Raw genomic sequence first — 72,089 nt, 5'->3', positions numbered from 1 at the left:
TCAATAAATAAAAGGAAACTGACACAAGTTGAAAAATGAACTTCTCTTATTAAAATAATTCATGATTCTTAAACAAATCAAGAATTCTTTACAACCTACAGTAAATAGATGAATAAACGTTCTTTACTCTAATCTAATTTGATCTCATCTTGCCTACCCTCTTGAATGTCTAGTTCGTAAACCTGCATAACAATAGAGGGATGAGCTTTAACAGCTTAGTAGGGACATAACCTTATCACAGTAAATAGACAATATTAAATTAAGTGTCATGAAATCATATAGCAAAATATCAATCATTATCGATAGAAATGCATGAATGCAATGCAACCTCTTCAACTACCCCCGTTAATTTATATAATAAAACACGCGGACCTGCACGTCCCATACCATGCATTTTACCCCTACAGAGGTGGTTCAAATGTTCTATTATAGAAACTAACCCCTATCTTATCTAATTTATTGATCTCCAGCCCAAATCACCCACATCGACAATTCCCGTCGATATCCTATTCTAATGTGCACATCGGGCTCGCCTGGAACCAGTTTCACAATGAATAGATTCAACTACACAAAAGATCCTTTCCAACTACCCTCATTTCCATACTTCCAATCTGAATACTAAAATTCCACCCATATCAACATGAATGATGCACAAATAATGTCATTTTATCTTTCACATATTTCACAATATATTCTCAACGAATAGCATTCCAGCAATAATTCCATAACCAATAACAAGTAAACACTTAACTAAAGTAATTAGCCAATTAATATCCAATCACATTAATCAACCAAAAAGATCAAGAATATTATAGCACTTCACGAATTTAATAAAATCAATTTCCTTAAAGGTCTGCCTTATTTCACCTACCTGGATTCCAAGGCTAAACCAAAATCCACGTCATTACCGGAGTAGCTAAGCTCCACGTACTTATCGACGTTAATACCACAATAGCTAAGTTCCACCTATTTAAGGAAGCTTCTTGATTGCTCCTAACACCATATCTTTCTTTCAATCTCTTTTCTTTCCTAAATCTCTCTCTCTCTCTCTCTCTCTCTCTCTTACATATAAATATATACACGCAAAACATATGTATGTATGTCTGTATGTATGTATGCACCAATCTCTACGTAATGCATGCATTGCAGGCTATCTCTATCCCTCCAAAAACAATGGAGCGAGGCTCCTATTTATAGTAGTAGAAGCCGACAATTTAAAAGCATCTCATTGGTGGATGTGGCGGCAACTAAAGTAAAATTGGTTCGAGGACATCTAATCTTAGTGCATGCAATACAGCTCCTGCTACTAGTTATAACTAGTCAGCAATAATATAGTGCTCATGAAGCACCTGGGAGGCCTAAACAATGCCACCTTAACCATAAAAAAATAGATGAGAATGCCACCACTTAGCTAAAGACAGCTCCACCATTCTTCCTCCTACCAGCACCTCATGCTAAGCTAATATGCTGAGTCAACAGTATGTACTCAAACTTCAGTATGATCAATATATACATAAATAGATTGTAAACTTATTGGCTAAGTATAAGTACATTTGAATACTAGTTATAGTATACCACATGGAAACCCTAAGTCAAAACTAGAAAATAATAGTATATATATTTTTTTTTTTAAATACGGGTTCTCACAAAGCTCAATGGGCCATTGTTAGAGGGGCTGCACGATTGTGGAATGTGGAATACCTCCATTCAATCATGATGACGTGCATAATTTTGCACAACATGATTATGGAAGATAAGTTCGTAGAAATTGAAGATGATTCTGACGAAGATGTGGATGATGTCCAAGCAACATATGCGAGAGCTATGGCAAGAGATGTTGAATATCTCACTGCAACCACATACGAGACCTAACAGGATAGGGTTATGCTGAGTGAGTATATGAGACGTTTAAATAGAATTCAAGCTCCTCAAGGTCATGACACACTCCGCAAGGATTTGGTTGAGCATATATGGCACTAAGAAGGAGAACGTTGATGATGGATAATCTTAAGTGCATTAATGTTTTAGTATTGGTATATTAATGTGCTATGTTGGTGTATTAATGTGTTCTTGTGTTAAATTTAAGTGTGCTATGTTGTTAAAATTATATAATTTTAAGTGTACTATGTTGGTATTTTCTAGTAATAAATTGAAGTGTCTTCTTGTGACAAGTCTTTTGTCTAGTACGTTGTCAAAATTATTGAAGGCCGTTTGAATTATTGAAGGCATCTATTGTACATCAAATAGTGCAACAACAAGTACAATAATTATTGAAGACATCTAGATTAATAGAAAAAATAATTAATAAGCCATAAATTTAATACACACGATAATTAATAAGTCATAAACTTAATACAAACGACAATTAATAAACCACATTAACTTAATACAATCATTAATTCATAAACTACGTAAACTTAATAATGATATCCACCATCTTGACTTGGTGGTGGACTTGGGATATAGCCTTGAGATGAATCATCATGAAATATACTCCTTGTGGCATGCCTTCACAAAATTTCCTTTTGCTTAGCACGTAAGAACTTCTTCCTCTCTGGAGTGTATTTGTTGAGGTCCTCTATCATAAAATTGCATTTGAACCATTCTTGCTCTCTATCCCCTTCGTGCGTCATGGCCAAATGCATTTGGGCCACTTCTTCCTCCTGAGAGTTATGGCTTTTGTAACGATTTGTCCCTACTTTTCACTTTGATTTCTTTTCTGTTGGTGTGAGTTGACGATTTTACCCTTTTGGACAAAAGTCGAATCTAACATGGACGTGGTTTTCAGCTTTCAGTTTCATTTTCCTAGTTTTGTACTAAATTAGTACTTGTCGCTACTAACGCGTGAGAGCATGTTAGACTCGAATCGGAGTTGTAACGAAAAAGTTATGCTCCATTAAAGTACGTTAACCATAGGTATTTTTGTACACGCACGTACAAATTATCAGTGTTTGAAACACTGTAGGGAAGCAAATTTTGTACATTAAAAATTGTACAAAATCCACTCATATATTCCCTAATTGGTGGATTCGGTCCCCTTTTCTTCACAAAAACAACCAATCAAACTTTTGCTTTTTCCTTGAATCCATCCTCACCACCCAATCAATTTCTTTCCCTCTTTTTACCTCACCAATCAGATTTCACTCTCATGTTTCTCTTCCCCAATCAGTTTGCAAAGATCACTCTCTATCTCTTCCTTCTCACTCCTCGAAGGAATTCTCTCACTCTGCAACTCTCTCAAACGAACAACAAACCCTACCAACGTGACCTGAAAACCATACCATTAAACTCATCTCGACCCCAAGAACACAACCATGCAACCAGTTTCAAGAATGGTTGAGTTTTGACTCACCAACTCGAAAGCTCTGACTTGGTGAGTTTTAGGTTGACTATTTTTAAATCGAGTCACGGCATTTTAGGACTCAGGGAAACTCCTACTCAACTCCGTATGGGTCCTAGTGAAGGTTTGAGGAAGAGTTGACGTCGAAACAGACGAGTTTCAAGGGGCCAAGTTTAAGCCGAGACTATCGAGCCAATTTCAGGCCTTTTCCCGTCCATTTTTGACTTCCAAAAGTATAAACTGATTTTACACTTCATAAGCTTCATTTCCATGCAAAGTTTATGAAAAATGGTTGAGAAATGAAGAAGATATGAAGGTTTGAAATTCTACCCAGAAACCGATGAAAATTTCCAGATTCCGGCAAGTTCAGACGGCGGCGACCGGTGAGGACTCCTTGAGAAAACTGACGGAATATTCCGTCAAAGTTGACGGAACATTCTAACGGTGTCAGGTAACGCCATTAAACTCTATTAATCATTTAACGAATATTCCGTCAAACTAATGGAATATTCCTGACGTACATCAGGGTCTCGCCTACGCGTGGTGGTGCATATAGTCGTGCCCTAGCCGGCACGTGGCGGCACGTTCAGGCCTCCGATTGGCTTTCTGTCAATTTGTGTAGGTCCGTGACGTCGAGTAGATCGACTTTATATATTCAAACCTATGTTTGAGCAATCTACAGAGGTTTTATTTAAGTTTCCGTTTATATGTTATTAAACTAAGTTATTTAGTAATTTCACATACAAAGGAAACGTATCCTAAGGACATACGGAGTCAAGCAAGGCTCAGAGGCTTCATTTCAACTACGTAACTATGAGTGGGTCATTTCTTTTTGTAAGTATACGCATACTTGCTAGTTTCCAGTTATACTTTGAAAAGAATTTACTATGTATGCATTGCTTAGACTAAAATTACATGAAGTAGTGAAATGACTAAACCTAGGGAATTATTCTGCGCCCTATAGGTTCACAGATATGCACGAGATACCATGATATTATATTTATAGCTGTGATTATTAATATGTTGATTAGAGTTATCGAATCTTTGTGGCACAATTTTATTTATGTCATCTGCTCATCATTGCTGCACCCCGGTGTTAGTACTCTACCTAGGGTCAGGGCCAATCTTTCACGTGTATGTTCATATCCGCACCATTCACTCACCTTGGATCCAAGTTTGGTACTAATCCTGTCGTACAGATTGCATTAGGCAATTTCAACTCGTATGTGACCGCACTTCGACGCCAGCCTTCACGTGATTGTAGTACTAAAGCGCACTTATTACACCCAGTCCTGTTGTATAGGCTGCCTTAGGCAACTTCGACTCGTGTGTTAGCATGTGTCGATGAGCATTTGTTATGTTATGTTTACGACGTTATGTGATATTGGTCACCTTGTGATTATTTGTGATAGTTGTGCCTTATTGATTTCTTAAGACTTTGCAGGTTACGGTAAGTATTTTCTTACTATATGTAGTACGTATATATTGTGGAAACTATACTTGATTTTATGGCTAGGGGTTACAATATTTTTGAAAAGATTTTTACAAAACGTTATTTTCTGACCCACTCAACTTTGTTTTTTTGCCCCTCCAGGTTTAGTAACTGTGATTACGTGTAAGCGAGGACTCTGGCAAGATCTCAGTAGATGGTTATCTTCAGTGGTATAACCCTCACCCTAATTACTGTACTGTTCTTATGCTCTGCCATCACGTGTGAAATGAGTTCAATCCCCCTCACTAGCCACTCTTTTAATTAGGCACTTGTAGGTTTTAAATTTATTCGTATTTTTCCACTACACTACACTTTATAGCTTTATCACCCTTCAGGTGTTGGCCAGCACAACTCGATTCGAAGTCCAACTGGACATTCTGGGTCAAGGTGTGTCGATATGTTTTTTATCATTGGGTTTAAAGTATGTTAGTGTCCACATGGATTCATTTGGGTCTAACCTCCAATTTTGTGCGTTAATACATGAGACTTTATTTATTATTAATTTATTTTACCTAACTTTTGACACTTGTTTTTTGGACCCACTTTGTAATACTTATTAACTATCCAAACGTCTAATTTTAGAACAACATTCATAGATCATTCTTGCAAAAAGTTAGACAAATTCAAAACCATTCATACATTCATTAGTAGTGAAAAAAATGACGAATATGGTTCTACAAAGTAACCCTAAACCCTGAATCCAATGTTCATATGTTTCAGATTTAGGTGGTTTTTGATAGACATCAACTTTGAGGAAAGTCTGAAAGTATAGATGGTTCGGATTATTAAAATACATTACGAAGTGAGCTCACAAGAACGTGTGTCAAAAGTTGTGTAGAAAAAGTGGTGCAACGGATTCATCTCCTTATAAAAGTGAGACATATCAACTCTATCGCTCATTTTTATTGTAACACATAAAATTGTATATCACTTGACTTGCGTTTCAATATCCGTAAAAAGTTTTATGCATTGAGAACTCAAGCCATTAACCGTATAATACTATTTTTACGTCTAATCAAGTTCTAAGTTATCCCATAAGAACAGATTTGAATCCCATTTAGATTCAAATTGTGAGAATCCTAGGGATCTTCACATCTTAGTTATTCATCGTGCATAGTATGGTTAGAAATCATTTGACTTTTTTTATTTAAACTTAAACATAAATAGTACATGATGAAAACTGACTGCATTATGTACGATAAACAATTAGGATATGAAAATCCCTAAAATTCTCACAAAATGAATCCGGAAAGAATCCTCTTCCCATAAGAAGTATATGGAGTATGATTGATGTGACAAAGGTAGAGTGACTAAGATTATTGACTAAAAAAAAAAGTGATGAGAATACTTATCCAGTCGAAATTGTACGACATATCTCTCTTCTCTATATCCCTTATATACTTAAAAAAAATATGAAGAGGTAAGGCTTAGAAATTAGAAGCAACAGTGTTTAAAAGTAATAACCATGCTCTCATGCATACGTAGGTCAAGGCACTAGCCGCCCACTACATCATTTAGAAAGGGAAGGCCAAACCTAAGCATGATAATTACTAATTAGTTACTCTTAATTGGTTTGTTGATGAGAGCATGTGGCCAACCAATTATGACACCAATGCTCACATGACCAAGAAAGTTTAATTAATTATAATGACTGAAAGCTAAAGTGTGTTTAGGGTTCTTTTATTCTCAAATTAAAAGTAGGCTTTGATAATCTATGGAGTATCTAATAAATCATAATTGCAATTATTGACTTGACATGCCTTCTTTTTCAACTAGATTGTACCTAGTGTATTGCCTTTCGAAGGGACGTCATGTGTTTGGGGCATCTTTTTTGTTTACGTTGGAAAGGGTTGAAGCCTATACTTATGCTGGATAGTCTTCGATATTCCGTACTATTGGAAAGTCCAACTTGATATTATTAGATTGGTAAGTACCCAAAAATAATATTTCGTTTAACTTTAACCGCTAATTTGTCGTACTATTGAATAGTTCAGATTATTAAAAAAAAAAATTTATTTTGATCTTAACCCATTATTTCATTCTCGCTCGCTCTCCTAAACCATTAATTAACTCTTGCTCAGTACTTGAGTTGACTATCGTGGCTTAGAGCATCTTCAATAGAGATGTTAAAAGATAAATGTCAAATATTAATTTCATGGCTGACGTGGCAATATCATATTTTCTTTTTTTCCATCCGATATATTTTTTTTTATATATAAATGATGTTGTAGGATCCATTTTAAAAAGAAATCAATTAAAATAAATTTTCAAAATCTATGATTGATGCATTAATGGGACCAACATAATAAACGAATTAAAAATTATTTAACATTACATTTTCTCATATGTCAAATTTGACATAGGAAAACTCATATGTCAATCCACATAAAATTGACATATCAGTTGGAGCTTGCTCCTGCCTTCAAATTTGATTACATAACATTCTACTAAGGATTTGACATCTTTTTTAGAGATGATCTTATGTATTAAACATCTTTGGTGTTTTTATGTATTAAACATGACGTAAAGAAACATTAGCGTCTCCTTCAATAATTGATAAAATAATTAACTCCCTATGGTGATCATGATTTCACCTTGAAAAGAGATTGTACTAGATTGGGTGGGATCATTTCTTTGTTTTAGGTGTCAAAATGTGAACCGAACCACTCAAAAAAGAGAAAGTAATTTCTACATGCTTATTTTCTTCACACTCGTATTCATTCTTAACATTTAGATTGAATCAATAAAAAAAAAATTAAAAGGACAAAAAAAAATCGAAGTACACGGAGAAGAAGAATGCAAAAATCATTTCCCCACTCAAAATTAGACCAAGAGCATAACTATTCTTGCCACTCACTTACCAAAGATTGAATTTGAAACTTCCTGAAAATCTTTTCTTGGTGAAATTTGGAAGTAAGAGACCTTAGGTTCAAATCTCGTGGATAGCGAATTTGATACCAAATTATGATGTCTATTGTGTAGTTTAGCCAAACTCTCCCTTCTCTTAATGTAAAAATATCAATGTACTCAAAAGAAAAAACATAACGTTAACAGGTAACAAAACAACCTCTACTAACTCCCAAGGGCTGTGAAGGGGTATTCCAAACGTCATAAAACGACGATTCCAAAACTGCAAGACCACCTCTACGGGCGGGCAATGCTAAAGTTTAAAAAGAGTGGGGGAAAAAAGTTAGCAGAGACATATTTTCCTAAATCGTTTTCGGATTTAACCAGATGAAGGTCCAGATTGGGGTCTGCTCTTCTTGTAGTAACTCCCAAAATCTTTGGGGAACCAGAGCCTCGTATGATGAATCCCCAAACCAAAAAGCCGCCCTTCAAAATAATTTTGACAGATGTGACAAAATGGGGTAAAGTGAAACACAAAGTTAATTTTTAAGCGATTGGTAAGTAAAACATTTTATGTTACACGTGGCAAAGCGAGAATAAGATTGAGTTAAAAAGGTGGTAGTTGTGGAGCCAATAGGGCAACATGTGGATTTGTTTTTCAAGATAGACAAGATTGATTTCACTAAATGGGTAGGGCTCTCAAATATTCCCAAGAGCAACTCAGCATCCATAGAAGTTCAAGCAACGAACAACGACTGATTAAAGCTCCCCACGGCATGGAAAAGTTAAAGGTGTTAAAGATAGGGTTAATAACTAAATCCTATATTTAATACATTGTCAATTAAAGATCAACTCAATCAAGTAAGGAATCCCTATCATAATTATCCCAAGATATTTTCTTCTAATTAATATCTCGGGAACATTCTTTCCTCATTCATCCAATGGATGACATACTGTTGACCCTAAAAACTACCAAGCCTACGTGATGCGCAGGCCAAGTAACTAATAAGCTAACTACGTCATTTGGTTATGCCCGGGGTGTGCCAACTCGATGGCTGAACTCGACTGGGGAGTAAAATGTGTTGATGTTGTGTTGAGAGCGTTGCTGACTTCTTGATCCTGCGATTGTGGCCGAGGAAAGAACAAGTCTCGGCCTTTAGGTTCTAGAGCCTGAAGACAAGGCTACTAATTCTGTGAAATTCACGAATCGTCGACGCCGGGTTCGGTCACGGTGATTATATTCATAAGAGTATAAGCACGCCAAACTGGCACCAGGCTATATGGACACAAGTACTTGAAAGAGATGTATGTCTTGATAGTAAATGTGGTTTGGGCATCGGAATGCCGAACTCTGAAACTCACTTGCGAATATCCAATCATAAAACAACTCGGCTTTCAATGTGCTAAGTCTAGTAACCTGTAACACCTCACTTCGTCGAAAAGGCTAATGAGATGACCTCTACCAACAGGAACTCGAAAGTTCCTGTCGACCAAGACTTGAATATATAACCAGTCGGTCTCGAAGCAATGATTTCTATCCAAATTGAAGGTGCTCCTTGATCGGCTGATTCTACTACTCTAGTGTTGTTTATCCAAACTGAAGATGTCGCATGTTGCCTTCACAGTGCTGTTTATCCAAACTGAAGACGTGTTGGTGGAAGAAAGAGGAAAATGATGAAATCTCAAAGGCTGTTGAAAAGCTTTGGGCGAGGCAATTTGTGTGTTGAATTGGAGGGCCTTGAATGATGCACTTCCTTCTCTATTTATAATAGCAAACCCCCTTATGGCCGAGCTAGAACCGTACTTGGATTAGAACTCCTCAACCTAATCTGATTAGGTCTTGGCCAATCCTAACTCCAATAGGATTTTGAACCAACCTTTTTTAACGAACCAGATTCATCCCCTAAATCTCAGCATCCTCAGCCTTAGCCTTAAGACTCCTTGTTGCACTAAGTCTCGATTACTTTACCTTTATCTAAACCAATCCTCATCGCAGTAGGACTCGGCCGACCCTAACTAAATGGCCCATGACGACTGGACAGCCCAAGATAGAACTCTAAGTAGTCACTGGGCCAAGGGTCGCTAAACTCGGCCCAAACTATCATTTTGGGCCCAAACACATACCTTGGCCAATAAGATGTCATCATGTGTAGGGCAAAACCCTAAACACATGGCCTGCCACTTCCTCCTATAATATAAATAACTTATCTCCACCATATTTTAGTAAGCTTTTTGCTACGCATACAAGCCCTAAGACATTTACTCTGTTTAGATAAACTAACTTAGGCATCAGAAATCCATTGGCCAAACCCCTCACCCCACCTTGCCAAACCCCGTCCCCACCTCGTGGGTGTGTAAGGCTTTGGTCTTTGATCAAAAAAGTTGATTGTTTTATAAGTACAATTTCGTCATAACTAAAGACGGTAGAAGTTTACTACCATTGTAGTTTAAAGAAGCCTTGCTGCCATTGTAGAGTAAAGAAGCCTTGAAAACACACCGTTTGCATCACGCGTGACTTCTATTGCTCAATATAATTGGTTTTGCCGAGTCCGCCCAACATATGGTGATCAGCCCAACATCACTAGGCCACAAACAAGGCCTATTGGACCCGTATGTCGGCAACCCCAACTTGCTAAAATTGGGCCAGTTCAGAAATGCTCATGAACCAATGGAAAATATCTCTCTACGTGGGACCCGATAAACGATAAAATCTTATCTAAGTCAGTAATGCAACATCAAGATTAATAATAAAAACACGTGTCAAAATATGACACGTCTCACCTTCCAAAGTTTCAAAACACATGGACGGACGTAAGCTAGTTCACAACTCGGTGGAGTAGCCTTTTAGCTTGACGACAAGGGCGGATCTTATCTTCTCTATGATATTTTAATTTTTATGCCGACATCAACACAGTACACCTGTCCTCATAAAATGCCAGGTGTCCTCAGCTACTAAAGTGGCAGGAAGGCATGGATGCACTCTAGTGCATGCACAACCCTGCATGTCTACAGTCTACGTAGTTAGCATAAAATGCCAGGTGTCCTCAGCTACTAAAGTGGCAGGAAGGCATGGATGCACTCTAGTGCATGCACAACCCTGCATGTCTACAGTCTACGTAGTTAGCCTATATAAACAACACAATATCTCATTTCAAATCCATCAAAACATTTCATCAAAATCAAATATCAGTTCAAAATGGCGAATTATCAGACTAAATATGGTACAACGCCCCAAGACATAGATGAGTATGGGAACCCGATTCAACAGGGTACTACCGGAGGCTTAGGTGGTGCCACCACTGGTACTGCGTACGGGGCAACAGGAGGGCAGCAACAACAAGAGAGAGGTACTGGCATGACTGGAAGTGGTTACGGGACTACTGATGCCCCGTACACAGGAGGGCAGCAACAACAAGAGCGAGGGATGATGGACAAGATCAAGGAAAAGATTCCAGGAACTGGTGGTGGACGTAGGGATGACGACCCCTACTCATCGAATGCCCAGACCGGTACTGGGATGACTGGAACTGGGTACGGTACTACTGACGCCCCGTACACTGGAGGGGAGTACGAAGAAAGGGGGATGATGGACAAGGTCAAGGACAAGATGCCGGGGACTGGGCAGAGGGATGAAACCCACTCATCTCAGACGACCACCACCACACCTTACGGTGGCACCACCGGAGAGCACCAGGAAAAGAAGGGCGCCATGGACAAGATCAAAGAAAAGCTTCCTGGTGGACGCCATTAAATATATATACGTGTGCGTGCGCATATGTATTCTAGGGTCTTTTGATGTGCTAATAACCGGTGCTTGGTGTGATTGTGTGAACGTAATTTCTTTCTTACGTGCGCGAGCGAGCACTCCGCAGTGTCAGTGTGTGTTTTGTAATCGGTACCTTGTGGTTTTATCAATAGAGCAATAGTATTCTGGTTTCTGTATTTTAACCATATCAAAAGATGAGTTGAATAAAGACACCATTCTGTAATTTTACTGCGCCTCCATTGAACTGGACCGCCAACGGAGAAAATCATTCTTTGGCAACGTTCAATCCGAAAACGAAAAGAAATTAATGGGATTTTTATTAGGGTTAAAATCACATAAAATACTTGTAAGAGTATAAGTGTATTGTAGTATAAATACTCATGTAATATCGTTTTCTTCAATGATTATTTAAATAATTTATGTAAAAACAATTCCTAATTAACTACTTAAGATTAAAAATTCAGAGAAGATTAAAAATTCATAAGAGTTTTTTAATTTGAATAATATTAAAAACGTTTTTAATTAAAATTTAATAGTAAATTCTCCTAAAAATAATACGACAAAAGAAGAGTTTTTTAAATACCAATTTATAAAAACATTAGGGTTCCACTATCATTTAGCAATTCTATGTATTTTTATCAATTATTTATAATCTACATTCTACTTTGAAGGTTACGTTTTCTTAATATATATCCTACTTGGAACCTCCAACATAGAACGTATATCTAACATGTAATCCATTCGAACGTTCAGATCAAATCTGAACATGAGACTCATTATGCTTTATGAAAATCTTTTAAAAAATCATGCAACCCTTAAGATGTGTTCATCTTAAGTGAAATTATAATTATTAATCACAAGAGCCAGCGTCAATTTCAGGAAACCTTCCGACAAAAATTGTATCAAATTACTTTTCTAAAGATCATAATAGTGATCAAGCATTAAGACAATTAGATAGTTTTAATCACGATGATTAATAATTCAAAGTCTGCATGCAATCAATCATAAGCAATTAAATAAAAATTACATATTCATGCTAAGATTCAAGGCTTCACCTTAGCAAAACAAATTCGTTATGCATTCTCATAATAAAAATCAAAGAAAATATCATTAACTAGAAAAAGAATGAAAACATCTTGTATATAAAAAGTCTGAAATTCTCCAAAACTACGCTAAATTCTCTCAATGTCCCGTAGAGAATCCTAATGGCTAAAAACCTTATTTATACTACTCCAAATTAAAACCCTCCTAGTCAAAGGTCCTAGAATAAGACTAGGAAACCTAATAAATTGAAATAAATTAGGAAACATAATCCTAAATTAACTTGGTAAATTCACCCAAAAATCTGCACAGCCACGTTTTGGACCCCAATCAGCTCCAAAACTAGCCCAAAATAACTGGATTTAAAGCTTGAACTATTCTGAACACTTCTCCAGTAGGCTACGAACCCATCTGATGTCATATTAGGCTCCAAAAATACAATTTAAGCCCAAAAACATCACTTTCTAGCACTGCGTAATGATCCTTTATTCCATTGCCAGAAAATAACCGCTTGGTAGAAAAATCCCAAATTTTGAAACGAACACGCCAAGAGACACATGAACGTCCTCCAATTTAAATCCCTCCAAAATTCGTCCGTTTGATCATGTTTTACTCCAAAGAAAGTTGAATGTCTTATATTGAAAATATAAAGCAAAATATCAAAATTATATAATATAAAATCAACTCATCAAAAATCCAGGGTCCCAACATAAAGTACCATTAAAGTCCACACTAGCAATACTGCATATGAAGAACAAAAAGAACCTTTCGTTATATTTTATGATAATTTTGAAGACTGCCCAGACTTCTTTTATGACAATCTTTGAAAATGTTCGGAGTTGCGATTCTAGGTGGCATGGGGACGATAATTGAAACCAAACTTTGCAAAGACGGAGAAAAAGAAAACGAAATCAATAGCTCAAATTAAAAAATATATTAATATTTCATATATCTTCTCACAACCATCATTCATCATGGTGAAGTTTGTAATCATCATTTACTACACAAAAATGGAAGGGGAAAACGTGGCCTTTGTACTATGGGCAGTTTTCTTTTAGTGATTCATCATAGAGGACTTTATAATCTTTTTCCAAACTTAAATGTAGAGAACAAAGAAAGTGAAGATGGAAGAAGGGGCCGGTATTCAAAACAAAAACGGTTCTAGAAAGTAAAAAGGATGAACTATACTTTTGAAAGTGAAAATGGAAGAGGGTTGGTATTCAAAACAAAAATAGTTCTAGAACGTAAAAAGGATGAGCTATACTTTTCAATGAATAGTGATTTGCTTGAAAAAATACTGGTATTTGAACCCATTTAAGTTAAAAGACAAATATTAAGAGATCACATTTATAGTAAAAAGATGAGCTACATTTAAATTAAGAGATCATATATATGTTAATGTTGTCGGCCATGCTTGAGGACGTTCCACCTTAAGGTGATCGGAGTCCCTTCCTCGGTTTGAGATTGTCACTTTTCTTGCCTTATGGCACCTCTTGTCCTCTATAAATGCAATTGATGCTAAGGGTAAACTTATTTGCTAGGCGTCGATCCTCCTCCTCATCCCTGAGTTCATATATGTCGGACTTACCTTGGTCCTTCTTCTTAGTTGGTTCCTCATTTCAGGCTTTGCTTTTGACGAACTCCCAGTAGTGCTCGTAATTAGTTTCAATGTGAGCATGCAGCAGGTTCGAGCGGTATGACCAGTGCATTAGTGGAAGGAGCAATACTCATTCGGCCATTTCTTAGCCAGATAATAAGTGAGGGGTTTTGCCCGGTAGAGGTAAGGCTTGTCTTCGATGTTTGGTGGAAGATCTTCCGAGTCCTGTCGTCCCAGTCAGTGAGATAGTCTAAAACATCAAGGCACTCCGCCAAAGTGGCGTAATCGTATCTTTTCTTGTCTAGCTTTTAAAAGAGAAGCAAATGGACATACAGTCCCTACTTGAAAGCCATGGTGGTAAGCCTCTCATCTGGCTTCTCTACTTCATCCACCTTCGCACGAAACCGCTTTAAGTAAGCTTTAAGACTTTCATTCTTGAATTGGGCGGTCATGCTTAATATGACCTCATGATGTTTGCGAACATCATGATACACTACTACAAAACCATTTATTAGCGTCGTTTTAATAACCAATAAGAAACGTGTATTACTGTTAGATATTAAGCAAAATATGACAAAAAATGGCTGCAGTGGTAGATATAATAAGTGACAGAATTGCCAGTGTTAGGAAATGAATTTTCCGACAAAAATTGTGTCGGATATAACCCACAGAGAATAAATTAATAATGAATAAATAAGAGCATTCTCTGTCGAATAAAACTTACAGCAAATATATTAATAATAATAAATAAATAAATAAAAAAGGACATGAGAGCATTCTCCGTTCTCCTTCTCGTTCTCATTGAGCATTCTTCTCCCCTTCTGCTTGAAATGACCCAACATGCTTGAACCAGATTCTGCAGCTAATGAGCAAACTAGATTGAGCTAATAAGAGATTAAGACATCATATTCTTCAATTCTTCAAGATAGAAGATACTCACGAGAGATTAAGACATCAACAACATTCAACATTTAGCAGTATCTCTTCCCTCTTATCACTTCTATAGCTAAAAAATAAGGAGAAAAAATGGTGCACTCCGCCAAAGCTTCTCTAGATGCTTCCCTTCTTACAGTTCATCCTAAAAATACAAAGTACAAAGCGCAAAGATCAATAAATAGATTAGTAGTATTAGTTGAGCAACCACAAAAGGAAAGAAGCCTACTTGTTACTCAAACTCCTCGACACTCTCTTCAGTTGAGTCCGGTTTAGATTCCACATCAGAGTCATCTTCTGCATCATCTGTGTTGGCATCAGAGTCATCTTCCACATCATCTGTAAAAGGATTAAGGTAACAAGTTAATAAGCACGAAAAAAAAAGAAAGAAAAAAACACGATTATTGATTGTAAAAATAATTTTGAACTACTCGAATAAATCCCTAAATATCTATGAAATCCCAATAAGATGGAGCCTTTATTGATATCTTCCAAAATATGAATTATTCATATCCAACAAAAACATAAATTAAATCATAGGTGGAAGGATGTGGAAGGACTTACAACGCTTTGCTTTCTGTGCTCAAGGGCTTGCAAAGCTTCTCCCTTGTTCATCCATGGTGATTGAAGCAAGAAGGAGAAGGAGAGAAGAGAATGAGAAGGAAATGAGGAGAGGAGAAAAGGGGGAAGGGAGAAGCACCGGTGCAAGGAAGAGATGGAGGGGTTTTATTTTGGAAAATTTTCATTATTGTCGGTTAAAACCGACAGAAACATTTTTTTTTAAAATAAAAACCAACACAAAATTTTCATTACTGTTGGTTATAACCGACAGAAACAAAATGACGTAAAAATCCCCACAAAATTCCCTCTGAAAATTTTAAATTCCACCCCCCCCCCAAAATTTTGTTACAATTTTAAAAATAAAATAATAATTGTTTGGTTTAATAAATAAATGAATAATATGTATTTAAATAGAATACGTTTTTAAAAATTAAACAAATAATTGTTTGGTTTAATAGATAATTTTTACACTTTTAGTTTAATAGATAATAATCCATGTAAAATATGCGATAAAGAAACAAAAAGAGAATTGTACAGTGAAAACGTCATCACACAAACTAAATATTGTCTAATCAATACTTGAAAACCATAAATAAATATTTAGCACAAATTACTTTTCCCACTTCAAAATTTAGGCAAATTTAATGGAGATATGCATTCTACGAAACTAGTTTCCATGATCTAACCGTCAAACTTGTTTGTAGATACTACAAGATCGCAAAAAAAAATAAAAAAACATTCAGAGATTAGGTAACGGAACAAAAGTTTTCGACGGTTATAAACGACAAATCCCAATTTAACAGTTATTTTAGCTCTGGCTTTGATGATTTTTTTACAGCTACACTTCTCGACCTATAGAATGCAATGAACGAATTCGATCTTCAATTTAAAATATTTACACTAGTGGATACCAGAAAATCTTATTTTATACTTAATGGAAGTATAATATTAACTCTAAGTGTTTGTTTAATATACCGTTTTGACGCGATATGCATTCTACGAAACTTTTTTCAACAATCTAATCGTCAAACTTATTTGTACACACTCCTAGATTGCATACGTAAAAAATCGTAAAAAACAAACATTCAGATATTACGTAACAGAACAAAAGTTTTTTACGGTTATAAACGAAAAAAATCACAATTTAATAGTTATTTCAGCTTCGATTTTAATGATTTTTCAGAGCTACACTCCTCGACCCTATAAGAATGTAATGAATAAATTTGATCTTCAATTTAAAATATTTACACTAGTGGATACCACAAAATCTTATTTTATACTTAATGGAAGTATAACATTAACTCTTAAATGTTTATTTAATATATCATTTTGACGTGATACACATTCTACGAAACTTTTTTTAATGATCTAACCGTCAAACTTTTTGTACACACTCCGAGATCACATACGTAAAAAATCACAAAAAACAAACATTCCGAGATTAGGTAACAGAACAAAAGTTTTTGACGTTTATAAACGAAAAATCACAATTTAATGGTCACTTTAGCTCCGGTTTTGATGATTTTTTATAGCTACACTCCTCGACCCTATAAGAATGCATTAAACGAATTCAATCTTCAATTTAAAATATTTACACTAGTGGATACCAACAAATCTTATTTTATACTTGATGGGGAAGTATAACATTAACTCTAAGTGTTTGTTTAATCTACCGTTTTGATGCGATACACATTCTACGAAACGTTTTTCAACGATCCAACCGTCAAACTTTTTTGTACACACTCCGAGATCGCATACTTAAAAAATTGCAAAAAAAAAAAAGCATTCAGAGATTAGGTAACGGAACAAGAGTTTTCGACGGTTATAAACGAAAAATCACAATTTAACAGTTATTTTGGCTTCGATTTTGATGATTTTTTACAGCTACACTCTTCATCGGCCTCACATCCCAGGCTCAACTCCACTGTAACACGATATTGTCCGCTTTGGGCCCCGACCACACCCTCACGGTTTTGTTTCTGGGAACTCACACGAGAACTTCCCAATGGGTCACCCATCATGGGATTTATCTCGCGCGCTACTCGATTAACTTCAGAGTTCCCATGAAACCCGAAGCCAGTGAGCTCCCAAAAGGTCTCGTGCTAGGTAGAGATAGGAATATACATATAAGGCTTACATGATCCACTCCCTTGGGTGATGTGAGATGTTACAATCCACCCCCCTTAAGGGCCCGACGTCCTCGTTGGCACACTTCCGACCAGGGATTGGCTCTGATACCAAATTGTCACATCCCGGCCCAGGCCCCGCCCACATCCCGGACTCGACTCCATCGTAGCACAATATTGTCCGCTTTGGGCCCTGACCACGCCCTCACAGTTTTGTTTCTGGGAACTCACACGAGAACTTCCCAGTGGATCACCCATCATGGGATTGCTCTCGCACGCTACTCGCTTAACTTCGAAGTTCCCATAGAACCTGAAGCCAGTGAGCTCCCAAAAGGCCTCGTGCTAGGTAGAGATAGGAATATACATACAAGGCTTACAGGATCCACTCCCCTGGGTGATGTGGGATGTTACACCTCGACCCTATAAGAATGCAATGAATGAATTCGATCTTCAATTTAAAATATTTACACTAGTGGATACCACAAAACCTTATTTTATACTTAATTGAAGTATAACATTAACTCTTAAGTGTTTATTTGATCTACCGTTTTGACGCGATACACATTCTACGAAACTTTTTTCAATAATCTAACTGTCAAACTTGTTTGTACACACTCCGAGATCGCATATGTAAAAAATCACAAAAAACAAACATTCAGAGATTAGGTAACAGAACAAAAGTTTTCGATGGTTATAAACAAAAAATCACAATTTAACAATTATTTTAGCTCCGATTTTGATGATTTTTTACAGCTACACTTCTCGACCCTATAAGAATGCAATGAATGAATTCGATCTTCAATTTAAAATATTTACACTAGTGGATAAATCTTATTTTATACTTAATGGAAGTATAACATTAACTCTTAAGTGTTTGTTAAAATATTTAAACCATGTGTTTATTTATTTATTTATTTATTTATAATCAATATCACATTTTAAAATAATAAAATAGTCAATTGTTGTCGGTTATAACCGCTAGAATACTAAAATAATAACTGCCAGAATACTAAAATAATAAAATAGTCAATTTCTATAGGTTATAACCGCCTATTAATAAAATAATAACCGCCAGAAACTAAATTAATAAAATAGTCAATTTGTGTCGGTTATAACTGCCACCATTAACTAAAAACCGCCGGAATATGTTAAAAATATTTCAAAAAAAGAATTCCAAAATACTGGCAGATATTACCGACAGGATTTTATTGTTATTTGACACTAACTGAATGATGTGTCGGATATCTTTTATCTGACATAATGGCTTATTAAACCGCCACCATCATCCGACACCTAAAGCTAATATTGTAATAGTGATAAATCGTATAGGTGTTAGTGAAGATGTTGTGTGACAACCCATTCCAAATTTTACGTTTTTATTTTATTTTAAAAACGTGAATTTACGAGAATGCCCTAGAGGCGAAGGTTTTGACTTTTATTGACCCACGTGTTGTGAGACGTACTAAATATTCTTTTAGCGTATTCCTGAAGTACTCCACGATATGAACGAGTAAGCGCAAGCAGAAGTGAATTTGGACTTACGAACTGAAAGTATTTTGAAGAAATAATTATTCTATTTATATTATATTAATGTATTCTAAATTAGGGGGTGTGTGTGTGGGTGTGTGTGTGACGAAAAGGGAGAAGAAAAAGAAAAAGGAACGTGGGAGAAGAAGAAAGGAGGAGAAAGGAAGGGCTGCTGCCCAATCAGAAAGAAAAGAGAAGTGAGGGACCAACCAGAGAGGATAGCAAGGAGGAGAAAGGAGAAGAAAACAAAAAGGGGGAAATCGGGTTTCCCTCAACCCGTGACCCGACCTGGTGAATTCTCCCATCTCCGGCCACTTTGGACGACAAGGTTAGTGTCAAAATGATCATTACCTCGAGGCCAACCGATCCCTCTTCCATTTTCATGTGAAAATTGGGTGGAAATTGGTGAATTTTGAGTAAAACCGTGCAAAAAAGGGCGCACGGGTTGGGTTTCATTCCGCCATGATTTGAAACTACCTACTCCCATTACCACCACAAATAGACTCCCCTCAACCTCAGGAACAAAGCCCAAACACTTGTGGAGGCGTTGGAGTGAGCATGGAGGTCGAACCGAAGCACACCCTCTTTAGGGTTTCCGACGGATTTATGTAAAATTGAAGCTTTTACTGGCCCATTTGGCCTTGGTCATAGGTATGAAAGTTACTCTACTCATTAAGATCTTCATTCCTGTAAATTTTGGTAATTTTTGGAAATAGTTGAATTTTCCGAAGGGTCGGGGTGGCCAACCGCCACCGGCGGCGGTGCGTGGTCAATGGGCCGCCAATGATATTTTTAATCTATATTAAATGCCTTGAATTCATTTTTGATATTTGAATGGCATAGGTTGATCATTGGAACCTAAATTCTATACGATACGTTAATAAGTATTTATGTGAATCAACGATCCGACCGTTGGATCGTCACCAAACTTTGTTAGGTTGTAGTACGTAATATTTGAAGAATGTAGGAACTTACAGATTGGGAATCCAACATACGGATCTTCCTGAATTGGATTTGTAAGTTCATAAAATAAAATGTTGATCGCCACTTGGTTTTGGGCAATTGGCAGAGATCCGACCGTTGGATCGTAATGAAATTTTAGTATGTTATTCTAGAAGAATAATGTGTATTTTTGGAAGTTACGGATTGGAAATATAATATGCAGATCTTCCGGATCGAGTTATACAGGGTTGTAGACCCTACTGTCGATCTTTGATCGACAGTTGACTTGTGATCAATGGGTCTCAAACTATTTTAGAATTTCCTTGAAGATGTGTTTTATGTGAATTACATATCCTATTGATATGAGTTTTGAGATGTGATTCGATAATTGTTATAGGCACCAATCGTTCGGGACGCTTCAATGTGCATGCTAGTGAATCATAGCGTGGACTCTAGGTGAGTGAATCTTTTCCTTCTTATCATATGTATATAATTGATAGTTCCACAAACGTTTCTAAATTGATTTATGCATGTCGCAGGCAAATAATTAATGTGAACTACAAATGGCTTGATCCCTGTTTAGGGTACATAAGCAGTCTAACGAGACGTTAGATGCAGCCATATAATAAATGAAACTAAATAATTGGGACAATAGCCTTGTTGGGGAATTGAGCAATGTGAGGGAGATTGGTGAAAAAATGTGAGATTTAACCTTATGTTTTGGTGGTGAAATGTTGGTTATAAATCAATGTATGAAGAATCGAGAAATTGAAGTAAGGAAACGTAAGTAATGATAGATAATTAAACTAGTGTCTAGTTGAGCTTATCACCGATAATTATTCCCAAAACTAAGTAGTTTAGAAGTGGGGCGTTACAGATTAAGCATTTCACGCTATGTTATATTATATATATTTGGAAGCACTATGAAATGTTTGGGTTTAGATTGTATCATGGCATAGTCATACGTATATTACCTTAATCTAATTATTGTGAATGCCTTGAAATGCAAAATGACACTGCGGACGCTCAGGTAAGATTCAGGTAAGTACACTTTGATGATAATGATGGTAGTGAGTACGATTGTGTTGAGATATGTTAGAGCTCATAAACCTACACCCCGATGTTAGTGCTCTCGCCCGTGGCTAGGGCCTAGCCTTCACGTGATCATTCACCTCCCGCACCACACGCTCACCTTGGATCCAAGGTAAGTGCCAGCCTATCGTACAGACCACATTAGGTGGTTCCGACTAGTAGGTGACTTGCGATACTTCGCACAACCTTCACGTGATCGTAGCACTTGAGCGTATTTATTTACACCCAACCTGTTGTACAAACCACTTTAGGTGGTTCCAACTCGTGTGCAGATTTGATTGATGAGCTACATATGCTAACAATGATTGATGAGATATGTGATGAGATATGGATAAGTCGTACAGGTCACTATAGGTGACTCCGACTTATATGTGTTAGCAATGATTGATGAGATATGTGATGAGATATGGATAAGTCGTATAGGTCACTATAGGTGACTCCGACTTATATGCTAGCATTGATTGATGAAATATTGATTTAGCCATATAGGTCACGTGAGGTGACTCCGGTTAACATGTTGATGAGATATATATATATATATATGTTTATTGAGATCTATGGCATGATATTTATGTGGACTTGTTCTGCCGTGTATGGGATTGAGATAGATATGTATTCTATTTTCTGGGAAATTATACAGGTGTTACGGCGAGGGGCTACTGCCTTTGGTAATTGAAATTGGTTTGAAAAGTTTTGTTTCACTCACTCACATTTTCTATTTTTGTACCCCTTCAGGTTCTAACAGCAGAGTTTCATATCGACAAGAATTCATGGCACTTTTCAGTACAGATGTTTTCTTATGATGGTATAATAATTATCTTACCTTACTGTACTATACTTATTCTCTGTATCACGTGTGAAATGGGTCCAGACTCGCTCATCGCGCACTCGTGTACTTTAGCACTTTTAGGTTTTAATTTATTAACATTTTATACACTATCACACTTAATGGCTTCGTCACCTTCCAGGTGTCGGCCAGCACAGCTCGATTCGGGGTCCTAATATACATTTCGGGTCGGGGTGTGTCATGTCAGTCATGATTTCAAAACAATTGATGGAGCGGGTTGGTAACTACGAGAACTATATATTGGCAGTTCCCCTGAAAATGGACTAGATCTTACACATCCAAGCATGATTGTTGTTGTATAAGGCTATGACATTCTCGTAATGCATGATGTGGTAATCTAGGTTTGAGTGTCCACGGAAATACTTGAATCTGGATGAGGAGAATTTCTCAGGAGGAGGTGTAAACTCAATTGCCGAAGAAAAAAGCGCTTCTAACCTTAGTGATAGTCTTGCAAGGAATGCTAGATTGAATTTCCCTCCACGTCCCTAGGATTTTCCTGATACAATGGTCGGCGTCACTCTCTGGGTTATCAAAGTTCAAATGATCGGGCTCCATGGAAGGTGTTTATACAGTGTCCAAGGGACAGGAGTCGCACCGAACTCGAATCCTGCATACAGATGAGTGATTGACAATTTGGCCATTGTAAGGGTCACTCGTGCTCGGATCACCAACTTCGATTGGGGTCGGAGCAGAGGTTGGTATGATTGGTTGCTTTTTTGGGTTTATGTGGTTCTCTGCCTGACAAACGATGTAGGTTTTCTGCAATTTATCAACATAAGTGTAAAGTTTTCTAAATCTAGTCCATGGCTGGAAGGGTTCAGCAATGGGAGTATTATTGGTCCCTGGGCTAGTTATAGCATCAATGACCTAATTGCTCGCATCAGGAGTAGTAAAGACATCGTGAAGTGGATATCACACTAGGGGTCACAATGGCATCGAGAAGTGAATTGTGTTTTCATGACCGTGTTAGCGTTAATGCTAGTTAAGCTTTTGTTGAAGCCCAAATGTCACATGTAAGCCCAATCAAGTCTCAAAGCCCAATTGTTATACAAACCTCAAGCTGAGCCCAAATACATGTAAGGTGCGGAATCGAGAAGGGATTATATTTGTAATCATGCCATGGTAATTTTGTAATTCTCAATGTTATAATAGTACTTCTACACATACGTATAATTTTGGCATCATATAAAATTATGCATAAATGTGCATCATATAGAAAATTTATTATTACCTACTCTCAGTTATTTGCGAGATCGTAGCTGTTCTAACTAGTAAGTAAGGATCGATGATGCTAATCGTACCTAAGCATAATATAGAGAACCATTAGTAAAACTCAAATAAAATGTTTGAATTTGGAAAAATGGACAACGGATTTGGAATCAGCGCGTCGAAATACACTAAGAAGGGTTCCAGGCTAATTTCGTAAAAAATCAACGAAAAAGTTAACGATCAACTAAAAAGTCAATTAAGCCACCGAGGCGGTCCACTACAAAAACTTTGAAATTTCACTAAACGGATGCCAAAAACATATTCGGGGCATCACAATTAGCATAGGAGGAGTCCTGACGAAGTCCAAAAAATCAACACTAGATTATTCCAGAGAATATTCGGATCCATCTAGAAATGGGTATGGTCAACAGGTTGATTTTCTAGGTAAACAGGTCAGGGTCGGATTCAAGTCCTGGGTTATCGGGTCGGGTTGACTAGGTCTGCAAGTCGCCAGTTTCTACGAAAGAGAAGGTCGAAAAAAATCCCAATTCCGATCGAGGTCAAAACTCAACCATATTTAGGTTATGAATAGTCAAATTAAAGCTAGGGAGATAAGGATTCAAAACATACCCATTCGAAGACCAGCTCGAAAGTCATCGGACCATCGTCGAAAAACTGGGAATTAACTTCCCGAGTTGATTTTCTGCGTCAAACATCACCTTGAGGCCAGAAATAACATGAAACTGTGATCTAGGACAATCTACATCTGTTTCGAGACTTACCTTCACCGGGAACGGCGAGAACACGCCAGAGAAAAGTTTAAAACAGTGGGTACCACTGTGCAGATAAAGAGACTTATGTTGGTCTGAGATCGTGACTGCGAGAGTCTGGGGGTTGCGATGCTCATCGAAAATTCTAGGGTGTGGTGATGGTGGTATGTGATCTACAGAGAGAGAGAGAGAGAGAGAGAGATAGTTCTAGTGAGAGAGAACTATGAGAGAGTTTGATAGATTAAGTGTAGGAAAAGAAAGATCGAGAGAGTTCCGAGAGTTGGGGAAAAAATGACATGTGGAAAAGGGGGAGAAGTGGGTCGTGCGACCCACAATAAAAAATATAAAATTAAAACAATAAAATAATGGAGGAAATATCCGAAATAGTGAGTTTACTAAAATGCGCTTCAACTTAGTAAGTCCGTAAAATCTCTATTGTAACTCCAAATTCGATTCTGCTTGCACCCATGCGCTCTAATGTCGAGTATTACAAGGACATACTAACATAATGAGTCATACATCTCAAGACACGATGGTCAATGAAAGTAAAATTCTCGCCTCTAAGATTCACTCCTTTAGTAATAAAAATACCGTAAAATTAGGGACGGAGCCACCATTTTAAATATTCAAAAATTAACATAGAAAAAAATTAATGGACCTTAATTAAAAAAAATCAATTAATAAAAAAATAATGATGAAAAATTAATTTATCTTATAATTTAATATAAATTATTCTGTCATTTGTAAAAATAAATTTAAGATAATTACAAAGCCATGTGTAAAAACGCGACAGTGTGATGCTTTTCCCAAGTTTCAATTTTGAACTGATACAAGAGGTCCTTCTCGATTAATGACTTCAATAGTGTGTTTACGTACTCGTAATCGAAATCAAAATTAAGGAGTTGAATTCTGATTACAGAATATTGAAGCATTTACTAATTCTGGAGGATTCAAAAGAGTAAATTGACATGCCAGACCATGATATTCACTGAACACCAGGGTAGGCATGTGCTGGCCGACACCCGAAGGTGAGAAGCCATATTAGGATGCATGAGAAATAATAAATATAGACAATACTTATAAATTTAAATACAATGATTACGCAATTATGGAACGTGTTCAGAGCATACAACTAATCCTAGGCACTATAAAGGATTAATATAAAATTGAATGAACAAAGAGATGGGTCCTACACCGAGAGGAATCAAAGATGCCGATGCGAGAGTATCTTGACGCCAGGATTGTATTCCGGCCGAAGCCAATATAAATATCTTCCGCCCGTAGGCACCAACCAAACGCCTAGTCGAAGCCAATATATAGATATCATTCACATAACCACTAAGTAAGTACATAAGAACATTAACATAATATTTCCAATATATATATATAACTATCTTAATCGGAGTTCAGTAGCTAAAACGTCATATCGTAAAACCTATTCGTAGTATATAGTCATCAATCATATATACTATGATGAACGTAAAATCGATAAAGCATGAATATCATAAAGCGTAAATCTAATTTACTCATAAACGTTTCATAAAACGCAACCATTAAATCATGTTTTTCATGTATGCATTTCTAATAGTAAAATATGCATTTTAGAAAGGGTCCATTCACCTTACACCGTTGGCGAAGAGCTGTGCAAATAAGAGATGACGAAAATGCCATAAACAATTGCACCTGGGTTAGAGAAATGGAAGCTTGAAGCTCTCAGCTTTAATGGTGGATCACTCAAATGGTGCTCTGACAATGCAAGCGAGGATGTAGTCATGTTCCCTATGTCCCAAAGGTTTGAAATAAGGATTTATGGGACTAGCTTGGTCGAAATTGAGAGGAATGATGGTCGTTCCTTCTTGGAGATAAAGGGAGAGAAAGTGCAGAGTGATGGAGTGAGAGGACCGAGAGAAAGTCACAGGAAGGGGGAGAGGAAAAGAGAGAGTGGGCCGAGGGACCAAAAAGAAACGTGGGCCCCATATGGCACACTAAACAAGATCCAAAAGCAACCATTTAAAATATCTCCCAACCAAAGTGGAATTACAAAATTGCCCTCGACGTTCCATAAAATCCGGAACGGATCGTTACAGGTGGGGCCCACACGAAATAAGGAATGCAACTCCCCAAATTGGAGGATTTGGACTCCTTAGATGCGTGAGGTATTTGGATTCCAGGAGAATGCGGGAATCAGGAATGTATTTTTTTTCTACCAATTATGACCCTTTCATTATTTCTAAAATTTCAAGTCTGCCACTTAACCCAACAAGCCCACCGCTCCCAGCGCACCCTGCCTTTATGCATCTACGCCTCACTTTCCAGTTTCCACCTCTCCATGCGACCGTGCTTCACTTCCTAACCCACCAGCTCAAGAACCCCAGCCACATCTCCCCCAAATCAGATTCAAAAATCAACCACCCAAACCCATAAAATAAACAATTCAAGGCCAAATCCCAACCCACAAATCCATTGAAGCAATCACTCAGAAATCATGAAATACTTCGCCAGTAAAAGAGGTGGTGGTTATGGGGTAGGGTGTGTGGGGAAGATGGACGTGAGGGCTAGGAGAGAAAAGGTATGCAAACTTGCAGAGAGGGGAAGAGTGTGCTATTCAATTGGATTTGTTATTAAAGTGCTTAATATTTTAATATTGGTAATACAATAAATTTGTATACAAATATAATTTTTTGGAATACGGGCATAATTAAAACTAATTAAAATAGCTAATTAAAATGTTATTAAAAATAAAATACGGATAAAATAAAAGGAAAACAAATGAAAATAGCTTAAAAACTTTGAGTTTTAACGATAAAGACAAAATAAAGGATAAATTGAATAGTACCATGATTGACTTTTTAGTGTAAAAATGTGGTTTTTCGTTAAAGTGAACAGTACATGAAGCTTTTCGTTAAAGTTCCCTAAAATAAAACCAGTGTTATAAACATTAGCCTAGGCTCTAGGCGGTGAAGGCCCACCGTGATTTAGGGCAAATCGTTTCGAAAAAAATCAGTCTGGAGCTAGGCGGTTTGGTTTTTTTTATTTTTTTATTTTTTATTAATTGTGTGATTTTTTATTTTTTTTAGTTTCATGGTGGTATACTTATGGAAATGGTGTACCTAATTTGCAAAGGATGGATTGACTACAAGTTCATCCAATTGTGAAATGAATTGGAGCACTTTTGAGGGGATACATACAAAGAAAAAAAAATAAACTAGATACAACAAGGTTAAAAAATTTAGTCTATGTCCAATCCAATGCAAGGATCATGAACTAGAAGAATTTAGTCTATCATCCAAGAATACTCCTCATTATGATTATATGCTTACTGTTTTTAAAATAGTGAACTTGTTGGATGGATGTACTTTGTGTATTCTTCTACTACTATTTTTGCATTTTATCATTTTTTATTATCCATATAAATATATTTTTTTAAGTGAAATAAGCACTTATTTACAAAATATATAATAAATTTACATAAATCCGCCTAGGCGTTAGACCATTTCCTATCGCCCGACTAGCGCCTAGCGGCTTTTAGAACATTGAATAAAACAAAAAAGAACAAGGGCATTTTAGTAATCATATTGATTTTTATTTTGATTTAGGTGAATTAACAAACAACTTATATGAACTCAATTTTATTCATACTCCGATTTCAGAACATTTAAGTAAACAGTTTCAACATGAATCTGATTCTGACTTTTCCTTAATTCAATTCTTCATCAATCCAATTCTCCCTATTTTTTAGGTAAACGTGCCACAAATCTTCAAGTTCACAGACGCGGTGAAGTGTCTCGAGCTCTTCATCTCCATGACAAGACGTAGTAGGACTCGCCTTCAAATTTCCAAATTTTCGCTCCCTTTGCCTTCCTCTTTTCTCACCTTTTTATTGTATTTATTTGCTTATAAAAAAGTCACATGAAATATTAATGTTGCTTAATTGTGACTTTTTAAATAAAATAGATTAAACAATAGAAAATTTAGAGAAAAGAAAAATCATATTCCGAACAAGATTAACACTGACTCATCTCATGTTAACCATGAATATTCGGAAGGGATTTCCTCCGGATCTCTCCCATCAAAGTCCACAAATTAATTAATTTGAACCCTTGAAATTTGATCTAACGGCTACAAATAGAGGATTCCTTTAAAAGTTATAATAATTTTAGCCGTTAGATCAAATTTCAACGATCCGGATTAATTGATTGGTGAGTTTTGGTGGAAGAGATCCGGAGTCCTAAATATTCTATGCCGAATCAACATACACTTTTCCTTGCACACACTGCCACGTTTCTCAGTAATCAACGTGTTAACAGGGCACCGAAGTCACTATTCATGTACGTGTAACAAGTAAGAACCCCACTGTGACGAGAGATTTTTCAATGTGATCAGCACACGGGATGGTACACTACGTTCATTATACAAATGGTGGGATATGTGTGTTAAAAAGTTAAAAACTTGAAAAATAAAATTTCTTACCACTTACATAAAAGCACGTGCAGTACCATACGTATTCCTGTCACATTGAAAATTTGTTCCAGTGTGACATGCATGACTGTTCATTTGCCTATATAAACCGATCCAAACTTTTAACTCAAGAATCCATCAAATCCGATCAAAGTACATTCAAAATTTTCAAATAAAAAGAAACGGTTTCATTGTGTCTATTGAAAAATGGCACATTACCGTAACCAGTTCGGGCCACCACCGACCGACGCCTACGGAAACCCGACCCAGGCAACCGACGAGTACGACACCCCGGTGGGCCCCCGAGTGGACAAGTACGGAAACCCTCTTGGCCATCATGGTGCTAATACTGGCATCACTCCAGCCACAGCCAGAGAATACAGTGCTCTAGACACGGTTGGTCACGATTATGGCAGGAAAGAGCACCATGGTGCCACTGGCATGCTTCATCGCTCTGGCAGCTCAAGCTCGAGCTCTGTAAGTAATCTCTCTTCCGCATACAAAAATGCGACATTAATTTTACATAAGATTTTGTTTATTTGTCACATTATTTTCACACAAGTGAACGTGTGTGTGAAATCCTACTACAATTATTGTTTATTTGTATCATCTCAAATTAGAATATTTTTAGGGAGGTGGTATTCCTAATATTTCTAGAGACAAAAAAAAATTCCCTTCAAACTGTTTAACTATATTTTCTCCTGGAATTAGTATATTTTTAGGTGTTGGAGAACAATTTAGAAACAATAAAATAACAAAAATATAGAACTGAAATACTTATACTTTATTATTCAAAAATACTTGCAATACAGGATACAATTACACAATAATTACAAAAAAATTAAAATGATACTAACTTGAATGAATTGAAGGTAGAGGCTAGCGTAAATGCTATGTCCTTCGAACAGTATTTTCGTCCCACTCGTGTGCTTGTGGTTCTACAATGTCTGCTCGACCAGGATACAACTACCTAATTCTACAACCCACACTGGATTATAGAACTCTAGCGAATTGCTTTGTGTGTTTACTCTCTGGAAATTTTGTACGGAAGACAAGGAGGAAGAAAAGATGATCTCTTTGATGAAACTGAGGACTCCAGTTATATAGGCTCTTTCATACCTCTTCATACACCTTTTGGATGTATCTGAAGCTATACAACTCTTTCCAAAGAGATACATCTCTTTCCAAAGAGTTGTGTCTATTAATCAAAACGTTTTTAATTAATTTAATTAAAAACTTAATTCGAAATTAAAACTAATTGATCAAATTAATTTTAATTCCTTGGCCCCAAGTGCCCCAAGGTCCAAGGCCCTTGTCTTGATTAATTAATATTAATATTATAGTATAATCATTAAGCCTAATCCACACAACCATAAGGCCCAAACCTTCAATCCATTTCCAAATGGTCCAAGTTCTAATTACTAAGAAAAAGGAATAAACCTGTATAAAGGCTAGTGAAAGAATACTGTTAACCAATGTGGGACAAGAGGGTCTCAAACTCCTACAATACCCCACATTTGAGACGACTCTTTGGTCCTAGAACACTAAGATACGAGAGTAAACAATAGATGTGACATACATCAGGAGAGGTGTCTTTTGGACTTGAACCTACCTTAGTATATACTTATCGGATTTACTAGATGACGCAGTGAATATAAAATCTTGAACTATTCATCTCCGTAGTAAACCAAGACAATAAGCAAAACATATGCCACATTTACACATCACAAATTCATACGTTTGTGTTCTTTTTGGTCCTAAACAAATCATGGATTCATGAGAGCTTTAGAGAATGTAGCCATGTAATTCTCATAAATGCGACCCCACATTTACTCTCATATAGGTGATATTGATTAAGAATAGGCTGCTACTATTCCACTTAATTTACAAGTATCAATATCATTAAACTAATGTATCCTACATCATCAGCAGTCACCACACTTCTTCCATCATAGGAATGGGTATGTAAGTGTGTTTCTTCTTGAATCTAGCCAAACCAGTTTGCCTATTGAACCTAGACCATGGGATCTCCAATCAACTAGGTTAGGTTTCCGTTTGGTAGTTTCATTTTACTCTATTGGCTTTAAACCCATTCCCCTCGATGTATGCTTAACTTGCTCTTTAGACAAACCTTTAGTAAGCGGATCTGCAATATTATCTTTTGACTTAACATAGTCAATAGAAATTACACCACTAGAGAGCCATTGCTTTATTGTATTATGCCTTCGTCTAATTTGTCTAGACTTCCCATTGTATACATTATTTTTAGTTCGATATTGTGCAGCTAAACTACCACAGTGTATACATATTGCCGTTACAAGTTTAGGCCATATGGGAACATCCTCCAAAAAATCTCTTAGCCACTCAGCTTCTCCTCCAGCCATATCGAGAGTTATAAATTCCGATTCCATAGTTGATCAGGCTATGCATGTTTGTGTAGAAGATTTCCAAGATATTGCTGCTCCTCCCAAAGTAAATACATATCCACTTGTGGATTTTGTATCATTACTATCCGATATCTAATTCGCATCAGTAAATCCTTCAAGCACAAGAGGATACCTTGTATAATGCAATCCATAATTCATTGTATGCTTTAAGTATCTCAATACTCGAATTAAAGCTTCCCAATGATCATGCCCAGGATTGCATGTATATCTACTGAGTCTACTCACTGAGTATGCTGTATCAGGCCTTGTACAGTTCATAATGTACATAAGACTTCCAATAACTTGTGAGTATTCACGTTGAGATATAGCATCACCTCTATTTTTCTTAAGTTTGCTATTGGCATCAAAAGGAGTAATTGCATCTTTACTTTCCAAATGACCATATTTTCTAAGTGTTGCTTCTATATAATGGGACTGTGTAAGAATATATCCTTCTTGGTTTCTTTTTATTTTTACACCAAGAATCACATCAGCTAATCCAAGATCTTTCATATCGAAACTTGATTTCAATATCTTCTTGGTCCAATTTATTATCTCGTTGTTAGTTCCCATTATAAGCATATCATCTACATATAAACACAACATAACGCAAGAATTATTTTGAGTTTTTGTCTAGACACACTTATCACACTCGTTTATCTTAAAACCGTGTGTTATCATAATATGGTCAAATTTTTCATGCCATTGCTTTGGAGCTTGTTTAATCCCATATAGTGATTTCACAAGTTTACAAACTTTGTGTTCTTGACCTTTAACCACAAACCCCTCGGGTTGTTCCATATATATTTCCTCATCTAAGTCTCCAATTAAGAATGCAGTCTTTACATCCATTTGATGTATTTCCATGTTATGGAGTGCAGCTATAGCAATCAACAGTCTTATTGACGTAATTCTCGTTACAGGCGAATATGTATCAAAGAAATCCAAACCATGTTTTTGACGGTATCCTTTAACTACCAAACGAGCCTTATATTTGTCAATCGTACCATCAGGTTTTTATTTCTTCTTAAAGATCCATTTGTACCCAATTGGCTTATTGCCAGGGGGCAAATCGACTAATTCCCATGTATGATTTTGCATAATGGAATCTATCTCATTGTTAACTGCATCCTTCCAAAATGGAGCTTCAGGAGTGGACATGGCCTCCTTGAATGATTGAGGTTCTGTCTCGGTTAATAAGGTCACAAAATCAGGCCCAAAGTCCTTTCTAATTTTTGTCCTTTTACTCCTTCTAGGTTCAAGTTCTTCTTCTTCTTGAACTCTAGACGAGGATGAACCATCATCATGTTCTCTAGGTTCGTCATTAACCTCAGATACATCATCATGTAATCTCTTTTTCAATAAATTAGACTTGCCTATTTTGTATGGAAATATATCCTCAAAAAATATTGCATTTATAGATTCTATAATAGTATTGACATGTATATCACTAACTTCGAAATGAAAAACTAAGAATCTATAAGCTGAACTATTAGATGCAAAACCAATAAAAACACAATCTATAGTTTTAGGCCCTAATTTTGTTCTTTTTGGCAATGGGACTTGTACTTTTGCCAGGCAACCCCACACTTTAAGCAATTTAAACGTTGGGGTTCTTCCTTTCCATAATTCATATGGTGACTCCTTTCTCGTTTTAGGTGGAATTCGATTCAAAATTTTATTTGCAGTAAGTAAAGCTTCACCCCACAAATTGTGTGGAAGCCCAAAGCTATTCAACATAGAATTGATCATGTCTTTAAAAATCCTATTTTTCCGTTCGGCAACACCAGTTTTGTTGCGGTGTATAAGGGGCTGTTGTTTGATGAATTATGCCATGTGTGGCACAAAAATCAGCAAAGGCATGAGACTCATATTCTCCTCCCCTATCAGACCTTAAGACTTTAATCTTCTTGTTAAGTTGATTCTCAACTTCTGCCTTATATGTCTTAAACATATCCAAGGTCTCATCTTTACTATGAAGTAAATAAACATAACAATACTTACTGAAATCATCTATAAATGTTACATAATAGTTCTTTCCACCACGAGTTGGATATGATCTAAAATCACACAAGTCACTATGAATTAAATCCAATAAATCACTGGACTTTTCATGCACTGATTTAAAGCTTTGACTCGCAAATTTCGATTCTGTACAAGTCTCACATTTTTAACATTATCTAGATAATCAATTTTGGGCAGCAAACCTAAATTATGCATTCTAAAAAGTGAACGAAAATTTACATGCCCTAACCTAGAGTGCCATAAATTAGACGAATCAACAATATAAGCAGAAACATTATTTATTTCATTCATAGCATTAGCAAGTACATTTAGTTTGAATAATCCATCAGCAAGGCAACCCTTCCCTACAAACATTCCCCCTTTAGTTAGTACAAACTTATTGGACTCAAAAACTAGTTTGAATCCTTTATTACTAAGGATAGGACCAGAAACAAGATTCTTCCTTATATCGGGGACATGTAGCACATCAAGGAGGGTTAATTCATTTCCAGAAGTGAATTTCAGAACATATTTCCCTATTCCAGCCACAACAGATGCAGATGCATTTCCCATAAACATCTGCTCGTTTCCCTTGATTTTCTGGTACGAAGAAAACATATTTCTGTCGCCACACACATGGCGAGTTGCACCGGTATCTATCCACCAATCAACGTGATTAGATACAAGGTTGATTTCAGAAATCATTGCAGCTAAGGCATCCACATTGTTTTCAATCAGGTTTGCGCGGTTGTTGTTGCCTTGATTTCCAGGACCTTGATCCCTTCGATGGCGACATTCTTGAGCCCTATGGCCTTGTTTTCCACAAACCCATCAACTTCCCTTGATTTTCTTGAAGTCTTTGCCTTTCGCACCAGGGACAAAGTGTTTTTCCTTCTTCTTAGTTTTCTGGAACTTTGGCCTTTGCTTTGATGAACTTCCTTCAACAACATTCGCCTTGGCTTCCATACTCGAAACCAGGCCCTTCTCATTCTTTCTGTTATCTTCCTCTATTCTCAGCCTGACAATGAGATTCTCAAGGGTCATCTCCTTACGTTTGTGCTTGAGATAATTCTTGAACTCTTTCCAAGAAGGTGGCAATTTTTCTATAAAGGACGCCACTTGGAAAGACTCATTGATCACCATCCCTTCAATATGAATGTCATGGATGATTTTCTGGAGATCTTCAGTTTGAGAGACAACGGACTTGGAATCCACCATTTTGTAGTCCAAAAATTTGCCCACGACAAATTTCTTCGAACCAGCATCCTCAGTTTTATATTTTTTCTCAAGTGATTCCCAAAGTTCCTTGGCTGTTTTGCATACTACATAGACATCATACAATGAATCATCTAATGCATTGAGAATATAGTTTCTGCAGAGGAAATCATTATGATTCCAGGCATCTATAGCCGTTAAAGTTTCTGCAGAAAAAATATTTTCTCCATCTGCAGTAGGTACAGTCTCGCGTAAAACATTAGCTAAATTCAAGGTTGTCAAATAAAACAGCATCTTCTGCTGCCATCTTTTGAAGTCTTCGCCCTTAAATTTCTCAGGCTTCTCAGAATGAGGTTTAGTTCCTGATTGTTCCATACTGTTCGAAGATTGTTGGAGAACAATTTAGAAACAATAAAATAACAGAAATATAGAATCGAAATACTTATACTTTATTATTCAAAAATACTTGCACTACAGAATACAATTACACAATAATTACAAAAAATTAAAATGATACTAACTTGAATGAATTGAAGGTAGAGGCTAGCGTAAATGCTATGTCCTTCGAACAGTATTTCCGTCCCACTCGTGTGTTTGTGGTTCTACAACGTCTGCTCGACCAGGATACAACTACCTAATTCTACAACCCGCACTGGATTATAGAACTCTAGCAAATTGCTTTGTGTGTTTACTCTCTGGAAATTTTGTACGAAAGACAAGGAGGAAGAAAAGATGACCTCTTTGATGGAACTGAGGACTCCAGTTATATAGGCTCTTTCATACCTCTTTATACACATTTTGGATGTATCTAAAGCTATACAACTCTTTCCAAAGAGATACATCTCTTTCCAAAGAGTTGTGTCTATTAATCAAAACGTTTTTAATTAATTTAATTAAAAACTTAATTCGAAATTAAAACTAATTGATCAGATTAATTTTAATTCCTTGGCCCCAAGTGCCCCAAGGTCCAAGGCCCTTGTCTTGATTAATTAATATTAATATTATAGTATAATCATCAAGCCTAATCCACACAACCATAAGGCTCAAACCTTCAATCCATTTCCAAATGGTCCAAGTTCTAATTACTAAGAAAAAGGAATAAACCTATATAAAGGCTAGTGAAAGAATACTGTTGACCAATGTGGGACAAGAGGGTCTCAAACTCCTACATTAGGGAGGTGGTATTCCTAATATTTCAAGAGACAAAAAAAATTTCCCTTGAAACTATTTAACTTACATTTTCTCTTGGAATTTATATATGTTGGGTATGTAATTATTGTGGTGCAGTTATCTAAGGATGATGGGTTAGGTGGGAGGAGGAAGAATAAGGGGCTGAAACAGAAGATAAAGGAGAAGCTCCCAGGTTCAACCACAACTGACACAACATACGGCACCACCTACCCCGGAAGGCACCACTAGGAGAAGGGGATGATGTTGAATATTTTAAAAAATAATATATATATATATATATATGTGTGTGTGTGTGTGGGGGGGGGGGGGTTGTTTGACGGGAAGTTGGGTCATTGACCCAACAATTATATCTTTCGAAGCATTGTAGCATTTTTGCTAACAAAGATACCCATTGGTTGGGCATCTGATAACATATATGACCTTTGGGTAAGAAGTGTTTTGTATCAGATATATCCATTAGACATACTACTGCAATGTGTTTTGTATCAGACATACTCAAATCAAAGGATGTGTCGAACGGGTGTAATTCTCCCTATATATATTGGTGATATTAGTAGAAAATGATTCATTCAAAAATTTGTTGTCTACACAATTTCTTTGCTCTCTTTTCTCTCTCCATCACATTCATACAATTTTTTTCTAGTTATTTCTAAGGGAATACAATTCGGTTTTGCTAATCGAATATTCCATACTTTGTTGTATCCTGGAAGTAACTTGCCAAGAACCCTTTAGCAAACTCATTCAAGTGGGGGCAAATAACACTTTAAGGAAACGATTCAAGTCGTACCTCAAAGTCATCATTCGGATTATTCTCCAAAATTATACATTTACTCTAACAATCTTAAAGTGTTATTTTTGTCATGGAGAACAAGTCTAATAACATGACTTTGAAGATTATCAATCAAGATGTCTACAAGTTAGACAAATTTGATGGATCAAACTTCACTCGATGGAAGGACAAGATGCGTTTCATGCTTACTGTCCTAAATGTCATATATGTGTTGGACCTGAAATTGGAGCCTATTCGTAAACCAAGTGATAAAGACTCGAACAAAATAGTTGCCAATCGAAAAAAGCATGAAGAAGATGAATTGGTATGTCGAGGACACATCTTGGGCACGTTATTTGATCGCTTATATAACCTGCACACACACATTCAATCTCCGAAGGAAATATGGGAAGCACTTGAACACAAGTACACAACGGAGAAAAAAAGTACCGATAAATTTTTAATGTTCAAATATTATGAGTTCACTATGTTTGATAACAAACTCATCCTAGACCAAGTTCATGAACTATTGGTCTTGGTCTCAAAGCTTTGTGAACATAAAATAGTTACTCCGGATCCTTTTATGGCAAAGTTCATGAACTATTATGGCAAAATTACCCCAAACATGGAATAATTATAAAAATAAACTTCTACACATGGTGAAAGATATTAGTTTGGAGGATTTGCAAAAGGGTATTCAAATTGAAGAAGAAACTCAAAATCGTGATAAGAATTTTGCAAATCAAGATTTCTCCAAAGTTCACATTGTCGAAGGAAACAAATACAAAAAGAACTTCAAAGTCAAAATTGACAAAGAGAAGTTTAAGAAGACCAATTCCAACAATCAAAAGAATGCAAATAGTGTCTGCTACCATTGTGGAAAGAAAGGCCATTACATTCGTGATTGTAGACACAGAAAAGCAAGTGAGGAATATACCAATAAGACCAATAGTGCAAATATGGTGGAAAACTTTGGAATTGATAACATTGTTGCAATGGTATCAATGATGCATATTGGCATGATTACCGAACTAAATATGGCAGCGACAATAAAATCCTCTAATCGGTGGCTCGACTCAGGAGCTACTATACATGTGTGCAATGACAAGGCACAATTCATGACATATGAAGCATCAACGAACAATCAAGAGGTTTTAATGAGGAATCATAATTCTGCCAAAGTTTTAGGAAAAGGAACCGTTGAACTTCAGTTTACTTCTGGGAAAAATTTGACGTTGCTTAATGTACTGCATGTTCCATAAATTAGAAAGAATCTTGTGTCTGCGAATTTATTATATAAGAACGGTAGAAAGACTGTTCTAGAGTCCGACAAGTTAATAATGTCAAAAAATGGAATGTTTGTTGGGAAGGGGTACTCTTGTGATAGGATGTTAAAACTAAATATTAATAATAAAGTGAATTCTTATGCTTATATTGTTGAATCTTCCTCTCATTTATGGCATTTACATTTAGCACATATAAATTTTAGATCTTTAAAATATATGCACACACTTGCTTTAATTGCTTGTAATGATGATTATAATGATAAATGTGAAACATGCATTCAAGCAAAAATGACTAAGAAACCTTTTTCCAACTGCTGAAAGAAACACAAATTTATTAGACTTAATACATTCTGACATATGTGAATTTAATGGTGTTTTAACAAGAGGAGGAAAAAGATATTTTATCACATTTATAGATGATTGTTCTAAGTTCACTTATGTTTATTTATTGTCTAATAAAGATGAAGCCTTTAAGTGTTTTAAGCGCTATAAAGCTGAAGTTGAAAACCAAAAAGGAAGGAAAATTAAATGCATTCGTAATGATAGAGGTGGTGAATATTTTTCACATGAATTTGATACTTTTTGTGAAGAGCATGGTGTTATACATCAAAGAACTACACCCTATACACCACAACAAAATGGTTTGGCAGAAAGAAAAAATAGAACACTCACTGAAATGATTAATTTTATGATGATTAATGCTAATACTCCAAAATATTTATGGGGTGAAGCATTGTTTACTGCATGCCATATACACAATAGAATTACATCTACAAAGACACATATGTCACAATATGAAATTTGGAAAGAAAGAAAACCAAATTTGTCATATTTGAGAGTATGGGGTTGTGTGCTTTTTACAAGACATTGGACCCTAAGAGATCCAAGTTGGGTCCAAGAGGAATTAAAAGCATATTTGTAGGATATGCAAAAAATTCAAAGGCATAGGTTACTTAATTTAGATTCAAATACAATAGTTGAGTCTAGAGATGTCGAATTTATAGAAAATAAATTCTATAACGACTACTCAATGTCTGGAAAAGAGAATGATCAAACACTTTTCTCTAATCCGACTAGTAGTCATTCTCAAGGTGAGAAAAGAAAACAATCTGAAATTGTTAATGAACCAAGGAAAAGCCAAAGAGTAAGGAAAAAAAAAGACTCTAGGCTTTGATTTTATTTCATCTCAATCTATTGTATTTTTAGTTGAAGGAAATAGAACAAAGGTTCTTAAAAAAATACCCATATTGTTGAATGTTGAGGATGATCCTAAAAGTCTAAGCGAAGCAATGACTTCAAGAGATGTAACTTTTTGGAAAGAGGCAATAGATGACGAATTTGAATCATTGATATCTAATCAGACATGGGTTTTAGTAGACTTGCCTCAAGGATCAAAAGCAATAGGTTGTAAGTGGGTATTTAGAAGAAAATACAATACAGACGGGTCTATTCAGACATTTAAAGCTAGACTGGTTGTCAAAGGTTTTAAGCAGAAAAAGGGAATGGACTATTTCGATACGTATGCATCAGTAGCTAGGCTCACATCAATTAGAATATTGTTTGCATTGGCATCTTTATATAATTTGCATGTACATCAAATGGATGTGAAAACGGCTTTTTTAAATGGTGATTTAGATGAAGAAGTCTATATGGAACAACTATAAGGGTTTGTTTTCCCTGAGAATGAAAAAAAGGTTTGTAAATTAGTAAAGTCATTATATGGATTGAAGCAAGCACCAAAACAATGGCATGAAAAGTTTGATTTTGTCATTTTATCATATGGATTTAGACATAACAGTGCTAATAAATGCATATACTCTAAATTCACAAATGATTATGGTGTTGTTATATGTTTATATGTCGACGACTTGCTAATTTTTGGTACAAACATGAACGGTGTATCTAAAACTAAAGAGTATCTAAATTCAAAATTTAAGATGAAGGACTTGAATGAAGTAGATACTATCTTGGAAATTAAAGTAAAGAAGTATAATAGGGGTTACGCTTTGTGTCAGTCACATTATATAGAAAAGTTGCTTCTTAAGTTTTAGTATCTACAAATAAAAGAAGCAAATACCCCTTATGACCCTAGTCAAACTTTGCTTAATAATTCCGGTAGGTCCGTTGCACAGCTTGAGTATGCTAGTGTAATCGGAAGTTTAATGTATGTCATGCATTGTACCAAGCAAGATATCGCATTTGCAGTAAGCAAACTTTCTAGATACACTAGTCATCCAAGTACTACTCATTGGAAAGTAATAAATAGAATTTTTGGTTATCTTAAAAGAACTATAAACCTGAGTTTAACTTATTATGAGTTTCCAGCAGTACTTGAAGGATATTCAGATGCAAGTTGGATAACAAATGCTAATGATAATAAGTCTACGTCAGGGTGGATTTTTACAATTGCCGAAGGAGCAATATCTTGGGCTCCGAAGAAGCAAACATGTATAGCACATTCAACTATGGAATCTGAATTTATAGCATTAGCAACAACAGGTAAAGAAGCGGAATGGATTAGAAATTTGTTATTGGAAATAGAGTTGCAGCCACAACCAATGCCATCCATTTCTTTATACTGTGATAGTGATGATACTTTGTCTAGAGCATACAATAAGGTATACAATGGAAAGTCTAGACATATTAGCTTGAGACATGAATATGTCAAGCAATTAATAACTGATGTAGTTATTAATATTATTTATATTAAATCAAGTAATAACTTGGCGGATCCGTTAACGAAAGTACTTTCAAGAGCTTTGGTAGTTAGTACATCTAGTGGAATGGGGCTAAAACCCTTTACTGAAAATTAGCCACCAATAATGGTAACCCGACTTTCTCTAGAACATCACTAGTTTAAAAGTTTAATGGGTAATAACAAGTTATTGAAAAGTGGTTGTGAAAACACTAAAAATTAATATATAGCTCATTCCAGGATGATCAGTGCATGACTGCTACATTTAGGAGGATGAGTTTTATCTCTTAATGAGGTTATTTGTAATTATGTCTATAGTAACAGGGACATGGGAAGGAACCTCACCTATATGAACATAAGAAGTGGTGCCGCTTCTGCCAAGAGTTGGGTTTTCTTTTGTAAATGTTTATGAAACCAGGATGAAGCACAAGGCCGTAATAGTACTTAATTAGTTCAGAAATTTCTTTAAGGAAATAAGACATAGTCATGTGTGTAGTGATTCCGGTTTTAACATAAGAATAGGTGGTTTAAACTTAGGTCATCATCGCATTCGTTATAACTTTGAATTACTTACACTAATTAAAGGTTTAATTCGAAAGACACCTTTATTGTATGCATGAGTATATCGGTATGCTTGTGATAATTATAAAGAGTTGTAATATCATTTTCTATATATTTTTAAAATAGGGAAAGATTGTTGAATATTTTAAAAAATAATATATATATATATATATGTGTGTGTGTGTGTGTGTGTGTGTGTGTGTGTGTGGGTGGTTGTTTGACAGGAAGTTGGGTCATTGACCCAACAATTATATCTTTCGAAGCATTGCAGATTTTCTATATATTTTTAAAATAGGGAAAGATTGTTGAATATTTTAAAAAATAATATATATATATATATGTATGTATGTATATATGTGTTGGGGGGGGGGGGTGGTTGTTTGATGGGAAGTTGGGTCATTGACCCAACAATTATATCTTTCGAAGCATTGTAGCTTTTTTGCTAACAGTGATACCCATTGGTTAGGCATCTGACAGCATATATGACCTTTGGGTAAGAGGTGTTTTGTATCAGATATATCCATTAGACATACTGTTGCAATGTGTTTTGTATCAGACATACTCAAATCAAAGAATGTGTCGAACGGGTGTAATTCTCCCTATATATATTGGTGATATTAGTAGAAAATAATTATTCAGAAATTTGTTGTCTACACAATTTCTTTGCTCTCTTCTCTCTCCATCACATTCATACAATTTTTTTCTAGTTATTTCTAAGGGAATACAATTCGGTTTTGCTAATCGAATATTCCATGCTTTGTTGTATCCTGAAAGTGACTTGCCAAGAACCTCTTAGCAAACTCATTCGAGTGGGGACAAATAACACTTTAAGGAAACGATTCAAGTCGTATCTCAAAGATATTATTCGGATTATTCTCCAAAATTATACATTTACTCTAACAGATGATGGGCAAGATCAAGGACAAGCTGTCGAGGGGCCACAAGGATGACCCCTACTACTCAACACCACATACCACTTCGACCACCAATACTTACGGCGTCACCACTTACACGGAGGAGCTCCACGAAAAGAAAGGGATTACGGACAAGATCAAAGAGAAGCTTCCCGGCAGACATCACTAGTGATTATAATATTATTCCTGTAAAATAAGTCAATTACAGTATAATGTAGTGGTTTAGCGTTGTTAATCATATAATAAGCTATAGCGGTGGCTAATATCAAAGTGTGCAACGAACAAGACTACAAAGTAATAAGAATATTATAAAACAAATTGAGAATGCCAAAACGGCTACAAAATTTCAAGAGGCTACATAACATATTCACTACCGAATAACAAGCAAGCTATTTATAATAAGCTAACCCTAATCCTAATGCTAACAATCTAAGCCCAAGAAATCAAACATTGAAGTAAACCTAAATACTAATAGTTTCCAATATCCTCATCAAACTCATGGCGGTATAGGACATGGGTTTACAAACAAGCAGATGCAGACTGGCTCCATTAAGCGGATTGGTAGGCATGCAAATTTGACTTGAATTAACTTGACTGGCGAAATTGACTTGACTTGACTGGCGAACTGGACTTGACTGGATTGACAAACTAATTTTTGCTGACAAATTAATTTTGATTCAAACTGACTAGTGTTGAGAGTATAGAAAGAACCCGTCACTAAACGAATGAGATTTCCATATCTCAATTGTAGCAACGAACGAGCAAACACAAACACTATCACTTAAGTGATCACAACTCCAAACACTCGAGTGACGGTCACAAAACAATTTCAAACAAGCCAACACCGACAACAAAAGATTTCAACAACAGGCCACATTGCCCATGTGGGCCTCTCAGAAACTCAAAAACTAACCATATTTCTCCTTGCCCATGTGGGCCTATCTCACTTTTTCTCTTTTTTTCTTTTCAAACATCACGTCTTTTTTCTTTTTCTTTTTCTGTTTTTTCCCTCTTCCTTTCAACCTCTCTTTCTGGGAAGTGTTCTCCAGAGAAAACAAATCCGAGTGCAGGTATGGGATCTCAATTCTGGGATTCTGGACGCGATGGGATAGCAACGGCGGTGAAGTGCGGATCAAAGCGGCGGCGAGGATGCGGGTACGGTGCGAAGGCAGCACGGTGGTGGGTAGACGAGTTCACGGGTCTGGTGGGGAGGTGCAGGTTGTGGACGGAACTGATCAGGTTTCGGTGCAGTGGAGATGGCAAGTACGGTGCGGAACATAAACGGCGGGTTTATCAAATCTGATCTGCAGGAGTTCAAGTGGGCATGAACTCGATCCGAGTGGTTCTCGGGTCGGAGCTTCGTCCAAACGTGCAGGTGACCAGAGACGAATACGGAAGGCGGGGAAGGAGCAGAAGGCCGTCAACACAACTGAAAAAAATTAAACACACCTTTTTTTTTTTCCCTGCAAACTGTCAAACACAACTAGACAATCTGAACAAGAACAACAAACGGACACAAGCAAACGGATACGATCCCAAAGCAGATTATATCCCGAAGGATGAAACCTGCTAAATATCAGAGTTGCAACCAACAAGACTACAAAATAATAAGAATATTATTAAACAAAATGACAATACCAAAACGGCTACAAAATTTCAAAAAGTTACATCGTGACTAATATATTCACGACCGAATACCAAGCACGCTATTTATAATAAGCTAATCCTAACCCTAATGCTAACAGGCTAAACCCAAGAAACCAAACATTAAAGAATCGGGAAGGAAGGCATGGGAGGGCAGCTTGGGAGTTCACTGCTGGTGAACAGTGCTCGCTCTCACAGGATGAACAGTGGTTTTCTGCTGAGCTTTAGTATATAGATAATTTCCAATGCTACATGATACGATTGTTCAGCTGATGTTTCAAAATTGTACATACAAACTCTCTTATTCCGAAAGGCTGAATTGATACAAAATTTTAACATAAAATAATAGAGTGGAGATACTCAAATATTCTTCGTATGTGAAATGAAATGCCAAGGGCTCCAGCGACGGTTCTGAATTGTCATAGCTGCAAGTCTTCGAGGCTTCATGTACTTCTAATATATCTCTCAAAACTCTGTTACGTCGTGAAAGCCTCCAATACCACGGCAGCAGACCAGCAAAATCTTTGCTCCAAAATCCAAATGATGGTTGAACTTCGACTGCATTGGCTGTCACATTTGCCTAAGGAGCAAGACTAATTTCCAATTGTGTTCCATAAATGATCATATTGCTTGAAACCTGGCCTTCCGCCTTATCAATCATTGCTCTGTAATCTTCTTCCAACAATCTTCATCTGCAGGTTCAATCACCAAAAGTTTCCGCAAGAGCATGTCCCGTTGTGGAAGTGGTGGAATCTCATGTTATCTCTCACGACAATCTCCCTCCCCGTAACTTGGGATGCACCGCACATAAACGAATGACAGTCTTCACAAATCCTAATGTTCTTCATAATCTTAATGGTGGAAACAGAATCTGTACTGAGTAATGCATACGCTAAAGCTAGCTTTTCACTATGAGACATTAATATACGCGTCTTTTCATCATCTCCCACAGCATAAGCCGCAGAATCCAGGTTAGGCTGGTAGCCATTAGCCAGTAATCTGTCCAGAAGGTCCTCCAACGTCTTCTTAATCTCGGTGTACTCTGGATGGGTTGTTTCACCTGCACAGAACTCGTGAATTACGCCTTTCTTTGTTTCAACCCAACTATATGCAGGTTTCTTTTTCAGACCCTTTTCCCTCATCAACTTCCTCACTCTTGAAACCTCATCCCACCTTCCTGCTGATGCATAAATGTTCGAGAGCACTACATAGTTTCCAATACTATCACGTTCAAGCTCAAAAAGATGGTTAGCAGCAATCTGAGCAATGTCGGGATTCCCATGGGTACGACATGCCCCGAGTAGAGCTCCCCACACGCCTCCATGGGCATCTATTGGCATTGTTTCAACAAGCTCAAGAGCTTCTTCCAAGCGCCCAGCTCGACCAAGTAGGTCTACCATGCAAGTGTAATGATCAGCTGTTGGAACAACATCATAGTACTTCTCCATGGTTGCAAATAACTGCCGACCTTGATCAACCATACCAGCATGGCTGCAAGCTGTCAGCACCCCTATAAAAGTAACCTTGTTAGGTCTTATCTCCGTCGTCAACATCTCATGAAATAATTCTATCGCTGCACTTGCACGACCGTGCATTGCAAACCCCAAAATCATTGAGCTATAAGAAAATACGTTTCTTTCCTTCATTCCCTGAAAAACCTTGAATGCATTATCCAAGCTTCCACACTTGGAGTACATATCTATCAATGCAGAACCCACAAGAACATTTTCAGTAGGCCCAAAACCGGATTTCTCAGCAATGTCCCGAACCCAATTAGCATATTTAGACGCACCTAATTGTGCACAAGCCGAAATGAGACCAACCAACGTAATCTCATCAGTTCCTACACTAGCACACTGCATTCTCTCAAAGCAATCCAAAGCCTCTCTCGGATGGGCATTCTGAGCATAACCGTTAACCATTGCAGTCCACGCCACCATATCTTTTGCAGGCAACCCCTCAAACAACTCCCGGGCTGATTCCATATCCCCAACCTTGGTATAAGCAACAATCAGCTCAGTCCAAGAAACAACATCCCTCTCAGGCATTTCATCAAACACCTTGCGCCCACACTCCAAAAACCCACATTTCACATACATATCGATCATAGTGTTCCCCACATACAAATCCACCACGAACCCACCAACTAAAATCGTGTGGGCATGAATCTGCCGCCCCAAATTCACATCAAGCACATCCCCACAGGCCTTAAAAAGCGCGGAGAACGTAAACGACACCGGTCCAACACCCGATTTCCTCATACAAGTATAAAAATTCAGCGATTCCGAAACAGGTCCTTGGATACTGTACCCACGGATCATAGCCGTCCAGAGAAACGGGTTTGGGTACTTGACCTGTCGGAAGACTAGGAGTGGATACGTGTCCATGGGGACGTCGAGCTTCGTGAGCGTGCGGATGAGCTTAGTGAGAACGTAGCAGCATTGGCCGAGGCCGTGGAGGAGGAGGTGACCGTGAACCGCCTTGACTTGGCGGAGGCCGGCGCATCCATCTAGAACGGCGACGAGCTTGTGCTCCAAGAGCTTCCGCCTCTGCTGAAACTCCGAGAAGATTTCGGCCGGATGTGGTCTGTGCTGGTGAAGCTGTGAAGGTAGAAGCTTGTGAATTGGGACTGTCGAGAATTTGCGAGAAAGATTTTGCATTGGACTATCCGAGCCCTGCTGCTGCTGCGCGCGACTCTGAGAAATGGATATGAAGAAGTGAAAGCCCCGCTACCCAGATAAGACGCTGCGTTTCATGAAAAGTAGAGAATGATTTTCTGACGGTTGGATCGGAATTGAACTTTTATCTCTAGGGGTTAATTACACATACAGCCTTTTGAAGTTTATTGCGTTTTCACAAAATCCTTCAGGTTTTGAACATATCACAAATATTTTTTTGATGTTTTAAAATTATTTTCCAAAACCCCTACACATCTTTCGTTAAGGTTTTGTTAATTTTATGCTGATATTAACGTAAATTAATTTTGAAATAGCAAAAGTAACCTTTTATAGCCATTTCAATTAAGAATATGACATCACACTTGTAACTAAACACCTCGATTCACCAATCTCCTACGTTCTACAGACTTTTAACCAAGCATCCAAATTTATAATTTTCACAGTTCGATCTTGATTCAAAGTTGAAGAAGAATAAATTTTTTTTTTTTTAAATTTTTGGGTCGTTTTAGTTTTTCTTTCACTATTGAATTAAAATTGAATGGTAAGTGATCCCAATTTCTTTAAAGATGGAATAATAATTTGTCAAATAGCGGACGAAAGTTCGATCAGTAGCTAGAAAGATTAAGTTGTATGACACATTGCCCTACAAAACATTACGAACAAGTTTATAAACAAGCTTTTGACAGGGGGTCTATTGAATGAGAAAAAGTTTGGGATGATATGCCAAACCTCGACTATGTCATTGGTACGACATTTTTCACAAAATTATGAGAATCAATCTCACGTCATAAACAAGTTTATAGTGAAATAAAATCACCTAATCCCCTCTACCTTTAAAATATGGTATATTTGTTGATTTGCTAGCCAATTACCCATCTAAAATTTTCTAATTAACCAATTTCCTCTTGAACTTTAATTTTAATCGAATACTCATATGAACTTTTATGGGCTGTTATACAAAATGGTCATTGAGATTTGCATGATCAATAGAAATAGTCCCTAAGATTGAAAATCAATAGAAATGGTCCCTGAGATTGTCCACTATCCATGATTTTAATCTTTCCGTTAAAAACAATTTTGGACAATTTTCAAAGTTTTGTAACTCAATTGTTTCTTAATCAAATTCGACCCATAATTTATCAAAATGAAGATGTAGAATAAGATTATACCTATTTAGAAGCTCAATGGTTGCCGGAGATGGCCGGAAAATAGCCTAAAAGGTGACTGGTTCGACGGAAAACTGAAAAACTCGCCATAAACTGGATAAACTTTAAACGTTCATAACTTCTTCAATACTTAACCAAATCAAGTGATTCAAAAATGAAAATAATACTTCTTGACGAGACGAAGAGAATGGTAACTTTTTCGAAGGCTAACTCGCCGTGGTTTGGTCGGACAACGGCTCGAAAGTGGCTAACTATTTTCAAGTTAGCCACTTTCGAGCAGTTTTTCGGCCAAACCACGGCGAGTTAGTAGTAAAAAAAAATATCATTCTCTTCGTTTCATCGAAAAGTATTATTTTCCTTTTTGAATTACTCGATTTCATTGCGTATTGAAGAAGTTATGAACGTTTAAAATTTACCCAGTTTCTGGTGAGTTTTCCAGTTTTTCCACAGACCAGTCACCTTTCAGGCTATTTTCCGGTCATCTCCAGCAATCATTGGACTTCCAAATAGTATAATCTTGTTCTACGCTTTTTTATCTTCATTTTGATATATTATAGGTCGAATTTGGTTAAGAATCAATTGAGTTACGAAATTTTGAAAATTGCACAAAAAGTTTTTAACAGAATGATCAAAATTATGGATGGTGGACAATCTCAGGGACCATTTCTATTGATTTTCAATCTCAGGGACTATTTTTATTGATCATGCAAATCTCAATGATCATTTTGTATAATAACCCAATTTTTATAAATAGCCAATTCTCTCCTGATGCTGGATTTTAAAAATTTTCATCTAATTTTTTATCTATTTTAATCACAACACATGACTATTTTATCGAGATAAAAAGAAAGAAAAATTGGATAGTGTTATAAATAGGTCAAAGTTAGAGAGATAACCTTTTAGTGAATGGAGTAAAACAGGTGTAAAATGTCACACTAAAACTATAGCACAAGAGGATAACAAATAAAAGACGGAGGAATAGATGATGTTATTGATCTTTTCTCTCGTTCACTTCTACTATATCAATTGATAGTAGTCGGAGTGCTTTATTTATAGAGCAACTCCGTATTATTACATTTTGAATATTTACACCACACCTTTGACAAATGATCTCCACATATCAATATTCTGCCAAGGTTTTCAATGATGTGACAAGGTTTTCAATACCGTGGCAAGGTTTTCAATACTGTGGCAAGGCTTTCAATACTATGGGCATTCATTACCCACTAGTATTTTCAACACTCCCCCTTAAAAGCCCACATATCAACATCAATTGCCTCATTAAAACCTTGCTCGAAAAAACCTAGTGGGAAAAAACTATAGCGAAAGAAAAAAAGTACAACTTTTCATGGATTGTTGATATAATGTTAAATATGTTTATGTTGCCTCGTTAAAATCTTGATAGGAAAAACCCAGTGGAAAAAATCCTAATCGAAGGAAAAAGAGTACAACATGCATGTATCATAGGTGCTCCCCTTGATATGTATCTCCCCCTGATTCCGCATTCTCCAAATTTAGCTGTTTAGTAAGTCAACGTAATCCAATGCTTTGCACTAACCTTTGAAACGTGCATTTTGGTAGAGATTTGGTGAACAAATCTGCCAGATTTTCATTAGAACGGATTTGTCTGACTTCAATAAATTTAGCCTTCTGAAGCTCATGTGCATTGAAAAACTTTGGAGATATGTGTTTAGTCTTATCGCCCTTAATGAATCTTTCCTTCATTTGGGCAACACAGACTGCATTATCTTCATGGATGACAGTTGGATTGTCTGTCTTCGAAGTTAGACCACATGAATTCCGGATATGATGGATCATTGATCTTAACCAAGAACATTCATGACTTGATTCATGTAAAGCAAGTATTTCTGAATGATTTGAAGATGTAGCAACTAATGTTTGTTTGGTTGATTGAGTGTCATGAGATTGTTGTATCTCCATTCTTAAACACATATCCAGTTTGCGAGCAGGCTTTATGCGGATCAAAGAGATAATCAGCATTTGCATATCCAACAAGGACCTGGTCATTTGTGGAGTTCTTTGAGTAGAAGAGATTCATATTTGTTGTCCCACGAAGGTATCGCAATACATCTTTGATACCCTTTGAATGGCGAATTGTTGGAGCAGAACTATAGCTTGCTAACAAGTTAACTGAAAAAGTTAGATCTGGTCTAGTACATTGTGCTAAATACAACAAAGCACCTACTGCACTCAGATATGGTACTTCTGGACCAAAGACCAGTTCATTATCTTCTTTTGGACAGAATGGATATTTCTTAATGTCCAAAGAACGAACGACCATTAGTGTGCTGAGTGAATAAGCCTTGTCCATACCAAATCGCTTCAGAATTTTTTCAATGTAAGCTGATTGATGGACCAAATTTCTACTAGCACAATGCTTGATCTGCAGGCCAAGACAAAATTTTGTTTTTCAAGGTCTTTCATTTCAAATTCACTTTTCAGATATTCAGCAGTTTTATTGAGCTCTTCAGGAGTTCCAACTAGGTTCATATCATCAGCATATACTGCCACTATAGCGAATTCAGAATTGGATTTCTTAATGAACACACAAGGGCAAATGACATTGTTGATATACCCTTCTTTGATCAAATACTCACTGAGACGATTATACCACATACGTTCAGATTGTTTTAGCACATACAATGATCGTCTTAATTTGATCGAGAGCATACCTCGTGGTTTGTTACTTGTTTCAGGCGACTTAAGTCCTTCTAGGACTTTCATATATATGTCAATATCTAATTCTCCATATAGATACGTTATAGATACGCAGTGATGACATCTATAAGTCGCATGTCAAGTTTTTCTGAAACCACTCAACTTATTAAGTAACGGAACGTAATTCCGTCTATTACAAGAGAGTATGTCTTCTTATAATCAATTCCAAGTCTTTGAGAAAAACCTTGTGCAACAAGTCGTGCTTTATATCTTGCAATCTCGTTTTTCTTACTGCATTTCCTTATGAATACCCATTTGTAACCCATGGGGTTTACACCAGGTGGGGTTTGGACTACTGGTCCAAAAACATTCCGTCTTTCCAAGGAATTTAATTATGCTTGAATTGCATTTTTCCACTTAGACCAATCCTGTCTTTGTTTGCATTCATCAATAGAGCGAGGCTCAATATCATCACTTAAGATGATTTCAGTGGCTACTGCGAATGCGAACATATCATCGATGATTATTTCATTCTGATCACACAATTCATTTGTACATCATAATTTATAGAGATTTCTTTGCTTCTATGTACTTCTGTTTCTTCAGTGACATGTGTCTCATCAAGGATATTTTCTTTTTCTAGAATTCCAGAATCATGAATTATGGATTTATCATTCATTTTCTCTTCCTGAATGATTTCATTGGGATTCAGTTGTGCCATCGACTTTCTCTTTCGAGGGGCTGAATCTTTTAAACCTCGGGGTCTACCACGCTTCAGGCGTGCACCAGATTAATTATTCGCTGCCACTTTATTTTGTCCAACAGGGACATTAATTCTTGCAGGTGCATTTGCAGTTGGTATATGTGATTTTGTCACTCTTATAACATTATTAAATGCATCTGGCATTTGATTAGCAATACTTTGAAAATGAACGATCTTTTTCACTTCATTTTCACATTGAATGCTTCGATGATCAAAATGAGACAAGGTGGGAACAACCCATGTCAGCTTTTTCCGTTCTTCTGGAACGATCTTTTTTCCCCCTAACGACGGGAAGACTTTCTCATCAAAGTGACAATCAGTAAAACGAGCTGTAAACATCTCACCTGTCAAGGGTTCCAAATATCTAATGATAGATGGTGAATCAAAACTCACGTAAATTCCCAATCTACACTGAGGTCCCATTTTAATGCGTTGCAGCGATGCAATAGGCACATAAACAACACAACCAAAAACTCGTAAATGTGAAATGTTTGGCTAATGTCCAAACATGAGTTGTACTGAGGACTATTGATGGTTGGATATAAGTCTCAATTGAACTAATGATGCAACATGTAAGATGGCATGTTCCCATGTAGAGACTGCCAATTTGGTTTTCATAAGAAGAGTGCGAGTTATTAACTGAAGTCGCTTGATCAATGCTTCTACTAAACCATTTTGAGTATAGGAATTGACTTAATGGGATAATCTGGGAACTGTGCTCGTAATTTAGTTATTTGAGCAAGAAGTCTCGCAAAAGCTACATTTCGAGTAGACAAGAGACAAACATGTGACCATCGAGTAGATGCATCAACCAAAATCATAAAATATTGAAATGGTCCACATGATGGTTGAATAGGCCCACAAATATCCTCTTAAATTCTTTGCAGAAATGATGGGGATTCAGCACAACCTTTAGTTGTGATGGTCTAATTACCAAATTCCCTTGAGAACAAGCTTTGCAAGGGTTATCATTTGAGATAACAATGTGTCTGCTCACTAATGGATGTCAATTAGAGTTGGTAATGATCCTACACATTATGGTAGATCCTGGATGACCTAGACGGTCATGCCAAAGCATGTAAACCTTTGAATCAATGAACTTCTGGTTCATGACAGTATGTGATTCAATTATCCTTATATATGTATAATACAATCCACTTAACAAACCACGCAACTTCTCCAATATACGCTTCTGGGTATCATTGGAGGTAATGCATAGATAATCCACATTTAATGCACTTTTCGTTTCAATGTGGTATCCATTTAAACGTATGTCTTTGAAACTCAACAAATTTCGAGTAGATCGAGTAGCATACAATGCATTCTGTATGGACAATATTGTTCCATTTGGTAACATAATCTGAGCTTTCCCTGACCTCAATTACATCTGAAGGTCCTGATATTGTTGTTACCCCTACTCTTGTAAGTATTAAGCTCGAGAAATACTTTCGATCACGAAGTATTGTATGCGTGGTTGCGCTGTCTGCAAGACAAATATCTCCACCATTTCTCATGTTCTGAGAATGACCATAGTTTTTATCCATGCTCTCTAAGTAAGAGAATCAGAGCTAAAAGTAAGTTATAACAATAAATTTACATGCCACTTTTATTGAATCTGAAATGCTTTTAAACTACAAGTTCAGCATAATAAAAGTACATCAATGATTCAATCGGACTGGTATACTTCATTTCCTCTTTCCACAATAAAATTGGAACATCTAGGTAGGTTGTGTTCAACTGTTCTAATAAGTCAAACATTGGATCAGGTATATCCATTGGTCTAGCCTGATCCAAAAAATTGGTCTCAACACCCTTCTCCTTGAGGGAGGCTTGATACAGATCCACTAGATGTTTTGGGGTACGACAAGTACGTGCCCAATGCCCATTGCCACCACACCTATAGTAGGCTCAAGTACGTGCCCAATGCCCATTGCCACCACACCTATAGTAGGCTCCTTCAGAGTTCATGGGAGCATTGTTCATATGAGCTTTGCCTTTGTGGCAATTTACATTTTTGAAGCTCGGGCTTGAATTATGCCTCGGAACCTGATTGTGAAACTGAGGATGTGGCCACATCTTCGTTTATTATTATCACCACCAGAGGATGTGGCGTTCACTTCGAGGGAAGCAGCATTTACTTCTGGGAATGGTGCAGATTCAGTAGGTCGGGAATGATGGTTTTTCATCAGGAGTTCATTGTTCTGTTCAACTACTAATAGCACATATATCAGCTGGTTGTACTCAGTGTAGTCCCACGCTCTATACTGCTGCTGCTGTAGGAGCACGTTAAAGGCATGAAATGTGTTGAAAGTCTTTTCCAGCATATGTTCCTCAGTAATGGTATCCTCACAGAGCTTCATCTGAGAGGTAATTCTGAACAACGCATAATTGTACTCTACCACTGACTTTAAATCCTGAATCCTCAGATGAGTCCACTCATAGCAGGCCCTTAGAAGAATCACTGTTGTCTGGTGATTGTATCTGTTTATCAAGGTATTCCAGAGAGCTAACGGATCTTCAACCGTTAAGTACTCACTCTTTAGCATCTCATCAAGATGGCGACGAATGAAAATCATGGCCTTTACCCGATCTTGAGAGGATGAGCTGCTCTCTTCCCTGATGGTATCTTCAAGATTCCCTGCTTCCAGATGGATCTTGGTATCCAGTACCCAGGTCAGGTAATTCTTCCCGATAATATCCAGGGTAGCAAATTCAAGCTTCGCCAAGTTCGTCATTTTCTTTTCTGAAAAAAAATGAGATGTGTAAGAACTTGTAATAATATGTATTCTGGAGGAATATAATGTTAGAACTTCTGGTTCTTACAAATTTTTCATTTTGATCTTCAGGCCAAAATGATAAGCACTCGAAACTTCTGGCTCGAGATTTTCAGGGTGAATGAGAAGGGCGATTGTACCGCATCATTCTCATTGAAATAATGTAACATAGAATGAGCGATTATTCCCCACCTCTCAAGCAGTAGGAAAATTTAAATACGCAGAGCAGAGTGGACGATTATACCGCACCACCTAAAATTGCAATGAAATTAAACAGCAAACAAATTTAAATATGCAGGGTAGGGTGGATGATTATACCGCTCCACCTAAAATTGCAATGAAATTAAATCTGCAGTCCAAGATAGGCGATTATACCGCACTGTCTTGGATCGCAGTAAGAATAAATTTACAGTTCAAGATGGGCGATTATACCGCACCATCTTGGATTGCAGTAAAATTAACATAAATAAACACTAGGTTAGTAATCAATATCCAAACCAAACAAGAAATCAAAGATGTATGTAATCGTTAGGTTGAGAACTAAGAGCAGACATGGAGCAAACAGTTCGTCGCGAGGGTATACCGCATAGTTGAGGCAGAGGAAGAAAATGAACAGTAAAAACCTTAAAGGAAACATTTTTTCTTTCTTTCGTTCGGCGAAGAGAAATGAGAGAATAATTATATTTAGAGACTCGTGCTGATAACGTGTTATAAATAGGTAGAACTTAGAGAGATAACCTTTTAGTGAATGGAGTAAAGCAGGTGTAAAATGTCACACTAAAATTATAGCACAAGAGGATAACAAATAAAAGACGGAGGAATAGATGATGTTATTGATCTTTTCTCTCGTTCTCTTCTACTATATTAATTGATAGAATTCAGAGTGCTCTATTTATAGAGCAACTCTGTATTATTACATTTTGAATATTTACACATCTTTGACAAATGATCTCCACATATCAATATTCTACCAAAATTTTCAATATTGTGACAAGGTTTTCAATAATGTGAGCATTCATTACCTACTAGTATTTTCAACAGATGGATGACAATTCGTTAGTTTAAACCCGCCATAAAGAAAACTAACAAAGATAAGCCCAAAACGCAGCGTTGTGTTCATCTCTACAGAGCATAGACAAATGTCTTGGAACAGCGAGTCAGTGACAGCACTCCTCAGTCCTCGGTCAGTCCCAGACTCCAACGTCCTCTTCTCTATTCCCGACGACCCGAATTCCCGTTCGCAGCCGCGTAGCCTCCCTTAAACGGCGCCGTATCAGGTACCTCCTCTCTCATCTCTCGGTTTTTTTCTGATATGATTACTTGTGTTGGATTGATGGGTACTTCGTTTGTGAAAACTTGATGCTAATTGGTTATGTATATTGATTGATAATTTCGCAGAAAATGAATTCTAATTGCTTAAACAAAATTGGGGAAACTCTGAATTTTGTAAATGTTGCATTTGCGCTCTCAATTGATATTTCTTGGGTTCTGTTTTTTCTTTTTCTTATTTATTTTTTTAATTGATTTGATTTTTTGTGCTGAAGTTTTGAACTTTGCTTCCTCTAATTACGTAAATACAATTTGTTAATCTGGGTTTTGTTTTGGATTTTTGGATTTCAAATGTAGTATATGAATCTTAACTTTGGGTAAAAAATAAAGCACATAACATAAATTTGGCTGTTTAGTTTAGGTAATTTATAGGCTGAGGTTATTGAATAAATGTAAATTAAAACTTTTGTTTGCAGATATGTGATGCCAATCTTCATGCTTACATACGAGATGTGGATTTTTCTATTTTCTGAATACAAGTATTGAAGAATGTGTTGTTTATGATTAGGGAGTTATTTTGGGTAATGGATAACGATTGGCGAGGGAAAGTATTAGAGAAAAATGACAAGGAAGAAATATTTGAAGCAATTGATGAACTAAAAGTGGGGATGGAGGTAAGTAATGAAGCTGAAGCTTACAACCTATGCAACATATATGCCTTTACGAAAGGTTTTAGTATCCGTAAAGGGAATATTCGAAGAGATTCCCACAATAATGTCCGGCAGCGGGACTTTTTTTGTTCAAAAGAAGGGTTTCAACCGGATGAAGATTTGTGTGAAGTGAAGAAGGTGAGAAGACTAGACACTAGAACTGGCTGTAAGGCTATGATTCGATTCACTGTGGACAATGACGTGTGGAAGATCAGTCACCTCAACCCAGATCATAATCACGAGTTTGCTAGGCCTGAAGAAAGACAGTTTCTACGATCAGGTAGACATATACCAGGTGTGCGCGCAGCACTCGTTAGCTCTATGGTTGATGGGAGTCCAAAACCAACACAATCGTATTCCCTCTTGGGAAAAGACTCTGGCAGCGCTGAGAATGTTGGGTCCACTAATAAGGGTTGTCATAATTGTTTGCAAAGGAAGAATGAAGAAATGTTAGAAGGACGGGATGGACAGAGTTTATTAAACTATTTTAGGCATAAACAGGCGGAGGATCCAAACTTTTTTTACAGTGTTCAAGTGGACCAATTTAACCGGGCGACCAATTTTTTCTGGAGAGATAGTAGATCAAAGTTGGATTATGATTGCTTTGGAGATGCTGTATGCTTTGACACCACATTTCGAACCAGGAAATACAATCTCATTTGTGCTCCTTTTGTCGGAGTTAATCACCACTGCAAGAATGTCTTATTTGGTTGTGCTTTTATGTCAGATGTGAGTGCTGATTCAATTACTTGGTTGCTGGAAACATTTATGGTGTCAGTGGGAAATAAACAACCGAAAACTATATTCACAGATGAGGATATTGCAATGGGAAATGCAATGGCGAGTATTCTTCCTGAGACACGCCATCGACTATGCATATGGCACATCTCTAAGAACGCTGCACAGTATCTTGGATCTCATAGTACTAATCCGGAGTTCAAGGAGCACTTTAACAAATTCTTTCATGATTGTCTCACTGAAGCTGAATTTGAAGCTACGTGGAATGACATGATTATTAAGTTCAACCTTGAAGGTAATGCGTGGCTGAAAAGGTTATATTCACTTCGGGAAAAATGGTGCCCTGCTTTTAGCTTAGATACTTACACAGCGAATATTAGATCCCCCCATAGAGGCGAGAGCATAACCGGTACTTTTCATCAAGTTTCTACAAAAACAATGGATCTCATTGGTCTTGTCCACCATTACGAGAAAAAAACAAGAGCGCTGCGCACAGCAGAGTTGGAGGAGGATTTTCGTTGTAAAAATGGTACGCCTCATCTTAGAGTAAATAGTGGTATCTTTAAGCATGCATCTGCTGAGTACACTGTCAAAATGTATTCATACTTTGAAAATGAGCTTATGAGTATCTTTGCGGTGAGGATGATAGAAGTTGGTAATGATGGCAACCAATATATTTACGAAGCAATCGAAGAAGGTAATCAAAGAGCCTACATGATTGACTACAACTCCGCAACTGCCATGGTTTTGTGTTCTTGTAAGTTATTTGAATCCATGGGGATTTTGTGCCGGCATTCCCTAAAAGTATTGGACTTAAAAAACTTCACTTGCTTACCACCCCAATACATAATGAAGAGATGGACTAAAGGGGCAAAGAAAAGGGTTGCAGTGAGTGGTGATTCATTTGAGTCGTCATACAAAACGGGGAAATCTTCCCAGTCGTCACGGCTAAGTTCATTGATGCATGAAGCAAATAATGTTTTCAGTGTAGCTGCATTATGTGATTCGGGAACAAGAATCGTCAGACAAAAGTTAGAGGAAGCGATGAAGTTACTTGAAAGTGATGAGGTAACTACTTCCATGGTGGGAAATTTGAGCAAAGTCGATGACTAATTTGTTCGTGATGTGCTTGATAAGTGAAGGTAGTTGGGCGAAACCAGAAAGAGAGAATGTGTAAGGTTTTGCTGTTTTGTGCCAAAAATTACACTTGTGTAAGATGTTGGAAACTTGAGTTTTCTATTTTGTTCTTCTTTGACAGAAGATGTAATATAGATTCTCTCTTTTAAGTAAGCATATCATTTGGTCTCTGAGATTATGTTTTTTCTCTGATAATTTGGTTCTGCTGTAATCTTTTCCTTTTGGACTCTTAGGTTATTGCTTCAACCTTCACAATGATACAATTTTAGTTGGATGAAATGGGGGGGGTCCGCGGGGGGGGGGGGGGGGGGGGGTGGTGGGGAGGGTGGGGGCGTGGGGTGGTGGGGGGGGAGGTGGGGGGAGTTGGGGGGGGGGGGGGGGGGAGGACGGGGGTGAAATAAGCATCTCGAGACTAGGGTTGTTGCTTCAATACAAGTGATAACTAAGCCGTCGTGGTGGGGGGTGGGTGGGACGCTCGAATCAGATACAAATCTCGAGTACAAGAGTGAATGTTCTTAATCACTTTTTTTCTTTTCTTTTCGAAAGAGTGTCATTCATTTAACAAATAAAGACCCTTTGCGCTTACGAATTTTTATCAAATATAAAACGAGAGGGACACTCAATATAGGTTATATATTCTCTAGTTTTATTTTTATTAAAAATTTGTAATCGGTTTTATATATTTACCCACTGTCTTTGTGGTGGTACATTTTTATACCTAAACATGTTTGGGACTGCGATCAGGCGCCTTGCTCGGAAGCCAAAACCTCCGATGAAACCTATAGAGCTCAATACCCCACCTGAGCAGACTCAGACCATCACCAGGGCCATCTTCGACATCGTCAAGGAGCACGGTCCTCTCACCATTTCCGAAACCTGGGATCACGTCAAGGTAATTTCCGACCCCCTTTGCAGTGATTCTGATACGCGCACCAAGTGTTTGATGAAATGATTGAACGGTGTTTTCAGCAAGTTGGGTTGAGAGGATTGACGAGTAAGAGGCACATGAAGATAGTGCTGAGGTGGATGAGGGAGAGGCAGAAGCTCAGATTGATATGCAACCATGTAGGGGCTCAGAAGCAGTTTCTGTACACCACTTGGTTTACAAAGCACAACAACTTAAGAAGCCAAAGCCAGGAAGTGATTCTCCACAGCCCAAGTCCCCTTGAAGTCTTGTGGATTTTCTTACTAGCTCAGCAGTTTTGTTCTGAGTGGTAATAAAAAAAATTGAATTGTTTTGCTGCAATGGAAAACTTAATCTAAGTTATTAGTTGTAATTTTTCTTTTTACTTTTTAACATGTCAGTGATTCTTAATTTTACTTTTAATCCAAGCAATTTTTATAAAAAAGAAGATTTGAACTCCAATGCATAGGGAAGCACATTCACTCTAACAAATACGGCTCAGCGGGCTCGAACTCAATAAATCCCTCATTTTAGTAGTTCAAGGTGAGCCGGCAAATACCAAAATGGAAGGTTAAGTAAAAGCAAAGCTTTGTTCAGGATGTTCGTTTAAAAAACTCATCAAATAAAAAGCCGGCAAAACCGCAGAAAACTTGCATGTACCCGTTTCATTGAACTGTTCTCTCACATTTGATGTATCATAGGAGAGGCATGTGAGCTATATGTGCAACACCCGTTTCATGAAATGAGGGTAGGAAAAAAAATTTCGACAAACCATGAAGAAACCCATAACAACAGAGTTAGCACGAAGCATTTCAATGAGATGTCAATTTTTCCAATCCCATGCTTTAACAAAATCGATCAGGTCTTTCATGTCGACCTTTTGGACAAGCTACCACTAGCTTGGTGTCTTAATATGTACATAAATGTACAGCCCTATTGGAAAATAGAAAAGAGAACCCCGAGGGACGATTATGTCGCCATAAAAGGAAAATCGACCTACTATTATAGTGTAGTTCATCTTCATCAGGAGGAGAATAGAGTATGTTTATGAATCTGAGTGGCTTTGCGACTTGCGCAATACTTCCTTCAGAACTGCAGCAATTCTAATTGCCATGTGGTGTTCTAGGAACCTTTCCTTAACTCTTTCGAATCCTCTCTTCCCCATTGTAAGCCTCCTCTCAACGTGAGTGGCAAGTTTTACCATATTTTTCGCAAGAGGAGCGATCCCTTCTTTCCCAATAGGATGCAACAAGCCTGTTGTTCCGTTCACTACAATCTCTGTTGTGCCACCTGCCGCTGTTCCCTGGAAATAAATAAAAAATGTCAATTACACGAGGCAACAAGATTAGCAGCGCCGGTATTAGATATTAGGCAAAATAACAAGAGGAAGGTTCATTACCAATACAGGCAGCTGAAATGCCATGGCTTCAATAGTTATCCTACCAAAGCATTCTCCCCGTGCCTATTTGGAAGGGTAAAAGATATCACAAAATGAAAATGAACATATTAGTAAGATCAAGGCCTTAGGGTGAGACTTGCTAGAGAAAGACAGCAATGCCATTGCCTTTGTATGCATTTTATGATTGATCTGTTCAGCTAATTGGGAACTTGTTGACATTAAAAACTATGATTTAGAATTCTATATGCATCAGAAGTTCTATCTGCCACTTTTGGTACAAACAAGATATCAAATGCATTTTGTAAACGGAAAATGTTTCTAATACCTGAGAATTTTGAACAAGGACATCAATTGCAGCCAGATATGGAGCTACAGTCAAAGTTTTGTCTATAAAATGAACACGATCTTGAATTTTCTTCTTCGCTACAAAGTTACGTAACTCATGCTCAAACTTGGTATGAGCAGTCATGTCACTCCCCACAATTACAGCATGCATTCTCGGCAGTTGCAGCTTCTTCTCTTGGATCAGTTGCAAGCTTTCATAAAAGGAACGCAAAAACAAATCGTGGCCTTTTCCACGTGAAACGCCTATAGTCATGAAGTGTACTTTAGTGCTCACTGTGTGTGTGCATAAACTAACCAGTACACTACTTTCTATTTTTTATTTCCCAACGGAAATTAACACAAATTTCACAAGCATACAACAAGATAAAGATAAAAAGCACATAAACTGGTGAATTCATGGTGAAGCATTATAACCAAATTCATTCAAACCACCAAAACAGATCAAAATACATACTGTTTATGATGGCAAATACAAGATCTTCTCTTCGCACTCCAAGAGACTCCCGGACATGCTCACGCAAAACCTGTTTTGCTATACCGTCCTCAGCAACTTCCATAAGTTCCTTGCTGTTTCCAAGGTGAACGACAAAGGTCTCGGGCATTTTAATGCTGCAGAGAGAAAATGATTGTAAATAGTAAACCAAAATTTGATATAAAATAAAAAAGAAAAAGGAAAAATATATGAAGCCTACCCCAAACGCTCTCGAGTCCTATTCTCCCAATATCCTGCTGTTATATGTGAATCTATCATAGAACCTGCAACAAGTGGGAGATGCTTAACATAATCCAATTTGAAATAATGGCCACGCATTTCATGAATCCACCACAACACTTTCGGGAGAACACTGGGAACATTTTCCCTAAGAACAACATCCAACCATTTCCCAGAAACCGCAGTGTTCAATACAATCAAATCAGCTTTGAGAGCTGTATTTACAACTTCTTGGCCATTTTCAGAGAGGACCTAGAGATGTATAAAAAAAAAAGTATTAGACACGTGGAAAAGTTACAGAAATCTAACCTATCAGAAACAAGAAATGGCACACAGAAGACCAAAAGCCAGCCAAGGCCATAATACAGATCAAATCAAATAGGGAGATAGATTTACTTAACATAGTTTCCTTTGCAAGTGGCCAATATAGTATGGTTGATCAACAGGATGCTTATGAAGATTACGAAATATTGAGATGTAAAACAAAGACAACAACTAGACTGCAAAAGAAGCGTCCAAAATAATCTCTTAAAAGTGAATTTTGTACCTGCACTCCTCGGTCCAACATCTTATGCCCCAAGCTGTATGTCGTTGCATCTGTATCTGACGATTTCATGGTTGTAACCCAACAAACTTCAGTGCCAACTCCTCTCAATAAAAATGCTAGCTCCATCAACAACAAAGGTCCACCTGGAAGAATGTTCAATATATCATCCCATAAGTAGAGTTTGTAAAATATAAAGAGCAGAAATTGGTTGGAAACAATATACTCTTCATCCAAATATATGGCTAAGGAGGAAGGTAGCTTTCGTGAGTTGTGCTAGCCTAAAAATCCAGAACATGCATACTACTCCATTTATTTCAATATGCCGACGAGTGCATGTAAATATAACAGAAAGAACGCATCGACATTAATAAAAGTTTGTCTGTTGACGCCTGACAAAATATTGACTCAATAAGTTATTGAACCAAGGAGAGTCTCTCAACTGAAAAAAAAAAAAAAAAAAAGAGCATTCTTCAAATGACACATTGTACTACAAAATGTTTGGAATTATTTCACCATTACATGAAACTATACTAAATGCAGTCCATTAGCGTTGACAACTCAAAAACAAGATTATCCCAATAAATAGGTTAATATTCAAAAGACGACAAATATTTTCATGTTGAGTAGTAATATAATGCTTAGATTTGGCAGAATTTTTGGTCTTTTTTTTTTGTTACCTGAAAGCAAAGCACACATCAGTACATAACTGATTTGTGGGCCTATGGCCTCTGGACAAATAATTCATATAACCCTGCTTATCCAGTTATTGAATTAAATAAGTTACAACGTAATATGCGAATATTAGAACAATACAGATGCCGTGTTATAAGAATCAATATTAGCAGAGAAAGTAAGGTACTACATTCTTCCGTTCTATAATCTTGATATCGCATAAATCCCGAATGAAATCATTGATTAAGCTCGAACAAAATGGAAAGGCATGCAACTGCACCAGGCCGTGTTTCCAAATTCACAAACAAATTAAATTCAACGAGATGAAAAAATATCAAAAAGCATTAACACGCTAAGGAACAAGCAAGCTGGTATTGCTTCACCCATCTCCATAAATACTAGATTAAAAGAGGAAATTTAAAGTAATGAGGCACAGGAAAGAACTGATTGTTAAATGGGTTATCGAAAACCATTAACTTAATGCTTACAGATTCCACTAATACAGTGGTGCTTTCATCTAAAGCTGCTAACTTTCCATGTTTGTATAATCTAAACCAGTAATAAAAATCTTAACATGACTAATTAAGCTAATCGCTGAGCTGATGAACATCTAATCAATAAATTTACACATAATAAATATCAAAAGATGCATTAAATTTAATTAAATTCATAATAATAATAATAAAATACTGGCGACAGAGACATTACCAGAAAGAGAAAGTTCGTGGGAGACCAACAGTACGAGCTTGGACTTCATGAAGATGAGGGGGCTAGGACTGGTACCAATGGACGCACCCAACGGAACCCTTTTATCAACGACGTCAAGGCCGCCGCGATCGCAGGTGTCGAAGGCGGCTCTGATGAAGAAGGCGATCACGGTGGAGGCGGAGAGCATGACGAGGAAAGCCAGAAGCCACCGCTTCTGCGCAGCGACCCACCCGACGGAGTGCTTGGCCATTGCTAGGGTTTGAAGGGTCCGTCAGTACGAGTCCCGGCGGCATAATTCAAGGGTTAGGATTTTCGACTGCGGCCGGTGGGGTTCGAACATTTGGCTCACTGCGATCGAGCACACTTGTAAATAATAATAATCTCAAGGTTTTTTTCGAAGCTGGATTTTGGCGCTCAAATTTTGTGAAATTAATGGGAAAGTTCGAAGCTTTAATCGTAATTCTTCAGTTCGATTGTGTTTTTTGGCAGAGAATCGGGCGCGGAGCTCGAGGTTGAGAGCTGCTGCTTCTCTCTTGAGTGTGGGAGTGTTTGGAGGCCTTTTTGTTTCTGCTTTTTTTTTTTTTTTTTGGGGAATTTCCAATACATTTTTTCTTTTTTGCTTTTTTTGCTTTTTTGTTTTAGGAATTTGGGCATATGATATGACATTTTGGAATATGGTTTATTGCGACTTTTCCTTTTTTGGGTTTTTTTTTTCTTTTTTCCCTTTTCTTCCAATTTTGAACACTTGTTTGTTTTCACTTTTCTCTTTTTCTTCTTTTACTTTTGAAAAATAGTAAAAATTTCTCTACCCTTTTCCGGTGTGCAGAGTACTTAGGCGGGGAAAAGGACCCCTTTTCTTGGGGATCCCGAAATCCTTAGATCATGATCGTTTATCGTACATCATAAGATCAGTTTTCGTTAGGTACTATTTATATTTAATTTTAAATTTTAAATCTAAAATAATTTATAACCGCATGATGTACGATGAATGATTATGATCATGGAATTCTCTAAATCCCTAAGAAAATGATGCGGCGAGAATCCTTTTCCCTTAGGTGGACCCCCTATTGACCATGTTATTGTCTGTTTAGTTGTAATTAACGGAATTTTGTTTTACATATTTCATAATTGAAATTAATTATTTTTTAATTACTATTTTGAAGATAATTATCCAAAAAAATTAATGAAACTAGAAACATGGTTTATTTATCAAATATGTGTTAAAACAAATCAATGATAAGTGACAATAAAATCATCTTGTAAATTGTCATTTATGAACGACTAAACAACATTTAATTTGATTGATGATTTCAAATGGTGATGAAGAAGGAAAGTGTCAGAATCACTTTTGTCTATAATAATTATATGGAAAATAAAAACACAGGGAGTCTTACACAATATCCTAAAAGAAAAAATTTGAAAAGCATTATTATCTACACTAAAAGGTGAGGAAAGCCTCACAATAAGTGAGCTATAATAACGTGGTTCAAATTCATATTTAACCAAAATTAAATCTAAAATTTCTTAATTTCAAATGAAATTAAATATTACTATATCAAAGTAACTTGTTGTCAATTCACTTTCTACCCATTATATCCTTGCATTATTTCCAAAAGTTTTAAGCTTGCTCTTTACTATTTTACAAAAATAGCTTCAACAAAAATCCAAACTTTAATTTTTCAATTCCACTCGTCGTCAATTCAATTCCGCAATCACCTCAAACAGACGCATCTCCCTAGTGTGGGCAAGGACCCATTGTTTATTTATTTATTATTATTTTTTTTAATCGGGTCTAACACGTCAACTCTCGCGGCCCAACAGTGTACGGGTGGAGCCTTCGTCCCCTTGGCGCCGGTACCAACAGACAGCACATCCCGAGCAATGCAGAGCCGTCGACGCCGTTTCGCCTCACCTTCTTCTCCTTCTTCCTCGCATCGCACTTTTCTTGCCCTACTTACAGGTCGGTTGCCAATCTCCAATCCGCCATGTTTTCGATAATTAACGGCGGCCTTGCTTTGTCAATTCCGCCCTTCGTAAATAACCTTCCAATTTTTTTTTTTTTTTTTTTACAGTTCTTGCATCGCAAGCACTTCAAGCTTCTGCAGTTGTAGTACCGCGATCCAATTGCTACGTTTTCGATAACACTAGCCGCCTTGTCGATTTTGTATCCTAATTAGTATTAAACAGCGTTGATTATGCTTAATTATACACTGCCTTGGAGTTTTAATAATGATTTTTTTGATGAAATGATGTGTTATTTTTCTTAATCTGTTAATTAGAGCAGCTGGATTGGGCATCCGTTTGAGTACGACGGAGGGGTAATTCCAAATTTCCAATTTCATTCTGTTGCATATATATAATCATGTGTTTTGTAGTGTTACTGTAATAGTTCATATTTGTAATCCAGAAGGTGTCGGTTTTAAGTTTGTTGCTTCGATGAATCAGGAAACCGACTTGGTGATTCGGTTTTGCAAAGATGTGGAGAGTAGATCACAAACGGTAGTCCATATATCCACCATCTTCTCAAGTACTTTACCATTGCCGTTTTATTCTTATTTTTACTAATTATCTGGTTAATTTATCGAGTAAGACATTCGATAATCCATAATGTAACTGGTCCTGTATATGCTTGTTCTGTATCTGTAAGCTTCACAGCTGCATTTGCTATTAAGTTGCCACTTTGGTTAGATAAGAGTAATTTCAGTTGGTGTTCGGTTCAACATTTTCATTTGTTTACAAGTGCCTCATTGTAATGCAGGGATATGTAGATTTCGGTCGATTTGATAAGTACAACAACTTTGTTTCTGGTTCAGGACACGTAGACTATGTTCAAGTGAGATTTTGCTTTTGGTTGTAAACAGTACTTGAGCTCAGTTCCTTTAATGTTGTAGGGAAGCCGAGTTTTCATAAATAATTATCTCACTTCTGGACATATGTAGGGGTTTTACAATGGAGACCTGGCAAATTGCGAGACCAGTTATGATAAACTGGGACGAACAGCTCAGGTTGGTTTACGCTGGAAAACTTTCCCACCCTCTAGCATCTTCTTTATTCTCAGAGGTTTAAATTTCTTAAGACATTGTTATTTTGCAATCACCGTCAGTTTACTTCTCATGATTCTGTTTTTTTGTTTTTTTCGTTCTGTAAGTTCAGGTAAACATTCTATGTGGAAGTTGTTTAAATGGACAATGCAAAGGTTTGTGTACCTTTCATTTCTACGTTCGTGCATGGTCGCCACATATACTAGGAAATGATAGTGTCTTTTCGAGTATATGGAGATCTGTAATCTTGCACAATATTTGAAATGTATTTGGTTGAATGCTCAGTCGATAAATTTTATACGGTTACCCTTAGAACACTTGTGATTAAAGGAGGCTTCTGATAAGAAAGGTGGTGAGAATTAGAAGTCCAGGCGAACATAGAGAAGGAGGAAAAATCTGAGTTTCCGGATTACGATTTAAAGTATGACTAGTAGGACTTCCTCACAATTTTTACAAATGGGAAACAGTTTCTGATGGTTTCATTGAGAAAGTGAACACTAGAGTGGGAGGAAGAGAGAAAGTCGTAGGAAACTCCAACTAGCTTTCACAAACCTCACATTTCATACTTAATTAAACCATTGACAAACTTTAGGTTTCATTTCTCCATCCTGCTTTCCATCAAAAGTCAAAAACTACATTTCTTACAATTTTCTACTTCTTATATTGCATCTCTAGCTTCAACTTCAAATAAAGTTCTATTTCTCTCAAGGAAAACCATCAATTTGGTATTGCACCTGTGACACTATGACATTTGCTGTAATTTAAGGCTGATTTATTATTATCATTTGTTTTCAGGTGGACTTGGATGCATCTGCAATGTCACTTACGAGTCAACTTGCAGGTGTTTTGAAATGTTCTTTGGTTTCCACTTTTGTGGCATTAATATAGAAATGTAGTGCTAAAATATTTGTTAATTTAGCTAATCAGTACATCCATGTTGCCAATCCAACATATACTGCATGTTGAATTTTAGCTTAAGAACGAATATGTATCTTTCTTTTGATTCTTAGTAACTCCTTTTTCTAATAATTCCTTCAAATCATGTATTCCTGCATTTGGTTCACATTTATAGGGTCGTCATTATACCTGAGGGAGCGTGTTTGTGTGTGTTGTGTTTATATTTTGGGCCCGTTTCCAATCAGCTTAAGCTTATTAGATCAAGGATCACTTTATAGTTTGATTTGCACTATGAAATTTGAGACAGTCTTTCCAGATAATATTTGCAATGAGATGATCTGGTTCCCTAGTTATGTTTCTATTTCAAAATGTTGCAGAGTTTTTCTAGAGCTGGCCATTCCATGTGAGAAACCAGGACCCCGCGTATTTAAGGGCTTCACTGTAGGTTTCCATCCACGGTCATGGGAGCTTGTAAGAATGATGTCATTCTCGCGGAGGTATATTAATTTGTTGATGCAAAAGTAAATCATATACTGAATGAATTATTTATGAACTTGCAGGTTTATGATGGCATGACCCAAATAGGATATGAAAAATCTCACTGTGAGTTTAGGTATGGGATGAGTCATTTAACATCCCCTCCCCCTAACCCAGAAAAGGAAAAGTAGTCTCGATCAATCTGACCTATAAAGTGCATTTTGCAGCTTTGGGACCGAGCAGAGACATGTAACCCTTTATATGACTGCAATGGCTTCCCTTTCCAGTTTGGTGCAAAGACCTATTATTAAGGTACTCGACTTCCTTACAATTTGATACATGCAAAACCTTTTATAATTAAATAAAATGGTCAAATTATATGTGCTTTGTTTGTTTAAATATTTGCAGGTCTTACCAGAAAGTGGCCTGGAGATTAAATTATCGGGGTCGGGAGCAACTGGGAGCGCGCCTACAACTTTGTCACCGACAATGTTAAATGTTGAATGGAGATGTAAGGGTATCTTTACTGCAGTGGGTGTTGATATCCCTTAATGATAAAGTCTTCTTAATTCCTATTTGTATTTTTCAGGTGAAAGGGCACGTGATACTCCGTATGAAGTGAATATCACTATCCCAGTGGAGGGTTATGAGCCCATCCAGTTTTTTCTTGCCAAAATGTGTGGTAAGCTCATATTGCTGTCTCCTAAGAATCCCCTGTTTCAACTTCAAACAATGGAGAAACATAACCAATCTTAATAGAAAAAGTTCTGGAGATGCAATTTAGTAAATTGTGTTAAAGCGATACTTCATGCACTAGAACTTGCTGGTGAAATGTGATTGGCTGATTGAGTGTGTAAATTTGTTGAAAATTTGATACTGGTAGGTTTTTGCAATAATATCAACTGAAAGAGCTTGGTTTGCTCAATTGCAGAACATAGGCAGGAGAAGAGTGGAGAGAGTACGACGGGATGGGCTACATTTGGGGTGTTGTCCTGCATGTAAGCCAGTTCGTACTGAAAAATATCCATGCTAAAAATAGTTATTGCATGCTGAAATTTGATAACAAAACATGTGATCTGAGCACCTGCATCATATGCCGTATTGATTGGCAACAAACAGATTATCTAATCTTAATTTTACATGTAATCTCAAGTTATCAGTAAATTATAACTCAAGTATCAATCTCTACCTTTTATTGGGAAAAGTTATATATCAATCCAGTATTTCTCTATTTTTAACTGAAGTTGATGTTTGAACGATCTGTCTTGGATCAGATTCACCGTATCATCAACACTGTTTTGTTGTGGAGGGTTTATTTACAAGAGTCGAGTTGAACAGAAGGTAGACCTTATTCCTTTGGATTCAGTGTCTTGGATGGTTTTGTAATTTCCAGTTTTTCATCATAAGGCTCAATTGGTATATCTTCAATTATATATTAATATTTACGCTTGATCATATGCAGCGTGGGATAGACGCATTGCCTGGCATGACAATTCTATCTGCTTGTTTAGAAACTGTAAGTATACATCACTAGCATTAAGATATATGTTATATGCCTCGGATTTAGCAAATGACTAATATTTGATTGACTTATGACTTATGCGTGAAAGGCTTACGAATTTAAACTATCTTTGAGGCTGAAATATGATATTATTTAGTCAGAGATATCTTATGATGATGAATGCCGAAACATGTTGCGGACCATTACTTAGGTAAACGTATAGGTTTTACATAGACAATCATCATGCTTTCTTCTGATTGTTAAGACGGCAATTTCCCTGCATTATTCTAGACCATTTTTATGAGACTCAAATTCTTAGGAACAAATAGACCCTGCAAGATGCTTTAGTTTTAAATTGTAAAGACACCTTACAAAGCAACTGAGCTTGATCAGTGCCCATATCCTCTGTATACTTTCTAATGGTTCTTAATTTGGGGATACAAAAATAGGTGAGTGACACAGGGCAAAGCTACACCCGACACGAAGATCTTAATACTGCCTTTGCCAGTGAAGCCTCTTGGGAACGTTCTCCTTCTCCTGCTCCTGCAACTAAAGGAACATCGAAGCCGAATGAAAGCAGATACGGTGCAATTTGAACGTTATGACCCTGTGAATATCAGCTAACTTGTACCAGTATCACACACGAGGGGTTTGAAGTTTTACTGCAACATGTTTGTCTTTCAACGAGGCCAAATTTTCATATCACGGTAATATTGTAATTCAAATGAATTCATTTCATATCTGTTTTTTAATTAACGATTATCGTTCATGAGATTTGAAATCAAGATCTCATCTAGCAAAGGCAAAGACTGACAGTGGCTAGACCACAGAGTCATACGCTTGTTCGTTAATATGTCACGTGCAATGTTAGGGATATTCTAGCTATATGTAATGGCATATGCTTTATTTAGGCTTGTGAGATGTCAATTGCAAATTTGCGATTAAGGGAGGCTTATAGGAGTAGTTGTCCTACCCTGCCTACAAATATTATCTTTATCAAAGATTGGACCGTCCAGATTTAACCTAATATTCCCGTTATCACATGCTTTGGAATTTGGATTTGTCTCACTTTTTCTAATATGCCAAAACACGTGTAACAAGAAAACACGTTGAACGCACGACGACAATTTATCTATGAAATATTTGATCCTATTGTCAAAAAGCCACGAGGATAAAAGCGTGATGAACAACGGAAAAGATTGATGATTAACCAAATAAAGGAATCAATGTCAATTCATGAAATAGTAGGGAGACCGAAAGGAAACAAGAATACAAGACATGAACGTTAGGGGTCTTTTTTGCTTGGATACAAGCATATATTCGGGGAGGCGGAAATTGAACACATGGCCTCGGGTGCAGATATTATAGAAATGTTTTATTGGTTAGCAGATGACCAATGAATGCATAATCTTTAACTCTTGGATTTGATATCAAAGGTGAAGCATAAATGAATGTGTTTTTAGTATTTTAATCTCAATTATTGATGTATTAAACAGAATATTGGATGACAATAGACACGCAGAAATTAACATTTTGACCTACTTATGACTACATAACTTCGGATGCGGAAATTGACGCATTGAACAACTCGAACTACAAGTCCGTTGTAATTATTAGAGTAAACTTTTATCAATGCGATAAGAGGGAGGAAAAAGATTCCAAGATTGTCGAGACCTTTTACAGACATTGACAAAATCAGAAACTTCAGTGATGTGGTTTTGGGTAACAATTTGGTCTTGTCAAACAAAGTAGTTGAGTCTCTTCTTTGTCATCGCAAAACAATTACTAAATTTTGTCCCACATGGAGCCCCTGGTCAATCACCGCTGTAATCCAATAACATGGTCCGTGTAACTTACGTGACAAGAATTACCCAACAAAATTTTACAGTTCAATTTAAAAATTATACTAGTTTCAATCAAATAATGTTTTGAAGAAAAGAAGTTTTGGCAGGACTGTTTAATTAAAACAATTTTTATGGAGCTAAAGTAGAACTAAAGTATAAAGAATTGGGTAAAGTACAAAAAACTACCTCAATTATTGCGGTCATGACAGTTTCATACCTCATCTTTTAAAATTGACAATGTCATACCGCATCTTACGAATTTGTGACAATGTCATACCTTCGTCAATTTTTCTGTTAGTTTTTCTGTTAAATGCTGACGTGGCAATAGACGGGGACCACTTTCTATTAAAAAATTAATAAAATATTATTAAAAACTAAAAAAAATATTTAATATTTTATAAATATTAAAATAATAAATAAAAGTAAAATTAAAAAAAAAAAAGGGTAAAGTACAAAAAACTATCTCAACTATTGGGGTCACGACAGTTTCATACCTCATCTTTTAAAATTGAAAATGTCATACCGCATCTTACGAATTTGTGACAATGTCATACCTCCGTCAAATTTTCTGTTAAGTGCTGACGTGTCTTGATTCGTAACCCACTTTCTATTAAAAATTATTAAAAACTAAAAAATAATTATTTAATATTTTTTAACTATTAAAATAATAATAAAAGGCAAAAAAAAAAAAAAAAAAAAAAACCCTCATTTCGTCCCTCCCCTCCCCCCTCCTCCCTCCTCTGTCCTCTCCCCATCTTCATCTTCTTCCCCCACCTGCAAATCCCAACAAAAAAAAAAATAAAAAATCCAATTTGTCTTTCCCCCACACTCGCACTCAATTTCCCCACACCCACACCCATACCCACACCCACACTCTTCTCCCTCCTGCAACCCAAAAAAAATAAAACTCAGATCTCGTCGGTGGGAAGATGGGTGCACAAAGAAGGTGGAGGATGAGTGCGGAAGAGGATGTGGAGAATGGATGAAAGTGGTGGATTTGGGGTTTGATGGGTTTTCAAAAAAATAAATTTTTTTTTTCCTTCTTCTTCCATAGGGGAGTTGATGGTTTAAAAAAAAAAAATTTCCTTCCTCCTTTTTTTCCTCCTCTTCTTCTTCTTCCTCCTTCTCCTTCTCCTTCTCCTTCTTCTTCTTCCGCAGGGGGGTGTTGATGGGTTTTCAAATTTGTTTTTTATTTATATTTTTTCTTCCTCTTCTTCTTCTTCCTCCTTCTTTTCTTCCTCTTCTTCTTCTTCCTCCTCCTCTTTCTCCCTTCTTCTTCTTCCGCGCCGATAGGGGGGATTTTTTTTTTTTTTTTCCTTCCTCCTTTTTTTTCCTCTTCTTCTTCCTCCTCCTCCTCCTCCTCCTCCTTCTCCTTCTTGTTCTTCTGCAGGGGGTTGTTGGGTTTTCAAAATTTTTATTTATTTTTTTATTTTTTTGGGTTTGCAGGTGAGGGGAAGAAAATGAAGATGGGGAGAAGAAAGAGGAGGGGCAGGGGGAGGAGAGGGACAAACTGATGGGCTTTTTTTTTCTCTGCTTTTATTATTATTTTAATATTTTAAAAAAATTAAATAATTGTTTTTTAGTTTTTAATAATTTTTTAATAGAAAGCATGTTCCGAATCAAGCCACGTCAGAACTTAACAGAAAAACTAACAGAAAAATTGACGGAGGTATGACATTGTCACAAATTTGTAAGATGCGGTACGACATTGTCAATTTTAAAAGATGAGGTATGAAACTGTCGTAACCCCAATAGTTGAGGTAATTTTTTGTACTTTACCCTTTTTTTTTAAATTTTACTTTTAATTATTATTTTAATATTTAAAAAATATTAAATATTTTTTTTAGTTTTTAATAATATTTTAATAATTTTTTA

At 36.8% G+C, this 72,089-nt stretch overlaps 6 protein-coding genes and 1 pseudogene across 7 annotated transcripts; 5 read left to right on the top strand and 2 right to left on the bottom strand.

Annotated features, from left to right (window-relative positions):
- Nucleotides 1-10,828: 10,828 nt before the first annotated feature.
- Nucleotides 10,829-11,621, top strand: LOC125479594 (dehydrin DHN1-like). The gene has a single exon (XM_048589103.1). It carries the CDS (start codon nucleotides 10,876-10,878, stop codon nucleotides 11,428-11,430), a length of 555 nt encoding a protein of 184 aa, XP_048445060.1. The 5' UTR covers nucleotides 10,829-10,875; the 3' UTR covers nucleotides 11,431-11,621.
- A 17,134-nt stretch (nucleotides 11,622-28,755) lies between these two features.
- LOC125479592 lies at nucleotides 28,756-43,376 on the top strand (annotated as a pseudogene).
- Nucleotides 43,377-43,452: 76 nt separating this feature from the next.
- LOC125479589 (pentatricopeptide repeat-containing protein At5g44230) lies at nucleotides 43,453-45,928 on the bottom strand. Its single transcript, XM_048589095.1, has one exon. It carries the CDS (start codon nucleotides 45,911-45,913, stop codon nucleotides 43,958-43,960), a length of 1,956 nt encoding a protein of 651 aa, XP_048445052.1. The 5' UTR covers nucleotides 45,914-45,928; the 3' UTR covers nucleotides 43,453-43,957.
- Nucleotides 45,929-54,395: 8,467 nt separating this feature from the next.
- Nucleotides 54,396-57,340, top strand: LOC125479585 (protein FAR1-RELATED SEQUENCE 5-like). 2 transcript variants are annotated; one of them, XM_048589091.1, is made up of 2 exons: nucleotides 54,396-54,590; nucleotides 55,151-57,340. In XM_048589091.1, exon 2 carries the CDS (start codon nucleotides 55,167-55,169, stop codon nucleotides 57,141-57,143), a length of 1,977 nt encoding a protein of 658 aa, XP_048445048.1. In that variant the 5' UTR covers nucleotides 54,396-54,590; nucleotides 55,151-55,166; the 3' UTR covers nucleotides 57,144-57,340. The 2 variants fall into 2 exon arrangements, with proteins under 2 accessions (XP_048445048.1, XP_048445044.1); XM_048589087.1 differs by having other exon boundaries at nucleotides 55,059-57,340.
- Nucleotides 57,341-57,634: 294 nt separating this feature from the next.
- LOC125479584 lies at nucleotides 57,635-58,533 on the top strand. The gene is made up of 2 exons (XM_048589083.1): nucleotides 57,635-58,059; nucleotides 58,137-58,533. Exons 1-2 carry the CDS (start codon nucleotides 57,892-57,894, stop codon nucleotides 58,383-58,385), a joined length of 417 nt encoding a protein of 138 aa, XP_048445040.1. The 5' UTR covers nucleotides 57,635-57,891; the 3' UTR covers nucleotides 58,386-58,533.
- A 335-nt stretch (nucleotides 58,534-58,868) lies between these two features.
- On the bottom strand, nucleotides 58,869-62,691 carry LOC125479581. Its single transcript, XM_048589077.1, has 7 exons — nucleotides 62,455-62,691; nucleotides 61,075-61,217; nucleotides 60,508-60,779; nucleotides 60,270-60,424; nucleotides 59,796-60,058; nucleotides 59,471-59,533; nucleotides 58,869-59,374 (listed from the first exon to the last, which is right to left on the bottom strand). Exons 1-7 carry the CDS (start codon nucleotides 62,639-62,641, stop codon nucleotides 59,117-59,119), a joined length of 1,341 nt encoding a protein of 446 aa, XP_048445034.1. The 5' UTR covers nucleotides 62,642-62,691; the 3' UTR covers nucleotides 58,869-59,116.
- A 1,462-nt stretch (nucleotides 62,692-64,153) lies between these two features.
- LOC125479576 lies at nucleotides 64,154-69,280 on the top strand. The gene is made up of 17 exons (XM_048589071.1): nucleotides 64,154-64,414; nucleotides 64,527-64,618; nucleotides 64,734-64,772; nucleotides 64,900-64,953; nucleotides 65,213-65,287; nucleotides 65,394-65,459; nucleotides 65,608-65,650; nucleotides 66,291-66,336; nucleotides 66,770-66,863; nucleotides 66,953-67,005; nucleotides 67,097-67,181; nucleotides 67,278-67,380; nucleotides 67,459-67,551; nucleotides 67,801-67,867; nucleotides 68,144-68,210; nucleotides 68,332-68,385; nucleotides 68,820-69,280. The coding sequence occupies exons 1-17, from the start codon at nucleotides 64,336-64,338 to the stop codon at nucleotides 68,964-68,966; spliced, it is 1,257 nt and encodes a 418-aa protein (XP_048445028.1). The 5' UTR covers nucleotides 64,154-64,335; the 3' UTR covers nucleotides 68,967-69,280.
- Nucleotides 69,281-72,089: the final 2,809 nt, after the last annotated feature.

The sequence above is a fragment of a genome, unplaced genomic scaffold (genome assembly GCF_019419815.1).
Source record: "Pyrus x bretschneideri cultivar Hongxiangsu unplaced genomic scaffold, Pyrus_bretschneideri_v1 Contig1, whole genome shotgun sequence".
Classification (NCBI taxonomy): Eukaryota; Viridiplantae; Streptophyta; class Magnoliopsida; order Rosales; family Rosaceae; genus Pyrus; species Pyrus x bretschneideri.
The sequence above is the reverse complement of the archived record's forward strand: the minus strand, read 5'-3'. Positions and strand labels throughout refer to the sequence as shown.

What these genes read in the sequence shown, in the direction of transcription:
- LOC125479594 (XM_048589103.1), top strand. Translation starts at nt 10,876, where the DNA reads ATGGCGAATTATCAGACTAAATATGGTACAACGCCCCAAGACATAGAT.
- LOC125479589 (XM_048589095.1), bottom strand. Translation starts at nt 45,913, where the DNA reads ATGCAAAATCTTTCTCGCAAATTCTCGACAGTCCCAATTCACAAGCTT.
- LOC125479585 (XM_048589087.1), top strand. Translation starts at nt 55,143, where the DNA reads ATGATTAGGGAGTTATTTTGGGTAATGGATAACGATTGGCGAGGGAAA.
- LOC125479584 (XM_048589083.1), top strand. Translation starts at nt 57,892, where the DNA reads ATGTTTGGGACTGCGATCAGGCGCCTTGCTCGGAAGCCAAAACCTCCG. An exon ending in AAACCTGGGATCACGTCAAG is followed by an intron (nt 58,060 to 58,136) that starts GTAATTTCCGAC and finishes CGGTGTTTTCAG; the next exon opens with CAAGTTGGGTTGAGAGGATT.
- LOC125479581 (XM_048589077.1), bottom strand. Translation starts at nt 62,641, where the DNA reads ATGCTCTCCGCCTCCACCGTGATCGCCTTCTTCATCAGAGCCGCCTTC. An exon ending in TGTTGGACCGAGGAGTGCAG is followed by an intron (nt 60,780 to 61,074) that starts GTACAAAATTCA and finishes ATACATCTCTAG; the next exon opens with GTCCTCTCTGAAAATGGCCA. An exon ending in TGTATTTGCCATCATAAACA is followed by an intron (nt 60,059 to 60,269) that starts GTATGTATTTTG and finishes TCATGACTATAG; the next exon opens with GCGTTTCACGTGGAAAAGGC.
- LOC125479576 (XM_048589071.1), top strand. Translation starts at nt 64,336, where the DNA reads ATGCAGAGCCGTCGACGCCGTTTCGCCTCACCTTCTTCTCCTTCTTCC. An exon ending in CTAGCCGCCTTGTCGATTTT is followed by an intron (nt 64,619 to 64,733) that starts GTATCCTAATTA and finishes TCTGTTAATTAG; the next exon opens with AGCAGCTGGATTGGGCATCC. An exon ending in TGGAGAGTAGATCACAAACG is followed by an intron (nt 64,954 to 65,212) that starts GTAGTCCATATA and finishes ATTGTAATGCAG; the next exon opens with GGATATGTAGATTTCGGTCG.